Genomic DNA, 72089 nt, shown 5'->3' on the forward strand with positions numbered 1-72089 from the left:
AAACTCACGAGCTGGTAAAAATGATAAAACTCAATTCACTGATGGATTTTTAATAATTAGTAATCTTAGTCGGCTGACTTAAAAGGCCGAATCGCTTCTTTATTTTCTAATTTAACATGTGCCAGTCGAATAGTAAATATCTGTTTTAAAATAGATAATTGCGACGTAAAATATTTTTTAGCATCATATCGCTATTCTCGGAATCAATTTTTCGTAGTGATTTGTTTCTATGACTATCTTGATGGTTTATTTATTGTTATTTTACCATTTGATTGCAATTATAATTGAAATTTTCTCGAGGCTCATTTTCATAGAATAAATTTCCAGAAAAAGCCTTTTTGAATCAAAAACGACTCGCTTAAGTTATTACCACACTTTTATCGTATACTAAGTATACATATGCTTTTAGAAGTTATAGTTACACTGTGTGTTTTTTTAAATTCCATAGCCATTGAAAATTTGGGGTTGCTACACGACCGAAAACATAACGAAATTGCCTTGGAGACTTAACGGAAATAAATAAAATGTAATTATTTTCTTGAGAAAAATAAATTTACCCCGTGTAGTGGCGCCCCTGTCGATCAGAGGGAGAAGGGTTCCTCCCCAGTACAAACACACCCTGAGGCACCACATTGCATAATTTGGGAGCGCGCGGTCGATCTCGAGCTCGACATGTCGGAGCCCCCCGGCCGGAGCCCCGGCCACCGCCGCGCCTGAAAACCCGGCGGCCATCTTTACCGTTTCGCGATGCGGCGACCCGCCCTCGCGCTCCATTAGCTCGGGGGCCCCGAACGCCGCACGGGACAGGTATGCTCCCGTTCGATATATCCGTTAAATAGGTTATGCGCGAACTGCCTTCGCCAAATTGTCGACTCGACCCTGGAAAACTACAAATTTCCATTCCTTTCCGCGGACGAATAGCGGGCGCGTAGCGGACTTGTTGAATTTCCACCTCGCGGTCCGCACGTTCGGCCATAGCACGCGACAAATTTTCAATCATAATTGGTCCGATTCTTAGATTTTTTACCATAATCGATACATTTTATTGTTAAAAATCGTCCGCCACACACAATGCAACGGTAAACACGTGTTAACGTACATATATAACCTAATCATTTTAGTTTAATAAATTACCTAAAAGATTACGAGAATAAATCGATTGATCAATTTTGGCCATAATCGATAAATACATATACAAGTAATTATAAAAAAAATCATCCTCCTACACACGATGCAACTTTAAGCGTGTGATAATGTACGTATATAACATAATAATTTTATTTATAAATTATTTGAATTAAATAAGTGTCGTTTACGAGTACTACACACATATATGTGAATAATTCCATTGTTATATTTTTGGCCATAACCTATATATTTAATTTGTAAAAATCGAGCACATACACGATACAACTTGTGTGCGTTAATGTACAAATATATCCTTATAATTTTATTTATTGTTCAGAATATTAAAATTTGATAGTTTTTGTGTGAGCAATGCTACACGTGGTTGGCATTATCGTGGTGAGAAACATTGCTCTTTTTATTTACTAAGTCTGGTCTTTTTTAATTGATGTGTTTTAATGCATTGTCCAATTCCGAGCGTTATGAGCGTTCCAATTTTTATCTTAATTACTTAAGCTCATTTTTCCTTGCATGTCTATTTTGTATCAGGACGCATTATAAAAAAATATAATAGTACAATAATTAAATTTAATAACACAAATAATATAATAAATTATATATTAATCTATATTAGTTTAAAATTACAAATGATAGGATAGCTTAGTGTAAAAAGTATAAAATTTCGTTTAGTCTATCTATATTTGGTGTAATATTCGATATAGTAACCCGATTTAATCATAACATTGTTTATTTATTTTGTTTTCGTTCGTCTAAGTAAAAAAACTTTTTCATATAAATTTGTGGTTGAAAATAAAATTTATTTTGAAATTATTTTTTGAGTTATAATTTATTACAGATATAATATAAAATATTTTTTACTAAGATTTTATGAACAGTTTATTAAATTTGGATGTATTTTTTTTTGCATTTAAGAATTGCATTATTATTATAAGTCTTGGGAATACGAAGTGTTCTATATAGTTTCTAAATATTAATGTGAGATACTAACCACTATTGAACAATTTTTTCAAACTAGGGAAATTCGACTATCGATTCAACCGCAATCTTATGTTGCGAAACTATTATTTTTCGTCGAAATTATTGTTGTTTTCACCGAAAATTATTATATATATTAGATTATCTTTTTCTTGTTTTTCATCATCCTGGTTTATTATTAATTTTAATGTGTATTAAAATAACCATTATAGCAATAACTAACTATTTCAAAAATCAACAATTTAACCAATGTAGTCAACCCTGCCGCATTCCGATTTAGTGTGCACGCTTGGAAGACTCTGGTCTAATTGTCACTTAATGACGTTTATTATATTGTTCCATTAAATATAGAACACTAAAAATGACACCACACACACACAAGATGTCCATATTTGTGCTTTGGAATTAATAAGGGGTTTATTCAGCCTTGTCTGAATAGTGCAGTCCGTAACGTCTCAGACTGGTAAATCCAAGGTTGCGGGTTCGAGCTCTTGCAGCGACTCGTATTTTTATTTATAAAAATAGGCAGTTATTAATAACAGGCCCCAGCTGAAATTTACATATATTATATTACACATAATAATTTATAGTTCATAATATAAATATTACCGATTTTCAGACTCAGTTTGGTGGTTAATACTTTGTAGGTATTCGTTATGTTTGATTGACTTATCCAATTGGTACAGATTTACCCCGCTGTAACGCATTTAACTTATGCTCAATGGAAGATTTAAAAAAATCTTTCAAAATTTATTATAATTTTGTCTGACGACCGATGATCCGTAATTAGTTTTTTGAAACAAATGCTTTGACAGCGTTATCAATGTATTAAAAAAATTCAATTAATCAATATTTTTAGTCGCGATAGTTACATTACTTCCTTTTTTAAATTCTTTGAAATTACAATTGCAACATTATTTTTTATGGTTATAACTGTTGATTAAAGACAAATAAACTGACTAAAATTCCCTGTGGAAAAAATATGCTTCAAGACATTAAGACGGTAATAGCTTTAGCATCATCAAAATAAGTGGGGTAATGTACGTATATAGCCTGCTTATTTTAATTATTAAAGCAGTGTTGTGATTTGCATATATTCGAAAAAATCGATCCTTGGAATTAAATTATAAAAAATAAGCGTCTTCCATATACGTTACAATTTAATGTATGTACTTATTTATATACATATATATTATTCATCATTAATTTTCATTCATGTAGTGTTGTCATACTAAAAAAATATTAAATGTTGTATATTTATGAAGGCAAGAGCTCATTTACCAAAATGTACGTTGTCACGAAATCTATTGTTCTTTACACGCACGATAATATAAGCTATTTATTAAAGTCAGTTTTTCATAACAATTATTTTATAATATACTGTGTGATAAAAAGGACAAATTCAATGTTTCAATAAAAAGCTGAAGGATGTCGATGAGCCCATTTTTCACTGAAACTTCAATTGTGTCACGGCATTAATTCCGACAAGAAAAACAAGTCACGAACGGTGGTCTATTTTACAGTTTAGTATCGATCTACTACGATTTGTGTTCACAGGGTCCTGAAGTTAGAGTAGATAGTGTTATCACTCGCTTGAATCGCGTACTGCAGTTGCCACACCCGTCACTTGTCCGTTCTCTATTGTACGTTACCTGTTTCGTAGCTGGGTTATATATAAAATACCTACGTACATGTTGTATATTGAGTGGTACTAAAAAGTATATAAAACCTGCTTCGAATATCAGAGTTGTTTCGGAGACTGAATGTTTCTTCTTTGTTGTTTCGTTAAGTTTTAATGAGTCATACGGTAAGACAAAAAAAACTTTGTAATCTTCGGAAAGCTGCGAATTGCTTTTGGTATCTACGTGTGGCGAGAAAAGTTTGCGTTGTCTAACTTTAACCGATGTTCGGTTGATTTTAATGTAAATGTCTGATCTAATAGATTTAAAAAAATCTCTTTCAAGAGTGACACAACTCAATCATTTATTTAAGGTAAATTTTGATTAAAACAGGCGGAGCGTTTTAATTTTACCATCACCTAAAAATATAATTAACGACAGTTCACTTAAAATAACGTACTTTTATTTAATATCTAGCAAAATTTTATGACTACGTGGAATTAGGGTAAGCCAACTTGACCTACATATGCAACAGTTGCCGATAGCTATTGTTTCAGCCTAGGTTGTAAAAAACGTGACCTATGGGCCGAATGCAGCACAATTTTGTGCGCTTAGAGATTTTTTTGCTGCGCAGCCAAATGAATATAGATATTTTATATAATTAAAATAGCTACTAATGAGTGATATTGTCTCTAAATTAAGCACTATGTGAACAAATATAAACTCAAACTAGTTGTTAAAAATATTCGCGCTACGCTGCTTACTGAGCCTAAAATATTTATGAGTAAAATATCCACTTAAATACACCTCTATACTTTTTATTTTGTTACACTTAACAGTAAAATATGTATACACACTTATGATTTTTTAAAATTGGATTAATTATTCAATTGTAAATGCTAATTTTATTTTGACAGTCAATGCTGGCAAAAGCTTTGCCCACAGACAAAATTCAGCAATATTTTATATGTTTGCGGCCCGTTTTTATTTATTTTGCTGCTCAGCTAAATGATTTTCGTTTATTTATTAAAATAAAATATCTGTCTATGAGTTCAATATCGCATAATCAAGTAAACACGTAAAAAACTGTAGTTCATTAATAAAATAAAGCAAAATTTCGTGCTACACGGCTAATTGAGCTCCAACGTTTTCTTACAGTTTCTTTAATTAAAATTTATATTAAAAATGTTTGATCTGCGCGGTTATTTAGATATATTTAAATTAAAATTTTATGAGTCGAAAAAGGTTACCGACTTCTGTTGTAACTTGGCCGATTTTCACGAAAATGCCGTTTTCTTTTTAATTCCCAAGTCTGGATCACTCAAATGAATTTTTAACTCCCGGGTCGCATTGCGGTCTGCAAAGGATCTGAAAATATGCTTTGCTGCCCACGCATTCGAATTTTAATAGGGACCATTGTATTATATTTATATACAAATTGTGTAGGTGTAATGGTTTTATATTATGTATATGATATTATGTATATATGTACAGTTAAAGTGTTAAATTTCGATTAAATATACAATGCCTAGACAAAGTATCCACTAACTATGAATTAGTTAAAGCTTAAATACTAAATTTCGTATATACTTTCACTGGATATTTTATGCTTTAACTAGTGAGTGTATGAACTATCCGACGCGAGTTAGTTACATCGTCAATGAACCTAAACACGAGCGATTAAACGTAGAGCCAATAAAAAATTTACCGTTGGACAGGTTAGGTGTGAGTGAGCGGCACAGAACAGTGAACACCACATGAATAACTCTCATAAAGATTTACCTTACATAAATAATTTAAATTAACTAATAAATATATAAATTATTTAATTTTAAATACTTTGAAAAACACTGAAATGATAGCGTACAATGGCTAGTTACATTTTTCATAAATTATTTCATGTGTATTGTAACTGAAATTATTTGACAGTGCATATATTGACTAGGTAATATATGCATTTTCGTAATTCACACTTTACATGTAACATATATACATATCAGGCGCGTAGGGTGAGATACTTTTCCTTTCGCTCGCTCGCGTGTTAAGTGACGAGAGTGAGTGAGAGATAAGGTCGTGCGTTCCGCCCTCATCTTTCACGCTCTCGTCACTTAACACGTGAGCGAGCGAAAGGAAATGCAGTAAAAAATCCCTAGATTATATAAAATAACGTATTAAAATATATATTGATAACAATTTCCCAAAAACTTCAATGTAATTTTTTCGACTATGATCTGAATACTTTGGCTATTAAAAAGTGTATTTAAAATTGGTGTAAATTTAAAATTCATCAAGTATAATTTTAATAGCTTTTCCATTATTTCAACTATTTTTAAAAATATTTTTTATAAGATAAACTTATAATGTTTAGTATTGCATTCAAATTTTAAATTTAAAATCTTATTATCTCATTAATGTAAAATTGGTATATTATAAGTGTTACATTAAAACTAATGATATTGTGCACATGATTAGTTTAGTCCGAAGTTTTATCAGCTCTTCTAAAAATCGCTCTTGTATGTCTCAGTTTCAAAATAGCTGCTGTTCCGGTCCATAATGTTTAAAAACTTAAAAATATCTTATTCATTCACAAACAGGCGAAATTTATTTTGGCAACGCGCGATTAGTGTAAAATTAAAACGACGCATTAAGATTGTAATATATAGAATAATATTATAGAGTTAGTCTAATTCAGGGGTTCGCAAAGTGGTCGATATGACATTTTTATAAGAGAATTCAGGCTTAGGGGTCGACAAAAAATTGCTATAAATATACATATATTTAAACATTTTTAGGTCGGAATAGCGCAGTCCGTAACGTCTCAGACTGGTAACATAGAGGCTACGGGTTCGAGCCACGGTAGTAGACTCGAATTTTTATTGATGAAAATGCACTATTATTAAAAACCGGCTCCAGCTGCAAAATTACTTTTATTGACTATAAATTATATTACACATAATAATTTATATATAATTATATATGTGTCATCGATTCCCTAGTTAATGATTACAGTATGACTGATTGACTTATCCAGCTGGTACGGATTTATTCAGTTGTAACGCATTGGGGTTACACTTATTAGATTACAACGGAAGATTAAATAAATAAATATGTCATATAACTTATTAATGTGAATGTCAAAAAGAGGCAAAACACTCATATCATTATTTTTACATATTATTATGAATATTATAAATCATATTTTTGTAAAAAAAATGGAACGAATAAAAATTAAAATAAATTAATAAAATTATTAAGTATACTATATAAATAATAGAAAAATCATAAGTATAACTTAAGCGTTATATAAGCGTTATTTTGGTAGTCTATAAGAGGTCTAAGGTTGTGTTTACGCTGCGCGCAACTACTCGCGCAACTCTTTCGCGAGTTAAAACTTACTTAGTGTAGACGTGGCCTCCACCCCGAAATTAATTGCGAGTTTTAACTCGCGAAAGAGTTGCACGAGTAGTTGCAACCTAAGAGTATAACGGTTGAAAAAGTTTGGAGACCCATCTTTATAAAGGCCAAATAGCTTAGTTGCAGTATTGTCATGACGTCACGGGCATCAGGGAGTGTTAGAATCGAAGTGGGTATTGCCCCATCAGTTTTGATTGTTTTAAAACGTTTAATTAGGTGTAAAAATAATTTTAAATTAATATAAATAATACAAATAGCATTCACGTTTATCAGGAAGAAAAAAAATAAATGGTACACATTAATTTATTATAAATTAGCAAATTTATGTTTCTACATCATCATATATAATTAAGGCTCAGAGCTACAGAAGTTTAAATTTTCGGCATTTATGATTTTTATTTAATTATTTAACTGCATATGCAGGGCAAAACAACTTTACCCCAATTCTTCACAAAAAATACTATATGAACCTTGGTTTATTTATTGAAAATATTTATAGAATTTTTTTCTATTAATCTGTTCAAAAATAAACCGGAATAATGATAAGTATATCGAACGTATATCCATATCGTGTGCTTTAGAGCTAATAGTAATAGCAAACTTGCCATCTCTTTATGAATAATGATGAAATGGATAGCTCTTGAACTGAATGCGTTAACGCAAATATAGTGTAGGCCACAAAACGTGTATTCAACTTTAGTTGTTGTTGTCACATTCTTAAAAAGTATTTTTCAGCACGACTGTGTGTTCATGGAAATATTTTATTTAGGAAAACTGCAGTTTTATATAACATTCATATACAATTAATTTAATATGGATGTTTTTTATTAAAAAAAGATTTACTCGGCATGATTGTTATCCACTTTTCCTGATGACGTCATATGTGAGCTATCTGGTTTTATATATTAGCAGGTATTAATGTAACATCTCGTATTTTCTTTTACATTCTTATTATGGATCATAGAAAAACATTTTTTTGTATATAGTAAATAATTTAGATAAAAATAATAATGAACCCATTAAATACTAAGATTACGACTATATTTATTTTTACACAAAAGTTTTTCAATATTTTATGCATTTTTGGTTACGACTCAAAAACTAATTTTTAAGTTTTTTATTTCTTACTTTTAGACATTGATTGTTCCAAAAATATTTTTTTAAGCAAAAAATTTAAAAAAATCATTAATAATACAACTTTTAAATTTTTTTAATATCATATTTATTTTTGGCACATCTGGACCGATCGGTACCATTTGTACCACCGAAGAAATGAAATTGTCTAGGGACCAAAGTTACATTTCAACGATGAACTTTCCTTTTACGAGATAAGTTTAGATTGAGTTTCATTCGGGGTTAATTCAAATTTGAAACCATACTATATAAATCCAAAATACTGAATGTTTAACTAAAAATGTAGTAAGCAACTATAGTGGTTTGTTTCACCTGAGCCTCTGACTGACGTTGGTGATTAATCTTTGAGGCAAAAAGCGTGCTCATTCCTGATATAATAGGGTAGGTTGTACGCTTAAAATGTGGACCTACCATTGTGCGTTACTTAGTCGTAGGGAGTGAGAGGTCCAGAGGGTCACATTCGTCTCCCGAGATCCAATTACTCTGACCCATGTAAAGCTCCGAAATATTTTATTTTTTGATTACGCCAATATAGCACACTTCGTGTATATTAAACGTACCCACTGTTATATAGGGTTATTATCAAATTTTCTTAACTTTACTAAAATTATATTATATATGGTCATTCGAAGAACTGTTGAACATCTGTCGTTATAAAACTGTAGCACCTTTTTAATTAATATGATTCTTCGAACGATTATATATTATTTATATATTTTTACTAACGCTTATTTTATAATGTCAATTTACTTAATTACGCATATTTTCTTATAATATGGCGATCGCTGAAAAATTACGTATGATACTAAATTATCTCATTTTCGACTCATGACATATTTTTCATAGTTACACTTGCGAGGTTCGCTTTGGCGCATTTCCAAAAAGTTTGACCCCAAAATTTAGAGACCTTGCGAACTTTACTGTTGAATGCCTTGGCATGAAAGCTCGTCATTATAGTTCGAATGATTACAACGTTGCATCGTGATTGCATGTCATGTTATTTATAAATATATAATAAACTATCTAATAATTAAATATATTATCATACTATGTACCTATAATATAATCATAATTAAACATTAGTAGATAGATACATGATTAGTAGTATAGTAGTGTATTATTATATTGTGATCCTTTTGCTTGCTATATTATATTTAAAACTGCTAATATTTTATTATATCATCATAATATTTACCCTTCTTTTAATTTATATAGTGTTGATGATTTAATCTATTATATAATAATTTCATTATAACGGTGACAGGCGTAAGTATTTTTGTACTTATTATATACATGTGTGTTATAAATTGTAATTATTGAAATATTTAGTGATTCTATTATATTATAAATATAATATTATAAATAGATATTTAAAAAGAACGATTTCAAGGTTGTATAATATGTAAAGTCTTACGATAGTTTTTTATGTGTTGCATGTTCCAATAAAAAGCTCTAGAATAGTAACGTCGATCGTTATACGATAACGGGTTTTCTTCGATAAAGAAGTTATTTTATGTACGTGTATTTTTAAATATAACCCCCTTTAAATATGTATTTACTGTCTATTATATAGGATGGACTGAAAGATAGTTTTTAGATTTCAACTGCATTTTTTGGCCCAACCTGTATAATTTAGAATAGAAACTTAGTGTCAATTTTGTGATTTAAGTTTATTATGATTTAACTCCCAATCTGTCGCTTTTGCCGTGTTAGTTTACGACTATGACTTTCCGTGCGCGCGTTTTAAATTAGTATTATATGTTTATAATCTGATTAAACGAAAAAATATACCTACACGGTAACACCCTTTATCATTTCCGTGCAACGTTACGAAGGTGTAAAACACACATTGTTATAAATTCATTATTCACACGTAAAAAGGGCGCAAAACAAATCACGGTTAAGTGGGCCGAGATCGGAGGAAGTTGTCGTTTAAATTGTATATTGCGGTTAAATGTGTGATATTGTGACCGTATCGTATAATTTATTAAATCTATAAAGCTGGTTAATGTTTATTAATTAACATCGCAGCGTGGGTTTCAGCAACATTGATGAATTTTTAATTTAAATGGAGCGATACGCTGTAATTTGAAGTTAAAACTACGCTTCATAAGTATAATTACGTATACGTATGGTGTTGGATAGTTAAGATTGCTACTTATAAAGGATTATAGAATGCGATCGAGAATTCTCAATCTTAATTAAAATTGTCGAAGTTCAGAATTATTACTGTGATTAACTAAATTTCTTAATTATTTACGGATTATCTGCTGATTAAATTAAGAAGTAGCTTTTACGCGAATGGAATTCGTTTTCTATATAATCCTGGTTGGTTTTATATTATAAGTTTAATTCATTAGGAATGAGCGAATCATATTTCTTTGATTTAAACATGAGCGCAACTGTAAAGATTATGTAACAAATACTAATTTGTATGTAAATAAATCACAAAATTAAATGTTTTGATATATATTGAAAGTGATGAACCTCGACGATAAAACATTGGACGGTTCACAAAATATTGCTGACGGTTTTGCGCAATATTTTCGTTCTGTTTTCGAGGAATATTTTTCGCCTTCTGCTCAGTCGCTTCCTTCTTCATGTTCTTGGTCTTCAGTACTGACCATCAGAGAAACTGAGCACTCAGATCTTAAATACGGATTTAATAAATTAAAGACAGGGCGTTCTTCTGGACCTGATTTAATTCCCGATTTTATTTTGAAGGGTTGCGAAGTAAGTCTCGCTGCTCCTCTAAAATGTATTTATGATCTGATTCTCAAAACATCATTTCCTGATCTATGGAAATGCACAAAAGTTCATAAAAATTCATAAAAAAGGTGACAAATTATAAATAAAGAATTATAGACCAGTAGCAGTGTTGTCAGCTCCTGCTAAATTATTTGAAATAATTATTCATAAATATCTTTACAATCACTTTCAGCAAGTTTTATTAGACCAACAGCACGGGTTTCGTCCTGCCCGTTCCACTGTTACTAATCTTCTGTCGTTCACCAAAACGGTGACAACTTCTCTCGATGCCGGAATTCAAGTAGACGTCGTGTATACAGATTTTGAGAAAGCCTTTGACAAAGTTTGTCATACGTTATTATTAAAAAAATTGTCGAACCTCGGTTGCTCAGATAATTTAACTCGGTTATTTTCGAGTTATTTAAGCAATCGTAGACAGTTTGTAACCTATGGTGGCCGATTGTCAAAGGAATATTTTACCCCTTCGGGGGTTCCTCAAGGATCCAATCTGGGACCTCTGCTTTTTGTGTTATTTATTAATGACATAAATACAGCAATTAAAAATTCAAGTTTTCTTCTGTACGCAGATGATTTAAAATTATATAAATGCATTCGATCTGTTGCGGACTCCTCTCTACAAAGTGATTTAGACTCTCTGTGGAGATGGGCTTCCGTTAACCGTCTGCCCTTTAGTGTCGGAAAGTGCCATACTGTGTCATTTTCTCGATCCCGTTCGCCATCAGCTTATTTCTACCATCTCGGTGGTAACATTTTGACTAGAGAAACTTCCATTAAAGATCTCGGAATCACTTTCGAGAGCAAATGGAGGTTCTCTCTACACATACACGACGTCTGTGATAAATCTTCCAAGATGCTCGGCTTTGTTATGAGGAATGCCTTTCACTTTGACGATCCGTCAGTTATTCGCATCCTCTATGACACCTTAGTTCGTAGCATTCTTGAATCGGGATCTATAATTTGGAATCCCCGAATAGCCAAATATTCCCTTTTAGTGGAAAAAATTCAAAAAAGGTATTTAAGATACCTTTACAAAAGGACATTTGGTTATTATCCGTACTTATATCCCAGCGCCTTTCTTTTAGGGGCGTTGGGATATGATTCGCTGAATTCTCGCAGAAAGCTGTATGTCGCTAAGCATTTTTTCAAACTACTAAAAGGTGCTGTCGACAATTCAGCTATTCTCGAGGAATTCCAGTTTTGGGTTCCGGAACATTTTCGAGAATCACGATCGAGACCTCTTTTGATGGCAGTTAGGGCTAGGACATCCGCACTTGCTGACTCGCCTATAGCTGTGGCCGTACGGCTCCTTAATACGCTTGCATTACATATTGACCTGTTTAATGTTAGCTACAAGGAGCTGATCCAGTTTGTTTCATTTAATTTTGATATTTTATAATTTTTTGTTATGTTTATTATTTTTAAGTATTGTTCTATTTATGTATATATACGTTTTTTTTTTGTTTTATAAATTTAAAATTTGTTTTCGACCATCGTGGCGCATTGGGGTAACCTGTTAGGCCACGATGGTCTTAATTTAATCTAAAAAAAATAAAAAATAAAAAAATATATATATATACAGTTGCCTTTTAGATAATCTACTATTATTGAAACTTGACCTCTATGGAAACTCCAACTATCGTATCTTAAGGTCGTTCGCTATATTAATATATAAATAAGCATAAGTGCCATTTGGCAAACAATACACTGTTTTCTTTGTTTGATCAAAAATTATCATTTTTTCCCTTATGATACAATAAATCGAACTACAACATATTTTTGAAGTCAATGGAAGAGAATGAGCGCCATTACATAAGTGGTGTTTACAATCGTGAACAATCCATAATTTAACCTGCGAAGCGATGTTATCGATTGAGCAGCATTATAACCCCAATATGCATACGTACATGTTTTTTTGTATAAAGAGTGTAAAAATGCGAGTGTCGCACATTTAATATTGATGGTTTTCAGTGACAATGGCGAATGAAACTCAAAACTCGCAACTGTTGAATGAGTAAGGGAAAGAATCGAGTGCTTCAAAATAAAATATGATATAAGATCAGGAGTCGAGGAACGGAACATTTCAATTAAGACGAGCCTGGTGGTGGTGAGGATAGCGGGGGGTATTGTCCGCGATGATCGAGGGGGCGGCGGGGGCCAGCGGGGGGAGGGCCCCCGCAGAAGAGGCCCCCAGGTCGCCGCGGCAGCCCCGAATGGGGCCTGCGCCCTTCGCTTCCTTCGAAGATCTCTCCGACGAGGTGAGACCAAAAGTATGTATAACCTGTCTGACATTTCTTCTTCTGCTATGACACTCACATCACAACATAGATATATTATTTTCAACTATTTACACGCTTTTCTGGCACTTGTCGATTAAGCTACATTTATCCTACAACTGTTATATATTATGTTTAATGTGATTACAGGTAATTCTACCACTATGAATCAAAGTGTGTATTTAGAAATAATGATAACATACATATATTCGTCCAGTTTTTTAGTCTTTTTGAAATCGTCTTTCTTTCATCAAAAAATCTTAAAATCCATAACTGCACTAAAACATCTCAAGTTGCAAAGAATCTCTATGGAAACGTGTGATCTGGCATGGAAACTCATGGACCAAAAGAGCCAAATATGAGTAGTACAACGGTTTAAAATACGATTTATTTAAGTGAGTTGAATTCATGTTTTCTATTCCTTGTAATTTATGATTGAAGAAATTTAGTTGTGATATGAAATCTACCATGATATATAATTTTTGCAATCACTGATCTGAATATTGAACATTCTTTTAGGATAAGAAGCAAAACGCTTTAAAACTTGACCTTTTGAAAGCCAAAACAATTTGTTGTGGAGGAGCAATTCTTGATATCCATTTCACTTAAAAACTCTTCAAATTGATGTGGGACACTTTTACCACAACGCTCTTGGTAATCTTAATTATCAATTTTATAACTTATATACTTTATTTTGGAAATGTATGCACAAAGCGTTTCTTGGTGAATCGTACAATGGAAAGTTACTACTTCGTGATTTTTTTTAAAATTCACACCTTGCAATTGCCACAATTTTATTTTTTCATGCACTTAGACATAAAGTAAAGATACAATCATACTTTTTTACGTTTTCCATCTGGTTACACTAATTTGTAATCTTCCATGAAATTTAATTTTTGCAACCATCGATCTTCTGTCAATTCTGAATATTGAACATTCTTTTAGGATAATAATTAAAACGCTTTAAAACTCCTTGAAAGGCAAAACAATTTGTTGTGAAGGAGATAGTCTTTATCCATTTCACTTAAAAACCCTTCAAATTGACGATGGTGGAGTAACTCTTTAACAATTTTTTCTGGAAATATATGTGTACAAAACGCCTCGTGGTGAATTGTACAATGGAAAGTTACTATTTCGTGATTATTTTTTTTTAATTTAAGACAAATTATTTTTTTACACCTGTCTATCCGTTACAATTGACACAATTGTATTTAATAAAAGGTGATTTTTTCCATGCATTTAGACATAAAGTTAACAATCATACTTTTTTGTGTTGACCGTCTGGTTACTCTCGTCTCTTATTCACTATTGCACAAATATGCCGTTATTTACTTAGTTAAGCTGCGCGATTGATATTTACGTTTTTTCCATGTATAATCGATTCAAGAATCTAAAAATCTAATACTGAAATATTAAAAGGGTTCATAGAAGCATCATGGATTAATAATTAGGCTCGTAATAACGTCATTATATAACATAATAAGTGTACATATCAATGAGAAAAAAATAAAAATTGTAAATTTGGCAAAAAACAAGACAACACGCGCTCACCACAAGAGCCGCATGCGGCTCACGAGCCGCGGTTTGCCGACCCGACTAATTTTTCATTACCCAATTGTGAGAAGTAGTTCGTACTATACTTATTTATTTATTTAAATACATGTAAAAGGCATAACGCCAATGAGCCCTGTACATAAAAAAATACAAAATAACAAAAATACTATTCGACAGATGGTTAAAAAGTCTAGTATTCCTGTTTTTTATGCGGTATTTCGAACAATATAAGCGCTAGTATTTAGGTGGCATACAAAAACGAAGTTCTTTAAGGATCTTCGGATTGTAAATATTTCTTGTTAGTAACTTGAATAAATGCTTTTTCAAATACTGCATACTTCGTAAGAATTTTGTTGGAAATAAATATGAATACTATTTATATTCTTATATTTTTTAGGTTTTATTATTAAAAGTGAGTCAGTTGAATTATTTAGCAACCAGACAAGATAAAAATGTTTGAGGGTTATACAGTGCCTTTGAGCTCCTCATTTGCTCGCGTAAAACAAATACTAACATCTTTTTGGCTTAATGCATATGTGCTGATGGAATCTGTAACCTTCTTGATATAAGACACCCAAATAAATTACAAATCTGTGCGATGAAGCACATTGTTATACATGTTTTGTTCTAGAATATGTCATGAAAAGTTAAATGTATTAGAAAATAACCACGCATATAGATTTCAACAGCAAATTTAAGTGTTTTACAATACGATACCATTACAATACCATATTTTATTGCTATCACCATGATGTTTATCAATTTACCGAAACGTATCTATTTAAAAAATCAGAAAAAAACATCACTAATATCATATTAACTAAATAGTTTTAAAAAAATATTCTTCACTTCAACTTTTTCGTTTGCGCAACACATTTGCGCCTTTTTATTACTTAAATCCCGTCACCATTTGTCGGTCTTTCTACGCACATTCATCAATCCTAAATATCTTTTAAAGTTTTGCCAGTAATATTTGACCCTAAAATAGCTTAGATCTGTTTAAATAGGTCAGTGCTCATTTTTTAAAAAACAAAATTATTTTAAATTTTATTGCTACGCTATTCACAGTTTGAAGTTTACTGCCTTTATATTTCAAATTCGCTTATAAAACGTTGATCACTAACAAAGTTATGATTATTTAAAAAAACATTAGTTATAGAATATTTGTATTGAATCAATTGATGCGGCACCCATCGAGGTCCCTGATCATCCTGACCTTTCGTAATTGCCTGACCAATCTCAAGTGTCTTTATAAAGCGGTCACTATTAAGCATGGTCTTGATTTAATGCACGTCTGTAGCGAAAAATCGATCAGCTCGAAATGCAAATTTCCCTCTCCATATCTCCAGAACCATTTTACTATCATAAGCTTGCGACAGATTCTTGGTAGTAAAAAAGCCGATATTAGAAAAAGCACTAAGGCTCACAAATTACAAGCAAAATTTTATTAAAATTAAGTTAGTAACCAATGCGAAAAAACGAGACGAATATATGTAACAACATGAATTGAACATTAAAACACTATTCTAAACGTACTGTATAATTGACAAGTGTCTTTATTGTTTTAATTTCCATTTGCTTTATTATACCTTACACATTGTAGATGCGTTCCCACTATGCTTACAGTGATAGATATTTTATTTATTGTCCATATATTTTGGAGCTTTCACGTATGTATTTAGAAGCTTAATTACTATAATACAATAGCCTAATAATGATTTTGTATAATATTTCGACATGTGCATCTTATTCTTACGAATCGATCGTCAAAACACTTTGTAAGAATTCGTTACGACCCCAAAATGGGTCAATTTAGTTTCCACATAAAGCTCAAGGTCATCAATAAATAATACCTGTCATTCGACGAGGTCGCGCATTGAAACTTTTTCGATCGATGCTTTATTCCAATGAAATTATGATACATGGTAATTATCGTGTTTATATATTAATATTAACTAACACATTAGGGGTTTTAAGTAGGTTATGCTGCTTAAAATTTGGATTAAAAAATTATGACCTCAATCGAGTCAATATCGATTTAATCGGGAAAGTGTATGTTACGTTAATATTCAATATACATATAGGACAAACTAATTAAGAAGTGTTTTTAAGATTACATTAGATATTTATCTAATATTAGGTTGTCCAAAGTTTACGCCGTTACTAATATACTAGTTTATTTGTAATCTCCTTCATTTTAAATATATTTTTGAATACTCGCTGCTTTTTTGGAACGAACTAGTTTTCTAGCTAGTTTTGGATTTCATCATTTTCATTACATGTAATACTACAAAAGTCGTATGAAAGCGAGCGTTAAATATAGAAATCTAAAGGAGCAATGTCTGGGCTAAACGGTGGATGTTAAGCATCTACGATATCGAGGATTTGGTCTTTAACTGCTATTGTGCAATCACTTTCAAGAAGTTCCCAGAATATTTTTGATGATTATGTACGTACGACTTGGTTCGATTTAAATTAACCGTGAGATTAGGAAAATTTAGGAAAATCGTAATTTACGTACGTCATTTCAGCTTTTTCCAGGGAAAGGGACAAAAGTTAGCCAATCATGGTATTTTTTTAATATTTCCATTTACAGTATTTCATTAAATAACATGCATTTTTCTGGCAAAATTTAAGGAGACCTGCTTAAAATCCACGTCAAAAGCAATAAAATCGTGCCGTCGCAGTGGAAACGCTCGGTTACCTAGCGTTTATATTGATACGTTTTATAACAATATTACGACAATAAGCGAGAATCGAATGAAGCACATTTAAACCGAAATTTTGACCAATAGGAGATCGCAAAAAACAATTATCGCTTCTCAAAAGACAAAAATCCACGTCAAAAGGAATAAAATCGTGGCGGCGCTGTCGCAGTGGGAACGCTTTTTATTGCTTTTGACGTAAATTTTTGACTTCTGAGAAGTGATAATTTTTTTTACACCCTCCTATTGACCAACATTTGGTTTAAATATACTTTAACCAATGCTCTCATATCTGAAGTCCGTAGTAATATCCGAAAGAATAACTATCATATTTTTTTAAATAGTGTAATTCAAGTGCAGACAAACTATGGAGCAATATGCGAGATGCGACGTAGAGAATTTTCGCTTAAATATTCGCAGAGTTTGAACATTTCTATCTATAATATTTCCAGAAATTCAATATCAGTTGCTGTTTATTTGAAATCCATAGTAGGCTCTAGCAATCGATTTTTATTTGTTTTTTTAATAACCTCCCAGAAATTAAACAAAGGAATGCAATTGAATTTCAAAACATTTTATAGAAATTTTGTTGCATCGCTTCTAGTGTCAAACGTCATATCTAGATCTTCTGACAATTATTTTAAAAGTTCGATTAACGTGTCTACTTCTCGATGAATAGCTGTGACAGTTTTAGTTCTTGTGCTTCATGTTTTCAAATCGCGTTTTAACGTCTGGTAAAGCTTTTTTTAATTCTTCCCAGTGAATCGTAGAGTGAGAAAAAACGTGCTTATGTTAAAAAAAAGTGTTGTTTAGAATGAGAAAAAACTTGCTGTACCGAAAAAAGTGACTACCACTAGATCTTGCTTGGGTAAGTGTATTTCAGTTAAATTTAAACTATGATTATCACAGTTTACAAATAATGCCATGTGGTTTTTAACTTTGTTTTGGCGCCCCCTTAGGCCGATTTCACACGTGCCGGATGGATTCGACCGGCACCGGGCCGGCGCCGTGTAGTGGGGATGGTGTTGTATGGGCTAGTACCTACCATTTCAGACGTGCCAGACGAATCCATCCGGCGCCGGCTCGACGCTGCCCATACAACACCACCCCCACTACACGCCGCCAGCCCGGTGCCGGGCAAATCCATCCGGCACGTGTGAAACCGGCCTTAGTCTTGCGCCCGGAGGCGACTGCCCCTCTCTTTCCTCTCCCACACTACGGGCTTGTCTACCGGTGAAAATGTATTCCGATATGATTTTACTGTAATTACATATTTAAAAAAATACTGTTTTTTTTATATTTTCTTTGAGGGATAATCCGATAAATTTCTTCGTTAGAATCAGGAACGCCATTTTTGGCGAAAAAGGGGAGGGAGGAAAAAGTTGGCCAGTCAATGGTTGTTTTTTTAATATTTAAATTGATATAATTTCATTAAATGACATGTATTTTTCTGTCCAAATTCAAGGGGGGCAATTTTCCCTACTTGTCCCTCTCAAATGACGTTCCTGTTGATACAGCAGTAGGGAAAGAAGTAGCGAATACTACCGAAAAACTCGTTGCCGAGCGTTCCCACTCCCACTGCAACGGCGCGCCGTTGCAGTGGGAGTGGGAACGCTGCGGCGCCGACACGATTTTATTACTTTTGACGTGAATTTTTGACTTCTGAGAAGTGATAATTGTTTTTGCGCTCTCCTATTGACCAAAATTCAGTTTGAATATACTTTGATCAGTCCTCTTATATTAGAAGTTCACAGTAATATCGGTAAGGATAGCTATCATATTTTTAAAACATAGTGTAATATCGAAGTGCAGACAAACTATCTAAACTTTTTCCGCTTATTTTCCCCTGAGAGATAAGTTGGCTTAGTTTGTATTTTGAATTTGACTAAGATTCTCAATCGAATATTAGAATAATTCGCCCGATTTTCAACTATATGAATATTCGAATATTTGATCGAATATTCGTAAAATATTCCTTTGTAGTATTTTGAATAAAATTTTAATAAAATCTTAGAATGAAACAATTTGTTTTGAGCAAGATAATGAAACACTTTTTCTCAACAAAAAAAACCTTTATGTATTCGAAAAACATTCATGAATAGAATGTTTATTGGGCGTGTCTATTATGACCGAAATTCGCAGAATTCGTTGAACGAAACAAAGTGTTGGAAAGGTCCATTTATTATCGTTTAACGCTTATATGAACAGGTGTGCCTCGCAAATTTTTGTGAAGTTCGTGTTATGTTTTTGTATTTGTTGATTCAAAACGCAAGGATTTTATTTCAATTAATGCAATAATTCGATCGCAAACAATTTATTTTTAATTATATAATTTATATGAAAATCCGCATAAAATTATTTGCTATTGTATATGCAATAAGCTTGATAAAATTTTTGCTGAATTAATTTAATTTGATAAAGCAGAAAGACGCCCTTGATCAAAAAGTATGTTTTAATAAATTAACTATTTTCATTTTGACGTCCTCACTGATTAGTAATTCCCACAGAATTGTGTTATGCATATTTTATACAAATTAAAAAGTTTAAAATAATTAATTTAAATAATTCTTATTATGCATAATTTTTTACAGGCAATTTATTGATTTTTTGAGCTAATTGGTTAAATAAATTAATATCGTTAAAAACCGATAAAAAAATACGAAGATATTCGAATACTCTATTTTTCATTCAATATTCGAATAGTTAAAAAGTACGAATAATTATAAACCATTAACTTGACCTAATGAAATTTCTTAATCTAATTATAGTTTTAGTCATGTTGGGTTTGAGTAATTAGTGTAGGTTAGAAATTAAGCTCTGTGTGATCGAATCTCCACGTGAATTGCGATCGCATCCATTTTTCGTCTGCACAAGCCAGGACCCCTGACTCGTACCATCCAGCTCCTTCATACGCGACTTTTTTTATCGATTTGAAATATTAAATAAATACATATATGATACTAATAACTTTTTGGACAACCTAATTTTCAAAATATTAGCAACGATCCTATAGTATATTTTTTTTATCAATTTATTGAATAGAGTAAATTATGTTTACTCGTCACGCTCATTTCGCATTTATTTATTTTATCTGTTTTTAAGGTTTTACTACTGAAAAGCAGTATATTTGTAATTTGATTTAAAATGTATATATGTATGTATTATAGATACGTATGTGTGTATGTAGGTACATGGGTAGATATGAAATTGCCTCTATCGAGGGCATAATTGAGCCGCCACGTACACGCAAAATTTGTTTGGAAGTATTGATTTCGCATAATGTTGGATTTTGCGAATGTATGTGCAGAAAACTGAGGTCAAGGAATTGTGCTCGGACGCACTCAGGGTCTGACGTTTTTGGGTTAAGTCAAAGTTGAATTCATTACGACCGAGTGTGAAAGTACGTCATTAGGTACAACTGTAAAGCAATGTTTTGATTTTGGAACATTTCAAAGCGTATCAAGATTATATAATATTTAAAAAATCACAGTTGTATTGAATATATTTTGATTCTAAGCAGATCCTGAATATTACATATTTTTATTAATTTGCGGTTAGCCGCTTAAACGCGCCTCTGATATCTCAATGTAATATTTTTTCAGCTGAAAAGCAAGACGCGAAAATCGTTTCTTATAAAAATGTTGCGATAACGAAAGTGGATGTTTGCGAACCATCAATTTGTATATTAAACACGTCGAGTCGTTTATTCTTCCGAGCACGCTTTCCGTTCGTGAGCAATGTGAGCATGCTCCACAGTCGATTTGGTCGGATATGTAAATAGCTTAGTTACATTATTGCTAATTGGAAATTGCTGAAAGAAAGCCATGAAATGCGAAGGTTGATTTGTTGTTATGTGTGTTTCTAAATAGCACAACGTGCAACGTTATTTTAGTGTGATAAATAATGTTTTTTATACTTCCGCATGTTCCACAGGTCGAATTTGTATATTATGCGAAAGTATCATAAGTGCGACGTTTCAGCAAATTATTCGTCATCATGTTCCACATGCTTATAGGCGGACAAATGAGCAAACATTGCGACGATACGACGCAGCGTCCAACATCGATCCCTCGATGAATAATTCATTTTGTTTGCTGAAATCTGTGTATTAATCCCACTGGGGGGTTTATTTTTGATGAAAAAATCAGCGATTCTCCAGGTGAAAGCGGCACGCAAATCGCACACAAAATTGCATATTTATCAGATGGCTTAAAAGTACCGATTTTTGGTTACAAATATTAAAGGGCATGTTTAAAATATGTATTACTTTTTGATTGTGTTACAGTGTACATTTTTCATCACCTGTCACAGTGCAGTTCGTGCAGCACCCAGTTTCTAAGCGTGAGTTTGCATATCTTCCGAATGTGGCAATATAAAGCGTAGTCCGTAACGTCTCAGACTAATGACTCTGAGGTTGCGGGTTCTAGCCCCAGCAGCGGCACTCGAATTTTTATTTATAAAAATGCGCTATTATTTAAAAAAAAACGGTCCCAGCTGCAGTGACATCTATTGATTATAAGCTGTATAGCACATAATAATTTATCATTAATAATATAGATGTCACCGATTCCCAGACTTATTCGTACAGATTTGTCCATTGTAACGCATTGGGCTTACGCCTAAGATTTGAAAAAAAAATTTAGTGAAAAAGCCACGCGCTGCAAAAAAAAAATCCTTGATAAGAAAATTGGGCTGGGAGTAAATATTTTCTTTAGAAATATTTAGGTCATTGATTCAGCAATTTTAGGAAAGAGACTATCTATTGGTGAATGATTGATTACATATATTATACAGATAGCTTTCATAACGTGCAAAATCTACTACCTATAGTCAATATATATGATATATATATATGCCAACTAATACTTATTAAATGATACATTTATTTAAAGTGCAATATAACACTGTAAATGTAAAAGGTAAAAAAATAAACCTTTTATCCTACCTACACTTATTAAGGAACACGAACGCATTTATAAATATTATAACACCATGCACGTAGCATATCAATTACTCGTGTGCTATTATGAGAAACATATTAAAAATATAAACTTTTTCAGGATCGTCTTTTTAATGATTTATAACAATTATTACACGACACAGATTATTTTCGCAAACTGTAGTTAAAATATATTTTGTCAATGTAAATGTTGTATAATAAAGCATGATCTGTATATTCTCTCTATATATGAGCTTTAAATGTACTATGTGTATGAAATACGCCAAATGTGAACGAGTAAACATTCTCTCATCAGTGAAATACTTATTATCGGATTTCTATTTCCAGCACATTCTGATATCAAAAGGAACTAAATGTCGCCGAATGATATTATGTAGATTATGTGTATGATATATAAAGCTTTGGTTTAGAAAAATATGTTTTCTTGTAATACAATTAGGATATTATATTTTGTTATTTTGTGTATGTATTGTAATTGTATTACTCTGACCAAAAACATAGATGTTAGATTCGAGCAGATATTAGTGAATCTTTTTAGAGATCGTATCTGATTCCCGATGGTTATTTTCTGAAGAATGCGAAAGCGGATGTGTAATATCTCCGAGGAATTCGAAGAGCGTCCGCGTCGAAAGACGATTTCCCATCAGAGTATTATCGCATTTCGGTTATTACGGTCCGAGAAGAAAGAAATAGACTGAGACAGATATGTTTTCGCTTTCAGGGGGAGAGTCCTGATGAAAAGCCAATAATTCGCTTGCCGGATATCAACGAGGATGAGACAGTTTCCGGCGCCGAGGCTCCCCTAACGGGGGGCCAGGAGCCAGAGCAATTACCTCAGGGATCTTTGGGCTCTAGTGCGATGGAAAATTTGGGTCCAAGTGTATCGCCTCAAGGTACAGGAAATCTTCAAACTCCTTCAACGCCTAGAATAGACATATCCAGAGCGTCGAGTTCCAGCCATCACGATTCGAGAGACAGTTCGCCTGAGAACGCAATATTCGGCATAAGCGACAGCAGACATGATCCGGAAGGGGCGAAACTAGGATTGGGATTCAGAGAGGACGGCGCTGCTGATCTCAGGTCGTCTACGGAAGAATTAGCCTTTTTAGAACCCAATACGGCCACTACGGAGAAGGAGAGCTCAAAGCAACCGTCGCGCAGATCGCCGCTTATGTTCAAACCGGAAGATCATCACAGAAAAGACAGTCAATGTTCAGACATAGTTCTTTTGTCTATATCCGGAAGAACGAGTAGACTTTCGAGTATCGGTAGTCAAGGTTCAGCACATTCAAACGTATCAGCACATTCCAACATGAGTCATATATCGGCACACAGTAACGTTAGCCATATATCAGGGCAAAGCAGATTATCTGTAATATCAGGGATATCGCGATCACCTTCGCCGCATAAGATGCTTCTAGAAACTTCATTTTGTGGCCCTAAACCGCTAGAAAACGACGTAGGGGTAGTAGGCAACGATAAACATCATACAGAAGTATTGGAGCAAGTTCTACTATCGCGCAAACACGATCCGAAGGATGCGATTTTAGCTGAAGGAATTACTGTGGGTAAGCCTAAGGAAATTGTTCGTGCAGCGCCAAAAGCAATCGTTAAAACAGAAAAAATACCCGTGGTGGTCGAAGTAAAGGAAAACAACGTCAAAAAACCACCGGTAGAACCCACTCGCAAAGAATCGATTACCTCACCAGTAATAACGGTGTCAACTTTAGGCGTTAGTTATAAAAACGATAAGAAACCAAGCCCGCAAGTCGTGAAATCTGAACCCGTTAGTAAAGCCAGACAAGCGCCTTTATTAACGGCTAAGAAGGCGGCAACGTATTCGCAAAAATCAACTAAAAACGTCACACCGTCGGGCACGGAATATATAAGAATAAAGCTGAAACCTGATAATTTTTATGATGAAGATAGCGATTCGAGTCAGCAAGAGGCGATGCAAAAACCGGCGTCATTGAATTTGAGCGAACATTCTAAAAAAAATGCTCCGCATTTTTCACAATTAGTTAAACGCGAAGATAGTTTAAATAAGATAAGTAATTATCCCGTCGAAACGACTGATGTACAAAAATCGTATGCACAAGTTGAACAATCGATATCACAGTCCATTATCATCACACCTAGCGCTAGTCCAAAGCAAGCGAAGTCGAACGGAGACAAAAGGGATAACGGCAGCAGAACTCCTTCACCTTCTGCTGGAAAAACGCCTTCGAGAAAATCGTCATTTTGCTCACTGTTTAAATCTAGAGAAACTATAGTTAGTCCCGAGTCTCCGACTGGATCCGTTTCTAAAAGAAAAGGATTAACTGCACTCGTTAAAGAAACGGGCGGTAATTCTCACGGATCTAGATCTAGAAGTAAAAGCAGAGATAGAGAGAAACCAGGACCTGCAACGCCAACATCCGCAGGAAAGCAGAAAGGCTCTGTTTTAACAATATTCAAACCTAATAGGAAATCTAGTGCTTCTACTTCACCGGTCGCAAGAGAGAGTCTACCGAACATAGACTTAACTCATAGTTCTGATTATAGATACGAATCTAGAAGCGTGCAAAATTTAAGGAGCGCAAAAGAGAGGTTAAAATATTACGATCCACCTGATGATCGCGGATTTATTAGAATACCATTACACACTCCTTCTGAGGAAGAAAAACCAGTCGTTGTAGAAACATGTACGCAAGTTAAAGAAAAGCCGCTGATAAAAACTATAGTGAGAGATGAAAATTTATTGCAGCAGATTAAAATAGATCGCCCAAAAAGTGCACCGACTTCTAGTAGGCCTTCTTTTAGTCAACCGTCTGGAAGTCCCATGGATAAATTTAAAAAACCTGACCCCTTAAAACCAATAGCTCTTCCAGACGGTAGCATTAGAATCCCTTTACATTCTCCGAGCGAAGATAAAAAAGTTCGTTGCGATTTAATGACAGCGGAAGAAATCGAACAGTTAAACAGAATGTGCAGTAATATATCGACGAAAAAATCTGATAAAACTAATGGTAGTGTAAGTATATCATCGTCGACTGACGTATCGAAGATGACAGAATCTGAAAAGACTTCTGAGCAGGAACAAATAATCGAAACTAAAATACACGAAACGTTGATAGATCCAGTGGAGATTGACTCGATACCAGATACGCCCAATATCGAACAAGTTGAAGTTGAGATCGAAAGGAATCCCGACGAAGAAAAGCTGAGCTCTCAAGCTAAGAAGCATATCATTTTTACAACGAAAGTAGGAAGTAAAGAACAACTATTTAGTACACAATTTAGCTTATCTAAAACCGATAGTCAGTCTAGTCAAATGTCCGAAAGTCGAAGTCAAATATCTGAAGAGAGTGTGATCGAAGTTCAACTGGAAGAGAAGTGTAACGAAGAAGTTATTCAAAGATCTGCGTCTGTTGAATCTAAATCGAATTGTGAGATTACGCAGACGCATCAAGAAATTGAAGCTAGTAATGCAAGTTTTATCGAGTCGATAATTCATCGGCAACAAATCATTGAAGAAATTCCGGTTCGATCGATAATATTGCGCGAATCTAAAATATCGATAGAATCTGTAGATTCCGGAAATTCTGGTAAAGAATATCAACCTGATATTAAAGTTAAGCATCCGACTCTCGCCGAAACTTTCTGTATGAGGAATTCTGTTCCTTCTTTGGATGAAACCGTTCATGATTCTTCAGAGTCTGAACGCGATTCTGAATTGGATTTTATCAGAAAGAAGCAGTTGTTGGCGTTGGAGAAAGCAGGTTTAGGTGAGATGAAAGAGGTCGATAGTGAGAGGAAAGGATTAGTGTTACAGCAGGACTCGTTCGACGATGAGCTTCCTTATATTCCGACTACACTGCCGCAAGAAAGATCCGTCGCTCTTCCTATAGTTCCGATTAAGCAACGGCAGACCATCGAAGTTAAAACGTGTCCGATAGAACGACCAAGATCTACAACTCCAATAAACCCGAGTTGTCTGGAAGAATATTGCTCAGATGAAGTGTATACGCCAGATACTGTGAAAGCTGAAAAGTTAAAGATCTGTTTACCGACTAAAGAAGAGTTGCAGGATAAAGCTAAAGTGAAGCAGAAAACTAAATCGCCTAGGAGAATTTCAGCAGGCGCTAGTCCTAAAACGTGGTTTGAGTTTGCCGAGCAAGGGATATCGAATCCGGGGACGAGAAAAAGTTCCACAGGCCACGAATCGGATTCTGATCCGGCGCCGCCTTTACCTCCTAGGGCACCTGTGCCAAAGACGCAATGGATTAATTTTGAGAATATTCCGGAGCGGAGAAAAGCGCCCAAGAGGATTCAAACCATACCCAGTCGTACTAACGTAGAAGTGGGCACTGACGATAAAGTGGTGTACACTTATGTGAATCCGGAAGACTGCAAGTGTGAGTGTCACGAGAGCGGAAAAGACGCGTCGACAGTCGAGGATGCCACGCCTGATAAAGAAGAAGACGAAGAGCCACTCTTGGACGAGTGCGCCGATGCCGAAGGACTGAGTGCGCCCCCTGTGGATACTATTGTGCAAAGGAGGACAGACAGTACTCGAGAAAAACGCAGCGTTATGAGGTGAGAGCTTATTTAATAAAATTACTTTTTGAGGCTATTAAAAACATTTTTTTTTAATATTTCAGCGATGCTTCGCGGCATAGACATTCTGGTGCGACTAATCGAACGAGCGTCAGCAGCGAAACAAATTCTAACAGATCTAGTATGACGTCTCAAGTATGTATTTTTGGTATCATAGTAGCATTTAAACCGCGTAGTGAGAATTTTTACATATCAAATTTTTAATACTAATTATTTTTAATTTAATTTTTTCAGGATGCTGACCGGTCGTCATCCAGTGGTTCTCCAAATGATGGAGCAATTCAGTCCCGTCGTTCCCAGCGCTCACCTTAAAACCGCCCCCCGCCTATCCCGAAGTACCTTTATATATCGATAATTTCATTAGTAAAAGTTTATTATTAATAATAATAAATATAAATAAGTTTATTTAAAAAATATTAAAAAAAACCTTGTACCAATTAATTAAAACCTAATGAAGTATTTGGATTTTTTAAAACCAATAAATTAAAACAACAGTGCAAATATTACGAGAAGTGCGACTGAGTGTGTTCCAAATGCTGAAAGTTCACAAATATACTTAGAATAAATTTGTTAAAGAATTATTCAATAATTTTATCATCTTCCTGCCCCTGAAAAAAATCTGACGTTTTTGAAAACTATATAATACATGTGTTCCCTCGTATTAACCTATATAAGCTTGCTAAAGTGATCGTTGTTGAATTAATAAAAGATCTAAACTATTTATTAACTTGTTTTATTATACGCAGTTGTAAATCAGCTTTTTATTTCTTAAATCAAACTATTTTCGTTCGCCTTTTTATTGGCTCTTTGCTATCTTTCAATTGTACATAGTAGAAAAGCATACAAAACGCATGTACGAAAATGACAAATTTGTGAGAATATAAGTGTCGCATTTTCATTGTTTGTATTCGGATATTTTTATAAAATATGTTTTGTATATATATTTTATTATACATTAAAAATAATAATTATAATAAAACGTACGTTTGTGTGACGACAATGCGTTATTGTTATCAGTGAGAGATTTATTTAAAATAAGCCTCTGTGAATTGTATGTTTTAATTAAATTCTTAACGTGCAGTCTATGTTATAATATAATTTTATTGTGCACGCATTTCTTACGTTTTAAAAAAGCAAATCACAAGAAAATCGTTAAAGCAATAATATTTCTTTAGTATATGTTATCGTGATGTAATAATAGTAGTGATCCTGTATTTTTATTTTGTCACCTGTTATAAAAAATACGATGTACAATCAATCATGCTATGTGATATTGATACAAAATTAGTGATAAGTTTTGCCCCATTATATTTGTTATTAAAAAATAATGATAAAATCAAGTTTAGAAAAAAGCTTTTAAAAGCTCGATGTTATTAGTTATATGCTTTTTCATCAGGTGCTAAACATAATGTTGTTTATGTGTGATTTGTTGTTGAGTGTAATTGTAAATATCTTTTTTAGAATTTGCAGTGTTTAGATCGATTTTTAATAGACACAAATCCATAATATGAAAACATACGTCTAATAGAGCAATAATGATTCCGTCTAATTTGACAATTTTCGTATAAATCAAGCGTGTGTATGTGATAGATTTTTTAAATTAATAATATACATATCTGAACCATTAAGGATAAACCAATAAATTAATAATATGTACAGTGTACATTTCAATCATTATACATATACACCTAACAAACGGTTTATCCTATGAGGCAGATGTACTTTACCTTATTTTTTATTAATAATTATTCGCATAAATCGTTTATTTTTATTTTTATATGTAACTGCATTTATGTTCGTATTGTGATTTGTAATAATTTGCTTCTTTACTAAGATACTTTCACACAATTTTTTAAAACCGCAAGGCTGTGACCGATGCATTATACAATAAATATTAATAAATTGTGTGAAATTTATTATATTTGTATTGTTAAAACGCGTATGTGCTTATGTGAGCAACTTATTTTAATTTTTAAGTAATAAAAAAATCTTGTTGAATATTGCTAATCGTCTAAATATTTTCTATCGTCAGACACGATCTAATTTATGTGTTATTATTATTAAATATACATTCATTATATAATATATGAACTATGTATAGATTAACTATTCGATCAATCGTTTATAGAAATGATCGCTTCGCGACTTTTTGGGTGATTATTGAACGTTTCACTCAAAAAAAGCGCTTAGTTGTATAAACATACAATATATACAATATGCCGTATATTCATAAAATTATTATGTACTGTATATTATACTACTTTTCAAACTAGTTTTCTATTAAAAATCATTTGAAACTTTTTCGATCTAGTATATAATACGCTATTTGATATGAAATTTTTCCATTATAAATTCATCATTGTGCCCTTTTGACGAGATTTTAATATTTTGATTGTTGATAAAATTATTATTATATATATAAATTGATTTCTTGTTGTTATTATATATTAATTAATTAAAAAAAGTAACGTATTATTTGACTGTATCATAAGACAAATAAAAGCATTATGTATGTTAAAGAATGAGTTTAATTTAAAATGAAAATACTCGATCAGTAACGCACTTTTTTATTTTCAAGTTAACTTTAATGCACATGTCATAATATTCTACCTGCATTTTATATATGTATTACACATACACACATATATAAAACGCACACAACAAATAAATAATGCATTTCTCTTTATTTATATTATTTTTTCTGTATACTGATTTTTTTATACACCGATAATAGTGATTACATGCTATACACTAAATTGGAACTATTAAATAACTACTCATATATATATATTAACAGTCCCAATAGTGCCGGTTATTAATACATATTATGTAATAAGCATTTGGATTTTTATACAAATAATCAATTCGTTTTTATAATACACTAATAACTACGATGTTTTTTTTTGGCATTTAAAAACTGAAATGTATGCATTTTGAAAATCAATCACAACATTCATATATAAAGCGCCATTTTTTACGGTAGATATTTCATACAACCCACGAAATTTTGAGTTTGATACACATATATGTATATATTTTATAAACAAGCATTTGATCAACATGAACGATGCTATAATAATTTGGTTATATATTTAATTGTTAAATTAAGTACAATTCATATCAAGCTAATCATTCTTCTTATTTAAAGTCAATGAATAAGCCATCTTATCATATTTATATATAACATAATAATATTATTACTCTCATCGTTTAAATTATTTAACAATATAACTATTTCGATATGAGATCAATCACATCCTTATAAACTATGCTTAATATTAATAATAACAATTACCATTTTTGTTAATAACAACTTTTAAAAATAAGAGTGATTTCACCGTTCACTTAAAAAAAATCAACCTTCATTGTAAAAATACATACATGCTCAAATGATATTATATATGACACGTTTGATATAATATACATTTACATTTACGTTTTACGCAGTGTTCATTATAATAATCAAGATTTGCAAGTATAACAGTTGCTATATATTATATATTTTTATTATTATTTAGTACTAACTAAAATTAATTTATATACATTTGACTAGATGCACTCATCCGTTTTCCGCCATTTACAGGCAGGAAAGTTTCAATAAATAAATAAATATAAATAATAAATAACTTATTCTAAGCATATTATGTATTACTACTAATAATAACTATTTAATATGGTCATATACTGGTCTTAGTCCCATTACTATGTCTTTGGTTTGATAGCTGCGATTTCGTCTCAATTAGAGACTATATAATAAATACATATATATTATATATAAATCATAATATTTACATAATAAATAAATTAATACGCTATTATGATTTCAAGCATAATGAAAATTTAAAATGACACGATTTGTGCTCTAACTAAAAATAATATAAGTCAATTTTCTTATTTCTTACAGTTTGATTGAGTCGTTATAATCAACAAGTTGCATATTTATATTCATTCAAGAGGTAGTTATGGATCGATAAACTAATCAACGGTAAGGTTTGATACATAAACAAATGATTCAATCAACAAGTGTGGGCACTATGCATAATTTTGTGCAAAAATTAGATTAGCATTGTCTAAATATTCATAATAATAAATTCACACAACCCAAAGAAATTTAATTATTAACAATGCTATAAATTCATAGCCTTTTGATGATTCCATAAGTTAATTCTTACATACATTATTTTTTTAATATACAACAGACAATTTCATCAAACATTAGGATTTATAACATCTTGGTCATGATGCAGTGATGTTATTTACATATCATTTATATTATAATAAATTTTATGAGATTCAACCAATAACAATATATTTTTTATATACATAACCTTCTTTTATATATTATATATATTATGCATACGTTTGTGCCGGTCTTTTACCGTCAATTCATTTTAGTCCGAATCAGAATCGGAGCTTGGTGCGACAGGCGTTGGTGCAGCTTCTACTTCTTTCACAGGTTCTTCCCTCAATTTGGACATGGTGGCAGAGGTATAAGCTCCTGGGCCTTCGCCTTGAGTATGCTCAATGCCAACCCTAAATAAAACATAAAAAACACGGTATCCATTAAACTAGCAAAACACATTGCGGCTAGGCTAGCGCATTTTAAAAAAATTATATACATTGCTACGCTTACAATTTATAATTAAATAAGAAAAAATTGAGTTTTCCGAAGGTAAGAGATGAAAAATTTTGTCGTTGACAAGTGGGCGATGAGTCAATTAACTTTGAGAATCTTTGCGTTAGCCCAATGAAGATCTCTTTCATCAACAAGAAAGAAATGATAATATTTACTGTAAATATTAATCGCTGGCGTTAGCCCAATGCGTAAACACAACTACTGGGTAAACACAATCAATAACCAAGTAAGTAGTGAGACACCAGACTGAAATTAAAGTTTCTAAAGCAGTGACATGTATTTTATTAATAATTAATTAATATTATAGCTAAAAATCAATAGCTGTTACTATGCACGACCTAGCTAGATTTTTTAATAACTATACCATATTCACTAATTACAACTTCCCAGTTACAATAGAAATTGAAAATTAAAAAGCGCTATATGTGATTCAAAACCAGATCTTTTGGGTATCAGTTACTGATTTAGTGATACATTATTTTTTCAATCCAATGCATTATTATTATTTTTTTATTTATTTTAAAGGGTTTTATTTATGTCCGAAGCAGATGCTTATTTTGTCTTATTAGTAGTAAAAAACATGTCTATAAAGTTTTTAAACTAATTTGAATAATCTTTTATGTAACCAAAAATAACACGGAACACGATTTTTATTTAGCTATTTATATCTTACGATACATATATTTGGTTTTGATGTACTACTCATAGCTCTGCGACATAAAATTTCCCATGAGAGAAGCATTCATCAATTATTACATTGAAAAGTAATGGAGATTGTGGTCATTCCTGATTAAAAATAGATTCGTTGCAAAGAGTTATTCATGGGGTGTTCAGTGTTCTGATCAACGCTCACTCGCTGCCGTTCGGTCGCACGTAGCATGTTTATTTTTTTTTAATTTAAGCAGGTGTAGCGATCATATTATAATAATTGAGAATTGAGTGAAGCATATCGAAACTAAATTTTGACCAATAAGAGAGCGCAAAAAACAAGTATCTCTTCTCAAAAGTCAAAAATCCACATCAAAAGAAATAAAATAGTGCCGTCGCCGTCGCAGTGTAACGAACGCTCGGTAACGAGCGTTCTCACAGCGACGGCGCCAACACGATTTTATTGCTTTTGACGTGAATTTTTTACTTCTGAGAAGTGATAATTGTTTTTGCGCTCTCCTATTGACCAAAATTCGATTTGAATATACTTTAATCAGAAGTCCGTAGTAAAATCGGTAAGGATAGCTACATATTTTATTAGACAAACTATGGAACAATATGCGAGATGCGACGTCTGTCTGTACTTTGCTTATTTCCCCCTGAGAGATAAGTTGGCTTAAGATGTATTATGGACTTGACCTAATGAAAGTTCTAAATCTATAGTTAGTTTAGGTTTTGGTTTGAACAGCAAATGAACGTTTCGCAATTGGCAAATTGCGTTTCATAGACATTTTAGTTAGATAATATTTTCACTAGTAGAAATATATAAATCTACTGATGAAAATGTATTTAAACTTTACTAGTGAAAATACAACTTTACTGAAAAATAGTATTTATACATCGCATGTAAATAAATAATGATAAGTATGTAAATAAATAAATTACTACATCTGGAAAAGTTGAAATTATATAAATTCACTAGCACCTGCCAGATAAATTATATTTTCCCTAGTAAAAATATATATTTACCGGTGAAAATGTATTCTGATATGATTTCACTGAAATTAAATATTTTAAAAATATATTCGAGACTGTTTTTTTCAGTTTCAGTTTCAGTTTATTATTTATAGTTCATTCAGATTCATACTGTTTCATGTGACACGCATTTTTCTGGTTAAATTCAAGGGGAGCAAAATAACGTTCATAGAAAGCGTTGGTCAGAACAGTGAACACCACATGAATAACTCTGCAACGAATGTGCTTAAAAATATAATTAAAATTGTATAAAAATAAATAAAAATTTTAAGCAAATAAATAAACATTTTTTTAGAATAAATTTTACACCCGACAGAAAAGTACCCAAATTGGAATTTTAAGAATAAACCCTATTCTAAAACGTGCCTATCCTATCCTATTATATTAATAAACTAATACTTGAAAAACACGGGCTCCAAACCCAAGTGAACCCAAATGTTTCTGTCGTACCTGTGAAATCGGAATTTATGATTATATATTTTTAATTCTGACCGAGCATCACTGATTAGATTTTTATAGTTTTTTTGATCTCAGGAATAAGCATCGTCATGAATAATTTAAAATAAAAACGATTATCACCGCTTACATCTATTGATTGTAAGCGGTGATAATCGTTTATAATCAATAACATATACGTCACTAATTTACATACTGATTTCAGTCTGGTGTCTCACTACTTACTCAGTAGTTGTTGATTGTGTATATGCCGTTGTAACGCATTGGGCTAATAAGCCTGTCACGTTACAACGACAGATTAACAATAAATAAAATTATGTGTTTAAACGTAAACGTAATAGTATATGTAAAACAAAATCGTAATCACTTACTTATATTCATGCCTGGCCAGATATCTCACGTACTTCTCAGGAGGCTCGTCAGAATCATGGTTCTGGAGACTCACAGACCTTACGACCGTGTGGGAAGCTTGAGTTGCTGGCATCGTGAATTCCACGTAGCACCATTCGGCCAATTTTTCAGGGATTTGGTCGTAGCTGGTCAGAGCCATGCGACAGACAAGATTGTGGGTGGTGTAGGCACCTTGTCCTTCTTTGGGCAATCGAGGCATACGCCACACGATCGAGCGGTGCTGATGCTCATATTTAGCTTGACCCGAAGTGACCTCAATCAGAGACTCTTGAAGAGTATCCACAGCACCCAAGAACCTTTCAATGCCTTTGATTTTACCGGTGCGTCTGAGAAAAAATAAACAAAAAATAAAATAAAAACAAAATAAAGGTGAAATATATTTAAACAATTCATACCGATGAGCAGATTTCACACTTCCGTATCTAAAATGTTTCTCAACCCTGAAAAGATAAATCCAGCATTCGGGAATCGGGAAGCGTATCATTACATCTTCGCATGGCACTTGACCCAAGGATCTAGACGTAAAGCCTGGTACTAAAGCATCAGCTCTTAGTTCCACCTGAATACATAAAAAAAATTAATTTGTAGAAGTAATTCTATCGATATATGTACACACAAAAAAATGTAAATACCCTATTGCCAGTGACACACATTACAGCCTTCAGCTGTAAAGGCAATTCCCTGTTTTTAGGTGGTCTGATTCTGAATCGCATCAGTTCAATGTAGCATGCATCTGGAGGTTTAAATCTGTAAGCAGAATATTATGTATAAATAAGAAAGATCAAGATTTTAGTGTAAATAAATTATTACCTTATAATACGAGTCTTCTGATACTCTTCGGGCTGTACGCATGAGTGGAACTCTACGGCTTCCAAACGAATCCATTCTTCTGTAGCAACTGGAATGATATCGTGACGTCCTACAACTTCTTTACCTTGCCTCCACATATCGTTGACGCCCAGTTCAACATCAGGCATGCCTATAAACATATTGTTATTTAAGATAAAACTTAAAAAAAAAACATATCTTAAAATCATGAATCATACCTGATAAGAAACCCAAGAAGAGCAGTCTAACCCTAGCTATTTGCTTGATGATATGGCCTTCTGCATCTTGCTCCACGTAAAGCTCATCAACGGCTGTGATTTGAACCTAAAATATTCCACACATTATTAAAATTGACAAAATATAATAGATTTACAAGAATTGGTTAAGTTCTTACTTCTTCCATCTTATAATGTAGAGCTCTGTCCCTATGAGCGTTCAATTTAAACAACGCTTCTTCTATGCACATTGAGAATTGCTTCATGTCTTCATAAGTAGTCGATCCTATTTTGAACAGCTGCGATATCTGAGGAGCGTGCTCCACAGGCAATCCCAACTTCTTCAAATCGCTGCCAAACTCTTTAACACCCTGATAGTCTCCCTGGATTGCATATGCAGCAAACTGACTGAGCTTATTAGTGATTCTTTCTGCTTTTGTAACCTGTCCTGGCCTGTGAAGTTTATTGACTATTTACATAACACGTGGCAAATATGTTGATTGTGTAATTCAGTGCTATTCAGATAGCGATAATATAAATAAAGACACTAACACAGTTTGATTTTATCTGTGAATATTTACTCTTATGAAGCGTATTTTTACTTAGCTCATTATGTTTTGTCTAAGCTAGTTTTTCGGTCATTAATTTGTATGTAGTTTGAGTAGTGCTGATTTAATGCATTCTCACCTGACACCCGGTCTTTCTTTGTAAAACACGTACTGCAGCTTAACAGTGAATATTTTCCCGTATTGATCGTATTGCTGAGCCGCAATGTCTGACACTGAATAGCAAGCCTGAAGTGGTAGCTCTTGGAAAGGTTCTTTATCAGTAGGGGAATTGAACAGTTGAACGACTGGGTTATCTCCTTGATACACCAGCTTCACAAAGATTTTCTTCCAGAATCTAAAGAATACTCGTGTTTTAAAATCAAAGAATTTGAAATAATACATTGAAGTTATGATGCAGTACCTTTGTCCAGTAATCTTCTTTTTGTTCGGTTGTCTCAGTTGCACTTCCCAACCGGGACCGTCAAAGTGAATTCTGGGGAATTCTTCCAAAGGCTGGGACACGTCGTCGTCGAACAGCGGAGTCGGAGGAGTTTCTTGAGAGTCTGTACGTTCCAACACCTTACCTTCCATGTCCATGCCTTGAGATATTTCAGGTTGAGCTCCGAAAGCGGCTTCAGCGAAATTTGCGCTCTTATCGAACGGATTGAATCTCGGTGACGTGTCTGTGAACGCCTGAGCTGGACTTTTGGGAGGTGGTGCCAAAATTGGAACAGGTCCGCTGTGCGGTTCAAACGGCACGTCTCCTTCTCTGGGTCTGTCAAAAACACAAACATTATTGATGTGCTCAAAACTTTAATGAATAGAAACACTTACTTGATAAAAACATTGAAGCCTCCATCATCAGAGTCTTGCGAATCTCCTTTTCCAAACGGAGCGGGTGTACCAGAAGGAACTGGAGGTGGTTCGTTCAAAGTCAAAAAGGCATCAAAACTATCATCAACGCCAAATCCGTCGTTTGCTGCTGAAGTAACAACGCCAGCTGAGCCATTTCCCCACGCTGAAGCGAAAAAATATATGATTAGAAGCAGTACAATTATGGCTTGAATATAGAAGAGGCTTGACTTGACTTAGATGTAAATATAATTAAATAAACATGGAAAATTCTAGAATATTACATTATTTAGTAAATAAAGCAGTCTCTGAAGGAGACATAGCTGATAATTTACTATATCTATACATAAAATAAAAAATAGAATGTAGGCTGAGGAAATGAGAGCAATTAATATGTTGTGTTTTATGGAAAAGGTAATGGAAGAAGTAGTAATCAAACATTTAAAGGATTTCATTATTTCTCAAAATATTCTACCTTAACTATTGCACAACAATATATGTACATACTTAAAAAAATAGATAAAGTTACAAAAATTACAAAATAGGGCAATAAGAGTATTTTTAAATAAAAATAGATTTACTAATTGTAGAAATATGATAGGTAGATTGAAATAGTAGTTGGATATTCAAGAAATACATTGAAGATGGAATAACGTATAACAATATTCCTAATACAATCCGCAAAAATAAAAATGTAGCGGGTTTCCTCAATGGACTAAAGAAACACTTTCGTGCATTAAGAAATAAATAATAATATTAAAGTATTTTCTTATATGTTATTGACTAAATAAATTAATAAAATAAAATAATAAATAAGAAGTTACTCACCATCATCAAACCCTCCTCCACCTCCACCGCCGCCGCCGCCTCCTGAACTTCCAAAAGCGTCGAAAGCATTATTGTCTTTAGAAGCTGTAGACTCAAATTTAGCTGCAAAATCGTCGAATAAGTCGTCTGAAGCATTTATTTGTACTACAGGTGATATTTCAGCGCTGAATGCTGCCGAAGGACTCGTGAAACTCGGTTCGTTAAATATATTATTGCTGTTCTGCGGCATATTAGAAGCAAACGCATCTGTAGTTGCAAAAGCTGAGTCAGATATTGTCTGTGAATGTTCGACGTTTGCGTTGAAAATATCTGCTTGACTTATCACCATATCTTGAGCTCCAAACGGATTTGATTCAAGGACTGGTTCGTGCGTGTTGAATGGCGCTGCTGGTATTTCGGGAGATATATGTTTCGGCATTTCATAAGCTGGTTCGGTGATAACTTCTTCGGATTGGATGTTGAAGGAGTCGTCGAAGTGGACTTGCGGTTCAGGTTCTCTCTTGAAAGAATCGTCAAAGTGTACTTGTTGTTTATGTTCGACTGTTGGAGATCGGTCCGGAATGCGTGGAGGTTCGCGTGTCGGTTTAGGAGGGCTTTGAACGACATTTGAGTTTTCAACGTCCACGTTCGTCGGTTGAGGTGAAGTATCTTCAAACGTGGGTAGCTCCACAGGTTGTTCGACAATTGGAGTATCGATTTTTTTCGGAACATCGACTTCTTTAGCTGTTATTTCAGGCTCCATCGACGATTCTGGCATATCATCTGTAAGGAAATCCATCGGTTTTGCAGGTTCTTCGTGTTTTTTGGGCGTGGAGTACAGACTGAGAATATCTTCTTTTGTGGACGTTTTCGGATGGAATTGCGGTGTCGGTGCATCAAACAGGCTAAAATCGTTACTCATCGGGTCGTTGGTTCGGACTTGATTAATTACGTGTGCATGGGGTGGAACGTGAGGTGGTACATGAGGTGGTACATGAGGTGGATGATGAGGCGGAACGGCTGGGGGAGGTCTTTGAGGTGCTACGTTTGGCGGTGGGGGTTTCTGAGGAGGTGCGGGTCTCGATGGCGGTCTCGCTGGTGGCGGTCTAACTGGAGGACCTGGCCTCGGTGGTTTCGGTGCGGAATCTTGAGTGGTCACTTCTTCTTTAGGCGAAGGTTCTTGCATGGAAATTACTACGTTGGAATTGTCTACGATTGATTGTTTATTAGCTTGCGAGGAGAGTAGATCTACGTCTTGAGCAGGTGGGCTGCTATTTTGTTGCGGACTACAACTGTATTGCGTAACTACGTCGTCCACGTCAAACATGTTCACGTCACTTTCGTCGGTCGACATCAAGTCCCTTTTCTGTTCTCCGTCTGTCAAGAAATCGCCGAATGCGTGCTCAGGCGTTGGGCTGGGAGAATGCAAGTCTCTCATAGAAACAGGACTGGGAGTTCTCGTGGGAGGTATTCTATCCAGCAAATGTGTACTAGTTAGTTCCATATGACCGGTCACAGATAAAATCAAGTCTTTAGTCTCAGGCGCTATCGGTCTAGCTGGAAGGGGAGGCCTTTTTGGCTGTTTGGTATTTTCATCGTCACTTAGGTACACGTGAGCGGAATCTTCTTCTAAAGCATTTGTCAAGTTCAGATCTAAGTCAGTCGGTTTTTGTATTGTCGGATTCGCGTACGTCACAATGGGATGTTGGTCTTCGATAGTCGTGTCGAAGAAGTTCGCCGAAGAGTTAGTGGTAGACGGCGCTGTCGAAAACAGCGGCTCGTTTGCCTGATTTTCATAACATTCGTTGATCGAGGTTGAGAAAAAGTTGCCTGTCGAGGTTGTGATGGGTTCGGATATTCCAAAGTAATCAATACCAGTGGTTGTAGCGGTGACTGCTGCTTCAAATTCGACTGCGCCAAAATCTGAAAATGGGTTGCTGGCAGCGAAAGGGTTGTCCGCATAAACTTCCGTTCCGCCAAAATCTCCGCTTAAAAACGGATTAAGAGCGGGGTTCTGCTGCGCCGCGAAATCTTCGCTCATCGCTAAAAATGGATTCGCCATGATGATTCAGTAAATGTAAGCTCCTAGTTCATAAATTCAGACTCCAAGAGTTTCAACTCGGTCTTTCCCGGTCCTAGGTTATCTGCGATCGACGTATCGAAAGGATCTATCTCATCCTCGTCGGTGGTGTTGACTAAAAATCCTGCAGTAGAAGCGGAGATTTCAGGCGTTAATGGCTTAATTTGGAACACGTCGTCGGAAGGAGCCAATAAGACGTCTGAGGCGTTGTTTCTTTCACCGGCGCGAGGATCAAAATCTAGATCGTCAAAAGCTGGCGTTTGCGCGAGGAGCTCGTTCTCCAAAAATTTCAACTCGGTCTTTCCCGGCAATAAAATATTACCAACTGAAGAAGTGTCGAATGGATCGACGTCGAATTCTTCGCTCAATTTTTCTTCTTGATAAGGAGTCAAAACTTTAGTATCGACTGAATCTTCTTCCGTGATAGATAAAAAGTCCGTCTTTTGTTTAGATAAGCTCTCAGGCTTAAAGGTCAAAGGGAAATCTGAGTGCCTGCGCAATTGCGCGAACTTCCCTTTAACGACTTCCTCCTCGTCTGCGTTTAAATCTTGATCTGAGCTGCTCCTTTTGATAGTATCAGCTTGCTCTATCGTATTCTTTAAAATAGACGTCACAGGTTTGACTTTCGGCAGCGTCGTATCAAAAAAGTCCTCTTGCGTATCAACTTCCTCGTCAGTTATAGAAGCTTCTCTGGCGTAATAAGGAGTTAACGGTTTAACCTTTTTACCGTCCTTATCAAGTGCTAAATCGCCACCTTCAGCGGGTATTTTAAACAGGACCGACTTATTCACGATTAAGTTCTCCGGTCTAGATGGCTTCCTTTGAATATCAGCATTATTCGGCGAAGTTTCTTCAGCTCTCGGATCAAAATCAGGATCGCTGAGCGATCTTTTAAGCTCTGTTTCGCCGAGGAGTTCCTTTTCGATAAACTTTAATTCTGTTTTACCAGGAGCAGTTATGAGATCGACGATCGACGTATCGAAAGGATCAGAAAAGTCAAACTGATCGTTTTCTTCGATCGCTACAGGAGCGATGGGTGAATCTGCCAACTGCGAGAGATCTGTGCTACTTCCACCTAGCAAATCGCGATGGATCGGTCTCAAAGTGTCAAATCCCACAACTTCGCCGTTTTCAAATCCAGATATTGATTCTCGAATACCGGCCGGATCGGTGATGTGGATGTGCACTGAAGATTTTCGACGGTTATTAATATATGCTTTTTCGTCTGCTCTGGGATCGAAATCAAAATCGCTGTCGCTGTGTGGCAAGCCAACCGGGGAAGAATTGAGTATTTCGGCTTCGATCTGCTTTAATTCAGCTTTTCCAGGTAGTATATTTTCTGCAAACGTTGTATCGAAAGGATCTGGGCCGTCGCATTCGAACTCGTTCAAAGAAGATGTATCAAAAGCTGGACTTAATGCCGGTTCGAGATTAACAACAGATTGACCCGGTCCTGCGGTTGGACGCGGGGGCGGAGGTCTATTCGGTTTCTTACTTTCTTCGAATACTGCCCAAGAATCTTCTTCGGTCACAGGTTCAACTGCACAAGTTACGTCGACTGGTAATCCGGATAATGCGGCCGGTTTGCTCAAAGATTCAGTCGCTAATAGTGCGAATTCGTCGTCTTCTTCAACAAGAGCGAAATTATCAAAAGTATTTAATATATCCTGTCTGTTACTTTCTTCTTGATCTTCCTCTGTGTTCTTTTGAATGAATTGAGTGTGTAATGATACACTTAAATCGACTGGGACACCGTTGGGGATATCTTCTGTGTCGTCGTCTAATAAGCTTTTAGATGTATTAGTTTCTTCGATAGGTTCGCACGAATCTTCGCTATCCTGATTGTCTAGAAGCAAATCTCTGGGTATGCGTCTTTTAGCTTTCTTGATTGCTTCTTTTGAAGTTGCAACATGATCTATGCGACCGGTTAATACTTCTACAGCCGCTCCGATATTAACTAGCTTCTTTCCTTTCTTGGATACTTCTGGTCCTTTGATTACTATATCAGCGTAAGATGTGTCAAACGGATCAGGACCCGCGTCGGCTTCGTCTTCGGGCGAGCTTGGCACATATGCTAATTTAACTTCACCTTTTTCTACCGCTTCGACGTATGAAGTGTCGAAGATATCGTCGAAGTCGTCTTCTTCAGATTCGGTTTCCGATAGAACTGGCTCGACGGGGACGGCGGATGTTGCTTCCTCGGACGGTTTCTGTTGATGTTGAGACGCTTCAGCTTGTTCTGCTTTGTGTTTATCGAATCCTGCCCAACGTTGATCTTCTTTTTGAGTGTCTTTCTTGAACGGTAGCTCCTTGCCGCACCGATCGACGGTCTTCGGTCCAGCAGTCACTCGCTGAAAAAACGAAGTTGATTTGATACGATCTAAGTCGCCTTGAGTTTTCTTGAGAATAGAGTCGACGCCGGTAGTGAGGGCGTTGAATTTAGACCACTCGTCGTTTTCAGATGCAGGTTTCGCTTCGGATGATTGATTATGCTGTTGCTCTTGCTCGTTATCTTGCGCCGCCGCTTGAGGAGGATGAGCTTGATGCTCTCTCCTGTACTTCTCGAGTTCTTCTTCAGTGAAGAGCTCTTCTTCTCCCTTCCGTTTTGACTTTTTACCTTTCTTCTTTTTTTTAAGACCTTTTGGTATCTTCAGCATTATCTAATTCACAACGCATTGAGGCTTCTGAAAATATATAACAACGGCAAATGTAGGGCATATATAATATATAACATATAAACGAGATAAAGTGTCAAGTCCAGAGTATTGATTTTTATAAAACTTATGTCATCAAAAGTAACAGTAAAGTTATAGGTCAACCTTTATATGAATGAACTAAAGCACATACATACATACAAAATATATGATACGCGTGTACATGTATTGTATGTTAATCAATATAAGATTTAAAAAAAAAAAAGTTTATTTAAATTTAAATATCATTATGTTATGAAGCGGATTATTTTATATTTTTGCATAAATTAAATTTGAACTTTTGACATATATTTGCAATATACGTATACACATGTATATGCATATATATATATATATAATCATATAAAGCGGAACTTATAGTGTGTGACGTCATAGCTCCCGTTTTTTTTGTTTTGCTATTTTTATTCGCTTATATTTATTGTATTAATAATTTAAATACTTGTTGATGGGTGTAATACTCACATTAGGGGCCTCATCACTACATATGATCCTACATTGCGAAACTTTCCTCAGGTTTTCCGAAGATACATCGTAGTTTTTCCTGACGATCCGGATGACTAGTAGGTAGTTCCGTGTGAGTGTTTCTATCTGGTTTAACGGCGATCCGGAGTGGGTTACGTCAGCGGCGGCGGACGAGGGTTTTCTGTGGGGTTTTCGGCGCCGAATGCGAAGCGGGAGAGAAAATGGCCGCCGATGGAACCCTTCGCGCATGCGTCCCCATTTTATTGATCGGTCAATTCTAGTGCGCACGCGTATTGGCACGATCAGGATCTGTACAGGAGGGGGAGAGTCACCTGACGCATGGGGTTGAGGGTTGATCTGGAAGGCGTCCTACCCTCTTTTTGCGTTTCGGTAGGTCACCGAGTGGTGATTCATAGGGCGCATCTCGCAACGGTCGAAACGCTGTTCAGGGCAGCTCAACATTTTTTTATGACGATATAGATTTTGCTCTATGCAGATAGAGGAAAAATCAATTGTCCATCTTCGCAGTGGGCTTTACAATTTGGCAAGCTATGGAAATGCTTGGCCTCATTCCAATGCGTATAGTGTGGACTGAATATAACGAACGTTTTAAATAAATATTAAAAATATTTACATTGCATTGAAACAGAAGAAGATCCTAATAAAAATAATTTTTATTCTAATGTAACTTTAATCGACCGGTGTCTCAGGCAGCATTAATTTATTGGTAATTAATTAAAATTAATTTTAGTATTGTAATTTAAACTCGGCAGCAGTTAGGGCATCCAAATACACCGTTCTCGGATATTTTTCTATTAATTAACCGGATACTCGGTTCGGTTCCGGATAACCTTTGTCCACTATTATATACTAAAACAGAAATATAATTTATATTATAAATTAAAATATTTGATTTTCGTATTTTGCTTAAACAGTATTTAATTAAAAAAAATTATTTAAATAGAGATTAAAGCCGATGTATAATTGTTAATATTAAATTAAATCGAAATATTAAAATACACACAATATATAATAAAGCAAAAAACATTATACATTTATATTTTATATACATACATACGTAAGACTTATTTTTTTAAAATTCCACAGTCAAATTTGTTAAAAAGAAAATTTATCTTGCTGATATTTTTTTCTAAAAGTACTATTTTAATAATATCAATGCATCTATTGTTTTACATTTCACAGAACTTCGAATTTTTGATGAAAAATTATTTGAAACAGATTAAATTTAATATATAATTTAAATTAATTAACTACTCAAATACCTTTTTCTGTGTAATTGTTATCAATAACGTATGTATGTATGGATTGTATATAAACAAATGATTTAATTATTAAAAAAATAATATATATATTTTATAAAATTTAATAATGGCTGTAAACACTGAAAATGTTATAAATTTGATTTTAAGATTTAAATTACATCCTATTAAATATTTCTTTTTAAATAATATATTTAAAAGTTAAAAAATTAAAATCTATGGGTATATAATTATTTAAACAAAACTTTGAAATTTACTATAATATAAATCAGAAAGAATTGTTTACAATAATTTTATTTGAGTGGTAATAGCAAAAATAAATATGTATAATTATATTAATATATTACAGAATACAGATAAATTTAGAATTGCATATGGGAAATAAAAAGCGGAGGTTCAATACAATATATAAGTAAAAAGAGGCGGAGGGGGGTTCCTGATCTTCAACCGTTAAATTAAAATTTCGATTAAAATCAGTAATTTAAAATTAATTACAGCGATGGCTAAAAATGTGTTTCTACTATGAGTTAAAGGATTAATAGAAATTTAATGAAGTGCCGATCATTGTTAACTCTCGCGGATTATAAGCTTGAAAGCATCATAAAATTTAATAAATCTGTTTCGTAAAATTACGCTCGTAAAACCCCCGGAGTCGTAGGATAAGCGAATGTATTCAATATGATAACTAAAAGTATTCGTCAAAATCTGATAAGATTCAAAATATTATCATAATCGTTGACAAGCGACAAAAAAATAATTTTGCAGTTTTGCTTTTTAATTCTGTTTGATGGTTTTGCTTATAAATTTAAATAAAAATGTAGCAGAATCTGTATATTCTAGCAGTGTTTTTCACCTGTTGCATTAAAGACATCGAGTACCATTATGGATTTTTCTGAGACCTCGACAAATATTCTTGACCTTTCAACCTCAGCTACTTTAAAGTTACATTTTGCTTCTAAGCTAGTTATAACATATTCTAGTAAGTAAAATTATATTTATATGACTGTGAGAGCGTTTATTGATCTTCATTCGTCTGTCTCACTCGATGACACCAAAAAGGCGACCAATCATCTCCTTTTCAGAATAAATTGAATTACTTTTTTGCCTGCTTACATTTTGAAATTTTTTCGGTCCACCGTTTAAAATCAGGTTAATATTTATTTAAATTATGTTTAAAAATGCAGAAACCATTTACTGGTAAATCTAAGGTAAAAATATTAAAGATAGGAATTCTAATGACAATTATTATGCCACTAGAGAGAACTCCTTATGATATGTTCTAATATTTATTTATTTAAACACATACATACATGTGCAGGGTATTACAGCTTTAATATGAATCTACTCTGGGTAGAAAAAAATAATACATAAAAAAATATTTACAGTAACAATTAGATTATATTATATATAATATTGGCTAAACCATAATGCGTCCACCAACTGCGAGTACCTGGATGAGAATATGAGAATAAATCAAAGCAGTGCTTATCATGACGGCTTAGGCTGAGAACGGAGGTTGAGCAGTTTGTTGGAGCGTAGCTAACTATGCAAAGCTTACAGGATGTTAAAGCTACAGGTTTCTAATGGACTGGAGGGTAATGGCCTATGATCGACCATAAGGAGCGGGTGGAAACACGGAGTACGTTTACTTCTATTCCTGCATGCGATACTACAAACAATACCCGGTAACGCAATCGCTAGTAATTAAGTGGCACACAAAAACTAAGTTCTTCCAGAATCTCCGTAGTATGCATATTACCTACCAGCAGCTTGAAGAAGTGTTTTCCCAAGTACACTCGTAGATATCATATCCCAACACACCTTGTGAGAATTTCGTGGGAAATAAAAATTAATAATATTTATATTCCGGTAGACAGGTATATAAGAAACCTTTTATTGGATTTTTTTTATTAGAAAATAAATTTAATACTTTGCACTATAAATACTTTAGCGTGCGGTACACCTTTACATTTGTTGACAGTTGCGAAATGTCCATTTTCTGTTCAAACCAAAACCTAACCAAACCCCAAAACATAGCCCTTTTGCAATTTTTATAGTGCAAAGTATTAAATTCATAGTGGAAGCTATCAAATTTATAGTGCAATTATAAATTTACCTTTCTATTAAAAGCGAATTGGTTGGATTATTTGCACAATCAGACCAGAGAACCTTGCGCACAATGCCCTCGAGCTCCTCATTGATGCCCACATCGCGAGACAAATTATTGCATATGTTTTTTATAAGCTCATGGTATCAATAGTCTGCTTGAAATAGGACACATAAATCGGTTACCACTTCTGTACGATTAAGCACGTTGTCATATAACAATGAAGAAGCATATATACATATGTTGTAAATAATAAATCATTTGTAATATTTTTTATCAATATGTATTTTATGTTTACGTTATCTAATCACTTAAAGTGAATACTTAACAGTTTTAGAACACTTCCTTTTTTATAACTCAATACATTTGATAAAACTGATATATAGTATATTGATTCAAATGCCGTAAAATAATTGCCTCAGATCTTTTTTTGGCACCCAGCACGCGCAGAGTTTAGGATATATTTTAATAGTTATCACATAAAGAACAGTTAATTAATAGATCATGATTTTATACACACATAAAAAATATTCAATTTTTGAGTGAGTTAATCAGTGACTGTATATAGTTTTCAATTTCTTTCTTCAACATTAACTTTTCGACACGATTTTACCATACTTTGCCCGCTCGTAACTTCACAATAAATTTCGGCAGCAGTTTTCTCTTCACATAAAATAAATAAAGCATTGAACGAATAAAACACAACTTTGCTTCGACTGGAGCTTAGGAATGGTAGTGTTATTAGACGTGATCTAATGCAAGTTCTAAAATTGTAATTATATTTAGAACTTTCATTAGGTCAAGTTGGTTTTGGTTAATTCGTGTAGGTTAGATTTTGGTTTGAACAGTAAATGTACGTTTCGCAACTGGAAAATTACGTTTCATTTTACATTAATTAAATTATATCTTCGCTAGTAGAAATATATATCTACTGGAAAAAATATATTTGGACTTCCCTAGTGAAAATACAACCTCACTGTAACATGTATACATAGCATGTAAGTAAATAATGATAATAATTGTTTTTTGCGCTCTCCTATTGGTCAAAATTTGGTTTAGGTATGCTTCATTCGATTTTATTATAGTAATATGAACACTAGATAACCGAGAGTTTTCACTGCGATGGCGACGGCAGGATTTTTGCTTTTGACGTGAATTCTGAATAAGGACGTCATTAGGAGGGGAGCAGGTGGGGGCATGCTCCCACCTGCTCCCTAAATGACGTCCCTATATGCTTCTTTTATACGATATTCATTGGAAATATCGATTAGGATGATAAGTAATATCTATTTGTTACCACCAATCACCATCCGTCCGCCAAATGCTGTAAATATAAACGGCATTTTTTTTAAATATCTATTGTATTATATTTGTATTATGAACCTCAACTATGTAATAGATAGAATCATATATGAATTTCAAACTAGTTTTATTAAATTTACGATGATCTTTTTAAACTATAACCAACTTGATAATGATATTAAAGTATTTCCTAATAATGCAAATCGATAGCCGAGCGTTATGCCCATTTATATATTATAGTCAATACAAACTAAACGTTGATTGTTGATTTTGTTTGCTTGATTGTTAGAGGCGTGCAAAATTATCAAAGATAACAAACCAGTTAATATGTACAATAAATACTCGCGTATTTACATGGACTCGCGCGTCTGTAACTCGCTATTTTTCGCAAAACATAACTATTGCTAACGTTACTGATAATCTCGCCGGCAGTATTGGCGCCAAATTTCTCAGAATACGCGTTAACTGCCATTATCGGTGCCGCGAGGTAAAGAGATAAAATCGCGAACCTTCGCACATTAGTTTCGACCCAATTTATTGTTGTACGGTCGCATGGTCATATACTATATGAAGTCATAACAACAACAATAGCAGTTTGTTTATTGTCATTTGGGTTGTATGATTCTGTCCACTTTGGCCGAATTGTTAGATAATGTGTGTGTTAAGGTGCGATCATTTTAATATTATAAAGTGTGTTTTAAAATCGCGATTCGCAATTAGTTTCAGAAAACATGTGCCATTCCGCTGCGATTGGTTGTTAAATGGATTGTATTTGTAACGTAAAGAAAAGTTTGTGTGCTGTTTATATATTAGTGTTTCAGATAATGATCTGTTGATAATCAGGTTTGTCAATATAGCAAGTAACGAGTGAATATATATTTTTTGAAAGCCCCGAAAGGCTTAAGGCGGAGACCGTCATGGATCGAATCTGTCATAATATTTTTTTGCCATATAAACATGCTGTGTTGGCAAAAATAATTTTAAGAAAATCTAGGAAGACCTAATCTGTGCTGATCGATCGATATTATATTATTTATGTAACAATTACTAATTCCAATCTCTCAGACACGATAGAAAATTGAAAAACACTAGGGTCCGTATGGGACTTGAACCCATCGACTAGTCTTATCTGCTGATATATTTATTGAATTTATTTCATGAAGTAAATTATCAATTCATGAATAAACTATCCAAAAACAATAAGAAAAAATAATTAAATTTAACGAAGACAAACGTTACGAAATGAATAATAGAAACGACACATTAAAGTTTTAATTTTTTCCGGCCCTTGCTTCTGTTGCACAAAGGGTTCCAAGAGCCCCGCAAAATTGACGATGGATTTTTGGTGGAGCGCGAGCTTAGGTATACGAATTTCACAAATATACATATAATCTGAGACGGCAAAACCGACCCCAGAATTCGCACTATTTTTATTTCCAACATAATTGAAAGAGTACTCTCACGGCCGTATAATATTAGTTATTTTAATATTTACCTCAAGCCGTTGACTATTTATTGGGCATTGCCGAGTCTTTCACAAAAAAATATCACTTGAAGAAATCTTTTTGGAACGGTTTTTCTGAGAAACGGTAGTTTTGTCGTTTCGCTTAGGAATTTATTAATCGATTTTGTGCGTTATTTATAATTTTTGAGAAAAAATATTTTTTGTTTAATTTAAAAATACTCGTACAAAATGATTAACCGAGTCAAAAATACTATTTTTGGTGTTTTTAAATGACCGAATTTTGATTTAAACCGGCATGGAAGCCCTACGCGCATAGTGAAATTTATAGATTGTAAACTATAATTATAATTAAAAAATAAATGTCGGTAATTTACAGACTATAATTTCAGTTTAGTGTCTCACTAATTACTTAGTAGTTGTATATTTTGTTTACCACGTTGTAATGAAGATTTACAATAAATAATATTCTATTACCGTTTTACTTTTAAGATAGAAAGAAGAGATTTTTTTTATTAATATTAGAATATTTATTTTTTATAATTTATTATTGCATTTTAATCCTAGTTAATTTGAAACATAAATGTTTTGAATTAACAGTATCGATTATAGAATATAAATTATATTTATCATATAACTTTATTAGATGTTATATACATATATGCATGCTTTAACAAATGTTGAATTAATATAAACAGTATAAGGAATATCAGCGATTAAGTTAAAATGTTATTAAAAATAAATGTTAAAATATAAGTAAAATATCCAAAAACAATTAATATAGTAGAAATCTAAATTACAATTTGACTAGATATATTTAGGCACCTATATTTTGGATTTTTTAGGAATATTGTGTACGATATTTCATTGTTTTGGCTTGAATAATAACATTAAAAAAATAAGATTTTTCTTAATTTTGCGGGGCTAAAGGGATGGTGTATTGGATATTAGAGCCTTAATCGCGACTCTAAAAGTTAGGAAACACTGATATATAGTTATAATCGACCGCTTGCTATTTTATATATTATTGTCATTTTATAATATTTCGATTTTATAGGATAGCAAACATTATACTATTGCTATCCAGGGTCAGTCCTAGCTTATTGAGTGCCCTAGGCAAAAACTAAGTTGCTCCCCCTTACAATTATTAACATATTACATTTAAAACGTAAGATGATAATAATTTAAAAATTGATGACAATTCTAAAATTACTTGCGTACAACATTTTAAAAGTTATAATAAATCAAAATGACTACATAGTGGATTGTAAATATTTAATAAATTCACGCATTTAAGACCTAAAAAATTGTATTGTAACATAAAATAAATAATTCTAGTGCAATTGACATGTTGTTGAAAATAATTTATAATTAAGTTCAACATAAAGAAGTAAGTTATAAGCTTAAATAAATAAAGGGTATTCTCAAATATCATCTGACAGCGTGTACGTGGTTGCATATACGCGCATATAAGCAATTTAATTTTTTAGCAACATTGTTTGAAATTTTCTATGCTCCTATTGGCTAGAGCTGCCTGTGTAGCCTGCACTGTTGCTATCGGTGCTTTAGCAGATATATAAATGGCATGAAAAAATATAAAGAATTGCAAATGTCGATTCAGATTTGGCTAAATAAAAAAAAAATAGAAGCGTTCAGTGTTGTGTTTGCGAACGCGTATCGCGTATCGCGCATGGCCGGTATCTGTCGCGTTAGAACTCGTCTGGTGCGGGTATCCCTCGGCGGCGGCCGAGGGACATATTTTGGTGAAAAAGATTCGCAGAGCTGAGCTGAACCTTCGGTGAGTTCGGCGGCATTTCCGTCGCCCCCTCGAAATCGGCGGGGAAGCAGCGCCGCCCGAGAATCGCGTCGTCCTCCGCGGCCGATATCGGAAATTCCGATGACTCGAAGCACTTATCGGGCTCTTGTTTATTTGCGTCGCAGTCGGCGTCGGCGCTTCGGCGTTCGCGGGAGCTTCGCCTTCGACCGCGGGGACGCTCGGACGCTTCCGGTTCGGCCGCACGCTGTTCGTCCGCGGATAACCTCATCGAGTTTCGGGGGCGCAGCTCGTCCACCTCGTCCGCCTCGTTCGTCTCGTCCGCCTCGGTGAGCGCCGCGCGACAATCGCACGAGTCGCCGTCCGCTTCCGGAGTTTGTTTTCATCTTATTGCGCAATATTTCTCCGCGAGATTGCGCAATTACAAAATTACGCTTTATCGCGCAATCCGTCCCAAATGACAACTAATCGTTTTCGGTGACAGTCGAAAAACAACAAACCGACACAAATATGTGACAGTTTGTAAACAATGCCGCCATTTTAATTATTAAACGGGAGTTCAAAGTACGATCGTTTTTAATTAACATTTTTGTGTGTTTCAAATTCCCTATATCGAATTGTGTTTTTCCATATAAATTACATACACGTGTATATGTAATTAAAAATAAGTGAGTCATAAAAGCTAATGGATTGGACGTGCAAAAAAACTGCATTCGAAAGATTTTTATCTTGATATTCCTATTCATTTTATCAGTTTTAAATTTGCACAATATGCCCAACAAATTAAATGCTCCAAATAAATGTGCAATGTATTATTTATTCTAGAAATATCTAGTGTGAGCGAGCGTTGGTTAGAACAAAAACTTCAAACCGTTATTTTTTCGTTCCAGTTCAATTAAAAAAAATCAGTTTGGTTCCAGTTTTCGTTCAGGACAAAGTAATGTTTAAAATTTTCTACCATAATTTACAACATTTTATTTATTCTTTTGTAATAAGCATACTACACAAATTGATACAATAATATCTTTGTCCATGGTTAAAGCTATTTAATATGAATTCAATGTTCACATCTTTAGAAATAGGGAATCTATGTGTTTCTATTGCCAATTCTTTACCTCTATATCATCTTATCTTTTCATCGAACGTCTCACTAGATGATTGAAATTGATTTCTCTAAAAATTGTTATTTGTTCCAAATATTTTTCAAATGTTGCACAGCTTGCAGTTTTTATGACTGCATGTTTGTTGTACACATATCGAACCAAAATGTGAAGGTTTTCAGAGCGACGAACGAAACGGGATATAGCACATTTGACAATGTTATGAGCTCAACCGAACAAGTTGGCTCTAAAACATCATAATAATGATAATGAACTACCAACATGCGAATGACAGACCAACCAGTTGTACTAATCTTTAGCCTTACTACAGCAATAACAACGTTATTGCCATTTGTCAAAATAATTCTTACCATTTAATATAAGTTAATATTTATTATTGTGTTCTGACAATAAACTTGGGTTTTTTCCTCTTAACTTTTGAAAATTATGAAATAGAAAATTCTCTTAAACTATATTCCTTTTAATAATTTTACTTTCATTTCAAATGCTTTAAATTTTGTAAACTTTCGAAAATCTGTGGTATTTTTTTATTGATTGTTATATTTTATTTAGGTGAGTCTTTCCTTCTATGGCACATAATTGGTTAATCGCCATTTTATGATTAAATACAATCAGAGTTAAAATATGTGACGAATTCGATTTTTAACACTCCACCAAAGAGTGACTAATAAACGTCGTAAACATTTAATAAACAAACCTTGTTAAATCATAAAGTGCGCAATATTAAATAAGAATTTAAACATTAAAAACTGTAAATATGATTTTTAAAACGACTGATAACTTATTAACTGGATAAAAAATAAATTTATAAATATTGTTTAACACTAGATGTACGACAGACAGTATTTTTTTATGATTTTTTATATTTGAAAAATACAAATATATCACCACTATTTTTTTCCGGAAACTTCTTATTTTTGAAAATCTAGTCACTATATACCTATTTTTAATTGCACTTATTAATCTAGTGCTCAAATATTGATTTACTTTTATTCGAAAATACATGTAGATATTGTGTGATTCATGCTTACAATAGGAAATACCCAGATGTGTGATCGTAATTTTTTTTGACACATGCTTAGATAATGGCGGATGCGATCACGACGGGGGTCCCCGCCATCGGGGTGGGAGCTAAAATCGTCAAAGAAGGATGGCTGTACAAGCGCGGCGAGCACATCAAGACGTGGAGACCTCGCTACTTTATACTGTTCGACGACGGCGCCCTGGTCGGCTTTAAGAGTCAGCCCGACAAAAACAACTACAACGATCCCTTAAACAATTTCACAGTCAAAGGCTGCCAAATAATGCCGTGCGACCGTCCCAAACCGTACACGTTCACAATACGCGGCCTACAATGGACGACTATTATTGAGAGAAGATTTCACGTAGATAGCGAAAAAGAACGGTAATAAATTATAAATATTCGAGCTTTAATTTTAATGGTTTAAATAATTTTTGCTTTATTGCAAAACAACAAATTATATCAAATCTTATTGTAATGCAAGGTAAAAATGTTACATGCCTTTAGTCATATTGATTTTAATGTATTTTTTTAGAGAGGAATGGGTCGAAGCTATACAGTTTGTGGCTAATAAGCTCAAAGATTCTGGACCGGCACAAGGCGTCGTTTCCGGGGACGTCGAGATGGGTACCGAAGGCATGGAAAGTGATGGCAAAATTAATAACATAAATACACAAGGAACATCCACTGGAAAAAATAGTGGAAAAAGGAAAGTGGTATGTATGGTTTTAATGACTCGCGTTACCCAAATTGACATGTTGTAATTTATTTTTAAATTTGTTAGACCCTTGAAAAGTTTGAGTTTGTCAAAGTTCTCGGCAAAGGCACTTTCGGCAAAGTAGTATTATGCAGAGAAAAGGAGTCGGGAAAACTGTACGCTATGAAAATACTTAAGAAAAATGTGATAATACAAAAAGATGAAGTTGCTCATACGATTACAGAGAATCGAGTATTAAAATCGACCAACCACCCCTTTTTAACGGTAATATGAGCTCAATTGTTTTTATACAAGTGTACAATATAACAATCATTATTCTTAACAATTATTATTTTGTTGTTGCAGTCTTTACGGTATTCATTTCAAACAATCGATCGAGTTTGTTTTGTTATGGAGTATGTCAACGGTGGAGAGTTATTTTTTCATTTAAGTAGGGAAAGGTATTTCACCGAAGATAGAACCAGATTTTACGGCGCCGAAATCATATCTGCCTTAGGATATTTACATTCAGAGGTAGCGTTTATATTTATTTATATAATCGCTCAGTATTATTGTTACATGATTTATTTATTTTTAGGGAATTATATATAGAGATTTGAAATTAGAAAACTTACTCCTCGATAAGGACGGACATATAAAAATTGCCGACTTTGGTCTGTGCAAAGAAGAAATCACATATGGCCGTACGACTAAAACGTTCTGCGGAACACCTGAATATCTAGCCCCTGAGGTATTCAATCGATTTTTTAAATCTTTGAGTGATTGTATGTTTTTATATTATTTTTATATTTTTATTTAGGTTATTGAAGATAACGATTACGGTAGAGCAGTCGATTGGTGGGGAGTCGGCGTAGTTATGTACGAGATGGTAAGTTCATCTTCATTTTTTAAGGTGCTGCTCTTTACGCATAAATAAACAGGATATAAAATAGCATTAATTTAATTTATATAGTGCTTTGTAACATAATGGGTAATATCATTTCATCGGGGACATCATTTCAGTTTTTTTCAGGGGGGGGCAAAAGTTGGCCAGTCAGTTGTCGTTCATATTTAGATTTCATTAAGATTCTTAGTATTTTATTAAAAAACATGCATTTTTCTGGTCAAGTTCAATGGGGGGGGGGGGGCAAGTGGGGGCACTTGCCCCCCCCCCCTTGGATTTGGGCAGAAAAATCCAAACAACATTCTTGTTGAGAATCCACGTCAAAAGCAATAAAATCGTGCCGTCACATTGGAAACGCTCATTTATCTAGTGTTAATATTAAGACTAATATAACAATATTATTTATTATTATTTTATTAATTTATTTAGCTTAATAGGTAATTTTTACAAATATTACGACTAACAATTAGTGAGATTGGAATGAAGCATATCTAAACTGAATTTTGACCAATACGATAATGCAAAAAACAATTATCCCTTCTCAGAAGTCAAAAATCTACGTCAAAAGCATTGAAATCGTGACGGCGCCGACGCGATTTTATTGCTTTTGATGTGGATTTTTGACTTCCGAGAAGGGATAATTGTTTTTGCGCTATACTATTGACCAAAATTCGATTTGAATATACTTTAACCAATACTCTCATATTAGAAGTCTGTAGTAAAATCGGTAAGGATAGCTATCATATTTTTAAAATGTGTAATATCAAAGTGCAGAAAAACTATAGAGCAAATGCGAGATGCGACATCTGTCTGTACTTCTTCCGCTTATTTTCCACTGAGATAAGTTGGCTTAGCTTGTATTTTGGACTTGACCTAATGAAAGTTCTAAAATATATATCTACTGGTGAAAATGTATTCCAATATGACATGTTTTAAAATATATTTTTGGAATAGATTTTTTATTGTATTGGATTGTATTTCTATCTGAATGTTTTATAGGTTTGCGGAAGATTACCTTTCTACAACCGGGACCATGAAGTCCTGTTCAATTTGATTATCACGTCGGAGGTACGATTCCCTCGGCAGTTGTCACAACCGGCGAAGAGCTTACTGGCAGGCTTGCTCGCCAAGAGTCCGTCTACGCGGTTGGGCGGTGGGCCCAATGACGTGAACGAGATAATGGGACATCCTTTCTTCAGCGCCATCAACTGGGTCGATCTTGTTGACAAAAGGGTATTTATTTAACAGTTCAGTGCGAATATACCTGCAATTTTTATTATTTTTTTATATTGTTTGACAGATCTTACCACCGTTCAAACCTCAAGTGAGTTCCGAAACGGACACGTGTTACTTTGACTCTGAGTTCACCGGCGAGAGTGTAGAATTGACGCCGCCCGAAGGCGGTGGCGGTCATTTGGACCACATACAAGAGGAGCCACACTTTCCGCAATTTTCCTACCAAGATACGCCGTCGACGCTCGGCAACTCGGTCCATGTATCTTCCGCTTCCTCACACATGATGCACCATAATTAGCACACTTCACAGATTTACTATATTTGCATACTATTATTATGATATTGTCGGATGAGGACTGCATTTAACGTACCTTTGATTTAATACTCTGTTCAATTGGTGATCCGCACTCTTTCCGACTAGATTAATTAATCTAAGTTCATTCCGCAGTCGAATCGTATTGGTTTATATATCTATATGTGTATCTATTACTCGATTTATTCGGCTACGCGAACTGAACTTTGATTCTGACTTGAATGGAACACAGTTATCGTTTTGTTGTTGGTTTACGTTACAGAATCGCACGCCTCTTTTGCACATACCGCAGTGCCATAAATATTGGAATGTAGGTTTCGTATATATATATGATATATAATATAAAAGAAACTCAAGTTTTATGGCTTTCTAATAATGTTTAAAATAATACTAGAGTTTCTTGTAATTGCCATTGTCACGTTCAAGTATCAGTTCCTATTAGTTACGCGTCGTTTACAGATTTTTGCAAATCTTACACTCTGATTAAAGGGGCGTACATTTCGTAATGTAAACATGTTTATTTTTGCATTTATTCATTAGCTTACACTGTACGAATAAACTGTTATTTTATGATGATGGTTTATTCAGGCTTGTTGAAGTGGCAGTCTGAAGGAATGTCAAATCTTTTTCCGAAGTTCTGATGTATTTATATATGTATATGCCTAAGGTGACTTCGTGTTTCGTGTGCATTCTTTATTTATCTGTTCTCCGATTGAAAGCCTAAGTCTATGTGTTCCATTTTCATCAATCGTTATGAAATAAATGGCCTATGAGGATGTTTACATGATGCATAACTTCATTCTGATTTTTTTGTACATGTGCAATGATTTTTTTATGTAACAATTGTACTTATATAAGGTTGAAATGGTTGAATAATTGTGTGCGTGTTTATCCAAAACAAAGACTTGTTCATACGACAATTGATGAGCCAGCTGTGATTGAGAAGTGCCAAACTTTACATCAATTTATTGTTCACATTTGAGTTTTACATTCTCGAGCGCATTTCTCAAATATATATTTGTATATTGATTGTGAAACATCTATGCAGTAAAATCAGAGTGAAGTCGTTCATTAGTAACGTTGCAGTTGTTCGAAAGTATCGTCTTCATCTATTATTTATTATAGTTTTTTATTGTTACAGTATGGTAATCGTTGACGCGCATTTTGTGCCTCGGACGCACGTGTTATATATATTTTTGTGTGCAAATTTTTTATGTACTGTGGATTCAAATCTTGACGTGTTAAGCTCATTATTTTTGTATATGAATATATAGGTTTTCTAAGGCTTTATGCTATCGATTTTCTTTAAAGAAAATCGTTTTTAAATCTGGTAAGTTATTTTCCCGCCAGGAGCTGAAATTTAAGGTTTGTTACTATACCAGTACAGAATTATTTTATTTCTGAGTTTAGAACGATGTTCTATAGAAAATCGGTAGATTGTAATTTACGTAAGGACTTTCCCCCTTTACTTCCCGTCGGACATATTCACATGTTGCAAATTATAGTTTGAATCACATTTTTTGTTGTTGTATGCTGGTGAAAAATTGAAGAAGTAAAAAGGAGTTTGCATTGATTTGTGGCAACAATTGGCTGTGGTTGTAGAGTAATGACATGTAGAGGATGTAAATATAAATTGAAAAAAAAAATATATTTTCGATTTAAGCGAGCAAGTGGCGTGCCTAGTATATAGAGATTAAAATTGACCAAATTTGGAGTTAGAAAAAGATGAAAGGTTTAATAGAAAAAAAGTGTGTCGGCGTGGTTGCGTGAATGATTAAATATATATATATATATATATACATAATAACATTTTTTGATATGAATTTGAGCGATTAATTTTTGGAACGATCGTCTTGTCATTAATGTATATAGATCTGTTGAATCTACTTGAAATGAAAGTAAATGTGGTGTATGAACATATAAATATATGACTGACAAAATTTATTTTTTCTTCTATTATTTGCATTGTTAAATTTTAAAAGGTTTGAATTCACAACGATGATTACGTAAACCACTGTTGAACGGAAAAAGTTTTTTTGAAAAAAAATATGTATACGATTCTATATTTTTCGAAGAAGATTATGGCTTATAAAGTCTTTGTGATGATTTGTCTTATTTTATGCTTGCGTTATAATCAACACGTGTTTAAGCGTATATATGTATTTATTATATATATGTCCAAATAGATCTTTATGGCATGTGGATTGTACAATTATTCGTATATTTGTAATATAATTAATTTAATGTTGTGCGGCTACTAATTTCATTAATTTTATTTAAAGTTTTTTAATTAGCCTCTTGCGAGGATCTCAGCACACCAGGTGTTTGATATGCTTTATGTGAGTGTGCGTGTGTGCATTTTGCATCTGTGGAAGTACACCACAGTCTATATATTGCTAAGTAATGTAAAATTTCACACATTTTTTTGGTGCATCGTATCAATTGGCACAGTTGTATATGAATATTTATGTACATGTTGATCTAAACGAAATGTGCATTATTTTGAATATGGGTATAGCATAAAATTCTGAACAAAATATGATCATTGCTGGGTATGTGTATAACCATACATTTTGAGATTTCAACTAACAGATTCTTTGGTTGTTCTAAGAATGTATCAATAACCTCTTTTAAAAGTGAGCTATTTTCGTTTATGTTGTCTTTCAGGAAATGGAGAGTTAGGAGCTCTAAATGACGTGCAGTTTAATCCTATGACAAGGAGCGATGAAGTCTTGCACATAATTTGATACATTTGTATTATGCCTTGAATAGATAATTCTTTATCGATAACATTTCAATCAAAATAATGTAGTTTCAATGTGTTGTATATACTTGAATAAGTACAACATATTGATTGTTTTTCTTATCTCGGTTACAGCATTTAAGACCACTTACTTATATAACATTTGTAACCAAAATATAATGTTATATACATATTCAAAGTTCAGCACGTTAAGATCATTTTGTATACACCTTATAGTTGTGATTTTGAGCCTTGTATTTATGTTTTAGTTTTTAGTGTTTTTTTTAAATCTAATTATATTTAAAATCACCTTGCAGTAAATTATATGAAATACTGGTAACATATATCTTTATGAATTTGTCGTCTATCTTTGATTTAGTTTTTAGTGTTTTTTTTTATTATTTAATTAAATTAAAAATAACTTGCAGTAAATAATATGAAATCCTGGTAACATTTATCTATGTGAATTTGAGTCTATCCTTGATTTAGTTGTTAGTATTTTTTTTATTATTCAATTATATTTAAAATTACTTGCAGTAAATAATATTACATCCCATATAACCAATAGTTGTGATTTTGCGCCTTCATCTCTAATTTAGTATTTAATTTTTTTTTTTATTATTTAAATGTGTTTAAAATTACGTTGCAGTAAATAATTATTGACGTTGCTCCTCCAAAAAAATTAATTAAAAACATTTAAAAAAATGTTTAGTCATAGGTGAAGTTTGTAATGTATAGGATTATTTTTAAAAAGAAAAAATGTTTTAAAAATCGGTCATAAATAAATATTATATATATATCTATCTATATATATATATATATATAATTGTTCTAATTTATATATATTGTGTATTGTATAAGCTTTTTGGGCCCGTGCGTTCGAAAATTATTATTAATTATATAAATAATAAAATTGGATTTCACATAAAAAAAAGAGTTCACGTTTCGCTATTATTAGATGTATTTACGGGAGGGGTGGCGTTTTTCTATTCTATTTTTGTCGTTTCCTTTTTGACGATATGTATGTTGAAAGGATTCGTGAAGTTAATTGTCTCACCTCGCATGCGCGTTTTTGAAATGTGAGCTGTGTACGCGCTTGCGAGCACATGCGTTTACAGAACTAAATATTATATATATATGTATATATACATATATATATATATATACACTACCACTACTCATAGAAATATTTTGTATTATAAATTTTTTATATACTTCCCAAACCTGATATAATCTTATAGTAATAATTGTAATAAGTAATAATAATAATGATTAATTTTAATAATAGTTTTGTAGCAAAGGGTCCCCCAATAAATGATAATGCCAATTTTAAAATTTATGTTTTAATCATTTACATATATACATATACATAATTATGTGAAATAGTAATAAATTTACACTATGCCAATTTGGTTATTTTTTTATTATAATATATAATCAAGAAATTAATAATAGACTTTTGCGATGAATATTATCCAAAAATTTTCAACAGTTCCATTTGTTAATTTTGATTATAAGCATCGGCATTTTAGACAAAACATAAAATATCGTTACAAATTATTCTAGATATCATGATACCGGGGAACAGATGTTTTATGCGTGACTGCTCATCGCAGTTATAAGTTTCTTTAAATCAAAGGAATTTTCATAGGACATCTTTAATATGTTACAGTTTTTTTCTTCTAACGAAATCTTTCATTTTTAAAAATTTCAATGTTGGGTGAACACAGTGTAAGGAGGGACATTTCCATGACAACATTAATCACAATTAACATGTGACGTTTATACTTAAAAATGGCAGTCACAAACCCCCATCGACCAATTCATAATTTGCTACTTTTCAATATTTATTACTTCGAGTTGTTTTACAACCGATTGTATGCGGCGCGAATCGTGTGAGGTGCGCCGCGTTCAAAGGGTTACAAATTAGCTTTTTCAAACTGACGTTGATACCGACGTTTTCCTGATGTGCATTGTTATATGTACAATTTTTACATTGCAAATTTACAATAATAAAACAAGATTTTCTGAAAATTACCTACTATATACAATACATACATTTGCAAATTTATTTAAAAGTCCAGCAAAGAAATTAATGAAAGTACATTTTAAACAAAAAAAATAATCTTACTTGCTGGCATTAAGTGAAGAGTCAAGATTTACTGATTGGATGAGGAAGAAGAGGTGGGAGATGGTGGTGCTGCAATAGGAGATGGAGGGCAAGCTGAAATTACTCGTACCTGACATAAGAAAGTAAATCTTACATTTCCAATTATTTTTTAATGCTAGTGTAGGCGAGCTATTGTATGTCTTAATATTTATTTTAATAAATCTTGTTGACAAAGAGATTCATATTGACTTAAGTATATCCAACAGATTAAAAAGATGAGTTATTTGCGAGGCTAAGTTATTTAATAGTTAAGTTTTATATATAAGTACATTTGCTAAGATAACTGGAGGTAAGTTTTTAATGCAATGTGATTAAATTTAATGGTGTATTTCAGCGTTTTTGCAGTAGGCAAAGCATTTAGTGTAATCCTCATTTCCTCCTAATTGTATGTATCAAATAGCTTATGATATAATTTTGATCATAACATATTTATTTTATTTATTTATTTGGTTAATTGTTTATATACTAAACAAAAAATATTATTATTATATGTTTCTTTATGCAACTGCAGCAAATTCAGTAACATTTTGTCTGACTGCAAGTCCATCTCACTTCTTAGCTTAATTTTTTTCGCAATTGTGAATTTCTAGGAGGGAGTTGTTGAGACTTTGGTGCCGGGAGGTGACGGGTGGCAATTAGACACAGATTAAGCCGCTGCAGTAGTATTTTATAGACGATTTGAATTACATAGTCGTTTATTTATATACATACAGTGAACGGTACGTGGGGCAGGGGCCCGTACCAGCGTGCAAGCTCGCCAGAGGCAACAAGAGAAGAGTCCTTTACGCCAGTGTTACCAGAGTGCCGCCAAGTTTTAGCCATAATAAATCTAAATAAATACATACATATATAAATAGGTCCCCTACAAGAGCAATAATTTACCAACCGCTAATGTCGGGTGCAAAAACCTCATATTATTTTATTAAAAATAAATTCGTAAATCGTATGTAATTATTTATTGACACGTGGTGCACATTAACATATAACAATCATTATTCACACGTGTGTTGAATTTAATATTTACTATAAATATGGTGTAATTAAGCAAATAAAGATAGTCGCAGAATTAAACTCAATCAGAAAGTTGCTAGAACTACCGTCGTATTATTTCTGGAGCATCCGCCTAACCATCCACTGGTTTCCGAAATCAATGCTCCACTGGAGGGTGAGCGCTAAACCCTATTTTGTAATTTTTGCAATATCGTTTTATCTATATTATAAACAACAATGGTCCTAATTTGGACCATTGTTGGTTCGTTTCGGCTATTGGCCATAACAATTATGTTGGCCATGCTCAAAATAATTTAGAAAATCAATTGCAGGCAGGTTGGATGTTTTCCCTTTTGATTGATTGGCAATGTTGTGAGTCGGAGACGGACGTCATTACAGGGCAGATCGTCTCAGTTGCCGCTAGAATTTAGATGGTATAGTTTCTCTATAATTATTGCTCTATTCAGTTCTTGATTAGTCGCGTCTCTTAGGTATGCGGATAGTGACTGACCGCTACGTCCTCCCTTACCTTCCATTCCTGATATATATCTGCATCCTTATATTGATAAGTGATGGAGATGGAGACCATCAGTAGTTTCGCGCCGGTTTACACAACGGTGGCTGTCACTCACGACAGCCCAAGTAGGAAGTCGGCTCGAGCCACGCAGTGTACTGAAGCAAAAGTCAATCGTAATTGCTAATGGACCGATATTCCGATGCTCATGCAACTACTGAGCGAGGGCCATTGTAAATTTACAAGACAATACTTACAAATCCTAAAATTATAATTCTTATTTTTATTGAAATATGATATCAAATTTTTAATAGTTTCATTTTATAATGGAGGTAATAATACATATGGACATATTTTAGCGGGTTTAGCTCAAAAAATTGAATAAACAAAATCGTTGCCACGGTAATTTATTTTAGTTTTCGGTCGGTTGTGAGTATGCATTTTAAGTCAATCAAGTTTTAGGTGCATTTGAAGCGCGTTTATGCGTTTCAAAAATGGATGGTGACGATTTAGAGTTGGGCTGCAGTAAAAATAAAGAGCTTTTAAGTAAATATTTCAACACGTGGAGTGAAATTAAGAAATCGAAGAAAAACACACAGAATCTGAGCGATGCAAAAAACAAGCAAATATGCGAATTTCTCGAAAGACTCATGCAGGAGAAGGAGAAGCTGACGAAGAAGACGGAAAGGATCAAACGCGAAATTTTGAAGGAGGCTGATTCTGATATCGTTTTGGACAGTAATTTAAACACAAAATCTAGTTATGCCACAGCATTTGGTAACTATCAGCATAGGTATATATTATATTTGAGGAGACTACGGGAAGAATACGTTAGCTGACATAATCATTAATATATTTAGCTTATGTTTCTCTTACACAGGTGTTCAATTTACAAATTCTTGTCGTAGCCTCTATTTATATTACATGAATAATCTTCATTATTTCTCCCAAAGTACACATAGATTTCAGGCACAGAAGCAGATCATAGCATTACAGAAGGCAAAGTTAGACGAACAGAGACGTTTCATTGAAGAGTTGAAGTTGAACAAAATTGTTCAAGATGCCGAATCGACTACACATTTGATCACCAATGTGAGAAATTCTTTGAATCAATGCAGCAATAGTGTTAAACCGAGATTAAAATATATAATAGGCGATACAAATTCTAGTGAAACTAGTTCGAGTGAGTATTGTATGTTTTTAGAGTTAAGAATAAATATTTTATTTTCAATTAATATTTTCAGGCGATACTTTAAAAATTTCTAGTACAAAAATACCTAAATTCTATCAGCAGATGGAAGAGAGAGCGAGACAAAGGGAAGAGAAAAGAGCTGTTGTTAGGGAAAGAAAACGACAAATGGAACTCGAGAGGGAAAGAATCAAAGAGCAAGTATGCTGATTTTCTTTTTATTGATATTTTTATCTTATTTCTTATAGCTTCGTTGAGGAGAATCTATTTCATACTTGTTTATTGAAGATTCTTTTCCAACTAGAATCATTACCCAGAAATTCTGAACTGCTCAATTTTCACTGTGGTATTATTTATTTAATCCGTCCGTCTTAAGCATGTTACTTATTGTCGCATTTCCTTAGCTAAATATTTCTGACGACTTGGTAATTATACGTAAGAGCCATTTTTAGAATGAGACTTAGATTATCTTTTTGCTCCAAGAGATACCGAGCATCTTTCTCTAGCAGCAAATTTCAAATGCAACGATCATTAGACGTTTTCTACTTCATTATAATGAAAATTTAGTATTTAATTACTTATGATTTGTAATAGATGGCAATGGAAAGACAGATATTAGATCAAGACGAGAAAGAGAGAAGACTCAATGAATACAAGGAGAAGCGACGACTGGCACAATTAATAGCCATTAGAAGAAAAGAAGAACGAGAAAAGATACGCAGTTTGATGGTAATGGCTGATTTGCATTATGAAAAGCAGTTGATATTTAGATACGGAGTTAAACGGTGGATGATGTTCGTACAAAACATCAAAGATGATCATGTAAAAGCGGAAAGATTTGATAAAATCAGAATTATAAGATATCACTTTGTGCATTGGAGGGAAAAAGTTAGATTAGATGTAAACGAGAAGAATAATAGAGCCGATGAGTTATATCACACTACGTTGGAGATGAGAGTTTTTTATGTTTTTAAAATGGTTTGTATATGTTTAGGTTGCTTTACAATATTGGTAATGTTGTATATTATCTATTTTTTTAATTATAGTTGCACGTAGAAATGATTCATAAGATGCAAACGGCAGAAGATTGGTATGATATTTGGATAACGAACAAAACATTGGCGAGATGGGTAGACATTAGTAGATCGATGAAGAAAAAACGGCAAAAACAATGGGAAATAGCCACTCTTCATCACGAATGGTAATATTTTAATTGTTTATTTATACAGAAGTTTAATTTTATTTATTTATCCAGTGAAAAGCACGTTTTTACAATTATTTGGTTCTTGCAATTTTTGTCTCTTTTATTTAAAGTAAGTTTCCCATAACTGTGATAACAATTTTTTAAAAGATACTGAGCAAATGCAATATTTTGTAGCGACAAAAATACATAAGTAGTTTTTGATATCATATATGAAGGAAGATTGAATACAACTAGCACGATAGAGAAGTAGTATAAATCGGTGACTAATATCAGAAAGATCTGGGTTCAAAGCCCTAGATTTTTCAATTTTTATCGTGTCTGACCGATTCGAATTAGTAATTATTACTAATTATAATTCTGATCGATCAACACAGATTTAAGTTTTCCTAGATTTTTCTAATCTCACGGTTAAATAATTACAATAAAATCGATCTAGGTCAGGCATAGTGACATATTTTCATTGTAAGCTATAATAATAGCTTGTAACTTATAAAATATGTTACTGATTTCAGTCTGCTGTCTCACTACTTAGTAGTTGTTGGTTGTGTATTGTGTAACTGAATATTTACAATAAATAAATCTAGTTTTGAAATACAGTTTTCAATAAGTCATATTATTTTATGTAGATATGAAACTGAAAAATATATCTTTTGTTACGGTTTCAATGTTGTATGCTTAGTGTCTGTAAATATATTTGAAGGAACTACACTCCACCTCAATAATATTAATATTGAACTATTTTTTTAACGGTCCAAAACTATACTATCCATTTTATATTTATAGTCAATTGAAATGGAAGGTCATAGGCTTTTGGCAAACATTACCAACAATCATGGCACTCGAACGGAAACAGGAGGCGAGGAAACAAAGATGGAGGGTGAAGGTTCAAGAGATTCTTCCAGACTACATACCAAAAATCGAAGATTAAAATTAACAATATTTTTATGTATGCCAGTGGATCAAATTATATTTTTTGTTTTTAATTTTTTTTTTGCATTGTATTGAAAGAAATAAAACGAAATGTTAACTGTCTTTTTGAATAAATATATTGCAAAAAAATCAAAAACAAATTTATCACATCGATAAATTAGTTAATACTAAAATATATCATGTTTTTAAAAGCAGTTCAATATAATTCAAAAAAAAAATACAGAACATATTAATCACAACCAAAAATAAAAGTATTCAATAAAGTATAACATTTTGAGGGTTATAAAATAATGATGTTTTTGGGAAATCAATTTTATTTATAACTATGTAAACTCAATTTTGTGAATTATTTTTCACACAACTGTATATATCCTAACTGAGCTTTTTAAGCTCTATAAAGTGCATTTATGTATTTTTTGAGATATCCTCATTTATTAAAACTATTATAATATGAGTATGGAGACATGAAATATGATATTAATTATACTAAACACAAAATTACATATGAGATTAATTCATGGTTAAATGTGGCATCATTATTACGATATTTAAATGCAAATTTTAAATACATGTTTTAAGACGTTTTGCGCTACACATACTTTATTTTAAGAATCACAAATAAACAGGAACTATGATATTATAATTAGGCCACAAAATCATTAATACAAAATAAAGTTTTAAAAACACCGTTTTTGATTATTATAAATTCATAGTATGTATTTTGAAAGAACGAGTATTATAAATTAATCATTGATATTTTATAGGAATGAGTATTTTAAACACCTAATTTTTTATTAAGATTATTAATAAATTCATGAGTTTAAATCTAAAGATCATGATGAAATACATATTTAAAAAAATTCATTGTGCTTTTCTGTGCATGACATTGCCAACAAAGACAATAATTAATATATCTACGTTTCAATGGTCTTATTCTTTGACTAATAAGTCCTTATTCTTAATAGTTTTTATTATTTTGCATTGAAAATGGATTATGATTCAGTTCTGAAAGTAATTCAATCGCAATACAATCCTTTTATGTATTGAAAAATCTCAATCACAAAAAACAATAATATTAAAGATCCTATAATAAGACTGTAAATTCCGCAGACAAAGCATATTGCGATGCTGAAATATAAAATAAAATATTAGTATATAATTTATTGATATATATAAAAAATTATATTCTTACTTATATTCATAATAAACATCAGTGCAATCATCCGGTAATAGAATCGTTTTATAAAATATGAACGGATGGCATACAGTGGTTAGAGTTAGATTTGAACCATAAAATAAAGCAATCATTCCAAGCAATAATCCGCAGCTAAATAATGTCTTATTTTCATTACCAATGCAACAATTTAACCTAAAATTTATTATCATGTTTTCATCATTAATATTAATCGATGCTTAATTAGTGTTATAGATTGTACCAAACACAGTGGCCTCCATTCTTCGGTATATTTGCCTGACAATATAAGCAATATGCAGGATGGTTGCTGAAAATTAAATTAAATATAGATTATTATTATATATTTTTAAATTATTAATTAATATAGTACCTATTTATTAGATTTTGATTGCTAGAAGTCGATTCAACATCGGGCTTTGTGTCCTTTAAAATTTGTGCACTTTGATTAGCCTTTTGCTTCACATTATAAAGGCAAGCGACGCTAAACGTTGTCAATAACAGAAGTAAAATGTTCTCTTCGGGCAATATCTCCAGTTGTTTGATTACAAACAGGTGAAATATTATCATCAGACTGAGCACGGTAGATATCAGCCACACCATGAAAAATTGCGATCTTTCCTTATCCTTTTCTCTGTTTTAAGTAAAAATGTAACTCAATCTTTTAATACATAGATTAACGAAGTTCTGCAAAATCAAAAATAATTTTAACAACAAATAAAGGAATCAGTACGTTGGTTTAGTTGTTAGTTTAATGACATGCTTTCCTAAATATAATTTCATACTTCAACTAATACATCCAATTAAGCAAGAGTTTTGGAAGTCTCGTATAAAAATAATAAGCATGTGACATGCAGATGTCCATTTATTATGCAGAAATTAGTATATATATATAATACTAGTTTCTTATAATCAGATAATTTTATTATCGTTTTAAAGTTGTACTTTACTTCAAATACAGAGGTTTAACAAGAAAAGTTGTATTACACATGAGCAATCAAAGGTCAGCATTTGTTTATGTGACCGACCATTACTTTATGGAGTTTGGTTGTTGCCATGAGGTCAAAGATTTATTCTCATCAAACGAACAGTCCAAAACTAAAATTCAAATAAAAACCATATTAAAATATTATTAGATGATTTCTTTATAAATTTCAAATGCAAAGGTTTCGAGGTCAACAAAAATATAAACTGAATTTCTATTTTGCTGATTGTATTGGGAGAAACAGGGGCGTGGCTAGAAGCTTCTAATATCTATAAAAAATGTAATTCAAATATAATTTGCATTAATAAAAATATTATGTGCAATAATTATTTATGATAATCATATAATAATAAAAATAATGGTAATTTTATATAAAAAAAAATCTTTCCAGTAAAGGTCACTAGATTTCTGTATATACAATTGTGTAAAGGTATTGCAATTTGAAAATATCGAAAACCAATAGATGTATTTTTAGTTAATAAATATATTATAAAATATTTTTAATGTTTCGAAAAGTTTTACAGAAATCGGATTAAAACTCAGCTATTTTGTCCACAAAAACCATTATATTCCTTATACATTTGAGAAAAATCAATTTGATTATTATTATAGAATGTTTTTGACTATTTTATTTATTTCTTCAAGATTTTATTAATGACTGCCATTTTGAAGGCGGGACTTACCCGAGATACTAATTAAACCTATGACTCCTTAAGACAGTTTTTTAAGCTTTTAATAATGGAGTTAAGATTGTTTTATTTTTTTAATAGCGTCCGTTTTTAAACAAGAAGGGAGTCAAAGTTAGCTAACAAACTTAACTAGGATGTTTATAAAGTCTTTATTGACTACAGTATGACTTGAGAAATGCCATATTAAAATAATGAATCACTAATAGAATAAATTTAATAAGTGCTAATAAGAAGTACAAGTCATTCTGTGATTAATGCGCAAACAAAATTTGAGCACAATGAAAATTCTGATCATAAATAATCAATATACACATATTTGTATGTATATTTAAGAATATGTCAATGTATATATAAAAAATAATGTCAATATTTTTTTACTGTAATTATACATTTTTTCACATAAAAATATAAATCAGTTGAAATTAAAAGTAAATTTATTTTTAATGAATTTAAAAACAAAATTAAAAATATATTTTGTTGATGATAGAGAGTAATGTATTTTTTTTAATTATTATACAATAAAATTTGTAATTTTTTAATTGATGTTGTATATTTGACAATCAAACAATTATCTATGTTCAGAATTTTCTGGTCAGTCGTTCTCACTCCATGAAGCAAGAATTCACCATAATAAGGAAAACCGAGAGGTTCTGACAAGCATTCTCCGCTATCAAAGCACAACATCTAAACTTTGCCAAAAATTATCTATAACATTTATATAGTTGTTTTATTAATTTTATTAATTGAAATTAAATAAGTCAACACTTTGATGACAAACTGCATTACATAAATGCTATTATTGATTGCGTTCCTATGCCACGAGTATATCTCAAAAAGACTTGACTCTTGAAAGCAATATTTTTTTTACAAGTATACTACTCACAGAAATGTTTACAAATATATTGCAATAAAAAAACTGAAACGTTTGATGGTCTGATGGCACATAAACAAATATTTACAAATTACGAATTATTATTTATTATTAGCCATGTGAAAATTGTCGAGTGATAGCTGATATCGTATTTGTTTTGAGTGGGTTTGGGTATTTTGACTGTTAGTAAGTCAACATATAGAGCATTACAATAAGTAGCAAAAAGTCTTAAATATTTCTGCGGGTATCATTTATTACGAGGATGGAAAATGACTTTGAAGTTGTGTGTATTTTATCTTTTTAGGAAATAAATAGAAAAGTTGGAATCGGTAATTCTTATGCGCTTCAGTCGCTCGTCCACTGTTGTATAAAAGGAATATGTCGGATTATATTCACAATGAATTAGTAATATAGTAATTCATATATCTAGACAGAATTGCATAAATCGATAATGCTCACCTAGTCTTTGTCTGCAAAAGGCAACGACGCAAATACGCCAATATTACCCCCAAAGAACTAAAAGTGAAGATAGTGCTCGATAGCGATGTAGCAGCTGTTAAAATTCCAGCGGGTACAGCTAACGCAGAGACTATTCTGAATGTGTGAATGTTGTGAAGAGATCGCACCATTTTAATAACGCCGTTAATTTGATTTGCCATTTTTATTATTATTGGAAATCTATTCTGCTGAAATAATCATCAGTATTTATTATAAAATTGTCATAAAGCATAAAAATTATTTATCTTTACATAGTGATTAATTACTAGTCTTATGCATTATATGAAAAGTTTTTTCCCACTATTATTGTGATTAGTGTGGCGTTTTATATGTCGATTCAGCACGCCACACCTCCTTTGACAAATGTCAAACGTCAACTTGAAGTAATCTGGCATGCGTAATAGTGATGTGCTCCTCATAGAAAATAGTAACCGAAATGTTTATTTGTAACGAATATAGCTAGCCGTATCTATATTGAGCCACAGGTGTCTTTTTAACACGATTTATTTATCATCTATATTTTTTATATTTATATATACACGGATTATTCTCTTTTACAATTTGATCAATTATGTCACAAGTTTTTCGTGAATTTTTTTTTATCCCCCCCCCCCATTATGTCAAAATATATTATTGAGACAGACTCCTGCTTGTTTCACACTGTCACAATTCCGCTGACCCCTCCCCAAACCTGTGACATAATTAATGGAAGTAGCATTAATTTAAGGTTAAGCTTTAGACAAAAATTTATATACACATTAAAATTTACAGCTTTATTATAAAAAAAACTTTTTCTGTAAACTGTCGACAAAACTTTTTTCTTTTCTATTTTATAACTTAAAATATCGACAATATTTTTTTACAAAGAGTATATATTTATTCTACAGCGTTGATGTGCGGTCACATAGTCACACAAACGAAAACAAAAACAATGGCACGGCAAAATAATAAATAACTAAACAGTGAAAATTACAATAAGCCACCCAAATTTCTGAAATTTGGGTTTCACATAAGCCCCCCTGATAGTCCGATAATCGAAGCGTCGCAGAAAATAGGCATCACGACGACCACTAAGGCTTCGCCCTTCACGAACTACCGACAAGAAATTACGATGGGAGTCCCTCAGGTCTTAGTACTCGGACTTGCTCTGTGGAACGTAATGTATGACGGATTTCTGCAAGTACCCATGTTCGAGAAAGTGAAGCTGGTCGCATTCGCGGATGATGTGACTTTGCATATGACAGGAAAGACCACGTTGGCATGTGAGAAAATGGCTGGCGAGTGCTGGTTTGGAGCTCCCAGTACAAAAACAGAGGCCGTTTTCCTTACCAGACGCAGGCCAGAATCGTCATTGACAGCTTCGAGATTCCGTTCTCAAGATCCATGTGGTATCTCGGAGTACGCATCGATTCGCTGAAAACGCAGAAGTGGTGGCAACGAAGGCAGCCCGTGCGGGTGAAGAACTTGCCAGACTAATGCAGAACGTTGACGGACCCAAGTACAAAAGATGAAATTTGTACAACGAAGTGGTTCACTCTATCCTCATATATGGGTAGACTCAATGAAGGTGGAGAGAACGAGACTCATTCTGGCACGAGTACAAAGAAGGAGCGACCTGAGTGTAATATCGGGGTACAGAACGGTGTTGATATCTGGCATCCCGCCCGTCGACTTGCTTGCACTGAAAAGGCAGGCAACATACAAGTAAAGAAATAAGCTAGAGAGCTAACCTTAAGGAAATACAGGAAGGAGCCGTGGGAAGTATCTGGAAAAGGTAGGTGGACTCATTGCCTCATCAGAAACCTACAGGCATTAAGAAAAAGAGAGCACGGCGAACCGAACTTCAGACAACTGAATACGACTCATCCATTTGGTAAGTCGCAGAAACGTTATCTAGGAGAGAGGGGCAGGTGTGGGAATTTACTCCCTTGAATTTGGCCAGAAAAATGCTTGTCAATTAATGAAATACCATGAATTTGAATGAAATCGAAATAATAAAAAACGACCACTGACTAGCCAATATTTCCCCCATGGAAAAAGCCGAAATGACATCCGTG

The 72089-nt window shown here is 33.1% G+C and overlaps 6 protein-coding genes across 14 annotated transcripts; 3 read left to right on the forward strand and 3 right to left on the reverse strand.

The window, feature by feature from the left end:
- The first annotated feature begins 626 nt into the window (after positions 1 to 626).
- On the forward strand, positions 627 to 29540 carry LOC148230649 (uncharacterized). Of its 3 annotated transcripts, none has more exons than XM_088195352.1 (5): positions 627 to 807; positions 13026 to 13324; positions 23271 to 27127; positions 27193 to 27283; positions 27383 to 29540. In XM_088195352.1, the coding sequence occupies exons 2-5, from the start codon at positions 13190 to 13192 to the stop codon at positions 27458 to 27460; spliced, it is 4161 nt and encodes a 1386-aa protein (XP_088051478.1). In that variant the 5' UTR covers positions 627 to 807; positions 13026 to 13189; the 3' UTR covers positions 27461 to 29540. The 3 variants fall into 3 exon arrangements, with proteins under 3 accessions (XP_088051478.1, XP_088051480.1, XP_088051481.1); XM_088195354.1 differs by having other exon boundaries at positions 13026 to 13312; XM_088195355.1 differs by lacking the exon at positions 13026 to 13324 and having other exon boundaries at positions 633 to 807.
- A 174-nt stretch (positions 29541 to 29714) lies between these two features.
- Positions 29715 to 40983, reverse strand: stnB (stoned B). The gene is made up of 11 exons (XM_088195182.1): positions 37606 to 40983; positions 36760 to 36943; positions 36347 to 36700; positions 36065 to 36280; positions 35557 to 35830; positions 35381 to 35486; positions 35145 to 35313; positions 34967 to 35081; positions 34730 to 34893; positions 34295 to 34660; positions 29715 to 31681 (listed from the first exon to the last, which is right to left on the reverse strand). Exons 1-11 carry the CDS (start codon positions 39644 to 39646, stop codon positions 31540 to 31542), a joined length of 4131 nt encoding a protein of 1376 aa, XP_088051308.1. The 5' UTR covers positions 39647 to 40983; the 3' UTR covers positions 29715 to 31539.
- On the reverse strand, positions 38441 to 43127 carry stnA (stoned A). Its single transcript, XM_088195183.1, has 2 exons — positions 42841 to 43127; positions 38441 to 42348 (listed from the first exon to the last, which is right to left on the reverse strand). The coding sequence occupies exon 2, from the start codon at positions 42319 to 42321 to the stop codon at positions 39670 to 39672; it is 2652 nt and encodes an 883-aa protein (XP_088051309.1). The 5' UTR covers positions 42322 to 42348; positions 42841 to 43127; the 3' UTR covers positions 38441 to 39669.
- Positions 43128 to 50709: 7582 nt separating this feature from the next.
- On the forward strand, positions 50710 to 57781 carry Akt (AKT serine/threonine protein kinase). 2 transcript variants are annotated; one of them, XM_088194080.1, is made up of 9 exons: positions 50710 to 50789; positions 52969 to 53291; positions 53443 to 53623; positions 53692 to 53889; positions 53971 to 54138; positions 54203 to 54355; positions 54425 to 54493; positions 55508 to 55741; positions 55809 to 57781. In XM_088194080.1, the coding sequence occupies exons 2-9, from the start codon at positions 52972 to 52974 to the stop codon at positions 56040 to 56042; spliced, it is 1557 nt and encodes a 518-aa protein (XP_088050206.1). In that variant the 5' UTR covers positions 50710 to 50789; positions 52969 to 52971; the 3' UTR covers positions 56043 to 57781. The 2 variants fall into 2 exon arrangements, with proteins under 2 accessions (XP_088050206.1, XP_088050207.1); XM_088194081.1 differs by lacking the exon at positions 50710 to 50789 and adding an exon at positions 50921 to 51094.
- A 5070-nt stretch (positions 57782 to 62851) lies between these two features.
- On the forward strand, positions 62852 to 65899 carry LOC148230653 (uncharacterized). Of its 3 annotated transcripts, none has more exons than XM_088194808.1 (6): positions 62852 to 63267; positions 63428 to 63657; positions 63719 to 63864; positions 64258 to 64641; positions 64710 to 64864; positions 65651 to 65899. In XM_088194808.1, exons 1-6 carry the CDS (start codon positions 62969 to 62971, stop codon positions 65793 to 65795), a joined length of 1359 nt encoding a protein of 452 aa, XP_088050934.1. In that variant the 5' UTR covers positions 62852 to 62968; the 3' UTR covers positions 65796 to 65899. The 3 variants fall into 3 exon arrangements, with proteins under 3 accessions (XP_088050934.1, XP_088050935.1, XP_088050936.1); XM_088194809.1 differs by having other exon boundaries at positions 63437 to 63657; XM_088194810.1 differs by lacking the exon at positions 62852 to 63267 and having other exon boundaries at positions 63550 to 63657; positions 63741 to 63864.
- Positions 65891 to 70412, reverse strand: GABPI (zinc finger DHHC-type palmitoyltransferase GABPI). 4 transcript variants are annotated; one of them, XM_088194814.1, is made up of 6 exons: positions 70299 to 70412; positions 69994 to 70217; positions 67363 to 67623; positions 67234 to 67299; positions 66990 to 67166; positions 65891 to 66925 (listed from the first exon to the last, which is right to left on the reverse strand). In XM_088194814.1, exons 2-6 carry the CDS (start codon positions 70191 to 70193, stop codon positions 66814 to 66816), a joined length of 816 nt encoding a protein of 271 aa, XP_088050940.1. In that variant the 5' UTR covers positions 70194 to 70217; positions 70299 to 70412; the 3' UTR covers positions 65891 to 66813. The 4 variants fall into 4 exon arrangements, with proteins under 4 accessions (XP_088050940.1, XP_088050937.1, XP_088050941.1 ...); XM_088194811.1 differs by having other exon boundaries at positions 69994 to 70220; XM_088194815.1 differs by having other exon boundaries at positions 70284 to 70412.
- Between the last annotated feature and the right edge of the window lie 1677 nt (positions 70413 to 72089).

This window comes from Plectrocnemia conspersa, unplaced genomic scaffold, assembly GCF_051122295.1.
Source record: "Plectrocnemia conspersa isolate PC_06_02 unplaced genomic scaffold, ASM5112229v1 ptg000010l, whole genome shotgun sequence".
Taxonomy (NCBI): domain Eukaryota; kingdom Metazoa; phylum Arthropoda; class Insecta; order Trichoptera; family Polycentropodidae; genus Plectrocnemia; species Plectrocnemia conspersa.

Bases quoted from the DNA above. Each gene is read 5' to 3' on its own strand.
- LOC148230649 (XM_088195352.1), top strand. From the start codon at position 13,190: ATGATCGAGGGGGCGGCGGGGGCCAGCGGGGGGAGGGCCCCCGCAGAA. The intron at 13,325-23,270 runs GTATGTATAACC...TTTCGCTTTCAG, and splicing joins CCGACGAGGTGAGACCAAAA to GGGGAGAGTCCTGATGAAAA. The intron at 27,128-27,192 runs GTGAGAGCTTAT...TTAATATTTCAG, and splicing joins GAAAAACGCAGCGTTATGAG to CGATGCTTCGCGGCATAGAC.
- stnB (XM_088195182.1), bottom strand. From the start codon at position 39,646: ATGGCGAATCCATTTTTAGCGATGAGCGAAGATTTCGCGGCGCAGCAG. The intron at 36,701-36,759 runs GTAAGTGTTTCT...TGTTTTTGACAG, and splicing joins GGCTTCAATGTTTTTATCAA to ACCCAGAGAAGGAGACGTGC. The intron at 35,831-36,064 runs GTGAGAATGCAT...TAAACTTCACAG, and splicing joins AAAGAAAGACCGGGTGTCAG to GCCAGGACAGGTTACAAAAG.
- stnA (XM_088195183.1), bottom strand. From the start codon at position 42,321: ATGCTGAAGATACCAAAAGGTCTTAAAAAAAAGAAGAAAGGTAAAAAG.
- Akt (XM_088194080.1), top strand. From the start codon at position 52,972: ATGGCGGATGCGATCACGACGGGGGTCCCCGCCATCGGGGTGGGAGCT. The intron at 53,292-53,442 runs GTAATAAATTAT...GTATTTTTTTAG, and splicing joins GTAGATAGCGAAAAAGAACG to AGAGGAATGGGTCGAAGCTA. The intron at 53,624-53,691 runs GTATGTATGGTT...TAAATTTGTTAG, and splicing joins ATAGTGGAAAAAGGAAAGTG to ACCCTTGAAAAGTTTGAGTT.
- LOC148230653 (XM_088194808.1), top strand. From the start codon at position 62,969: ATGGATGGTGACGATTTAGAGTTGGGCTGCAGTAAAAATAAAGAGCTT. The intron at 64,642-64,709 runs GTTTGTATATGT...TTTTAATTATAG, and splicing joins TTTTTTATGTTTTTAAAATG to TTGCACGTAGAAATGATTCA. The intron at 64,865-65,650 runs GTAATATTTTAA...TTATATTTATAG, and splicing joins GCCACTCTTCATCACGAATG to TCAATTGAAATGGAAGGTCA.
- GABPI (XM_088194814.1), bottom strand. From the start codon at position 70,193: ATGGCAAATCAAATTAACGGCGTTATTAAAATGGTGCGATCTCTTCAC. The intron at 67,300-67,362 runs GTACTATATTAA...TTTAATTTTCAG, and splicing joins AATCAAAATCTAATAAATAG to CAACCATCCTGCATATTGCT. The intron at 66,926-66,989 runs GTAAGAATATAA...TTTATATTTCAG, and splicing joins GATGTTTATTATGAATATAA to CATCGCAATATGCTTTGTCT.